The sequence below is a fragment of the Humulus lupulus genome, chromosome 3 (assembly GCF_963169125.1).
Source record: "Humulus lupulus chromosome 3, drHumLupu1.1, whole genome shotgun sequence".
Lineage (NCBI taxonomy): Eukaryota > Viridiplantae > Streptophyta > Magnoliopsida > Rosales > Cannabaceae > Humulus > Humulus lupulus.
In genome coordinates, this window is record NC_084795.1 from 30,332,933 (window position 1) to 30,405,021 (window position 72,089).

The window sequence follows — 72,089 nt, forward strand, 5'->3', positions numbered from 1 at the left end:
TTAATTTCTAAAATATTTACATGGTCCTTATTGCCATAATATATAATTTTATTTAACTAAAGATGTTGTGGCTAGTCTATAATTAAATAAAATTATATGAATCACTTAGACACATTTTATTTATGCTTAAAAAATTGCGAAATTTTATGAGTATATTTTATATAACAAAAATTAATTATAATTGAATGTATAGTATTGTAATTTTTTTAATTATACTCATTAAATGTAATAAATTACATAATATGAATAACATTATGCCAATAGTATTTAAGCATAAAAGTCAAATATGGAATATATATAATGCATTTAAACCCTAAAATCATACATATAATATCTCAAAATTAATTGTACTAATAATAAATATTGCATGAATTAAAACATAAATAAACATACAAAATTAGTACAATCCACTACATTTATATGTATGATAAAAATAAATGCTATGATTCCATAAATAATTAAATGGCAGAATTAATTTAAAAATTAATGCTTAACAAGGTAATAAATCAATTACTCAATATTTGGTAAATTAATAAATAATTGTACTAAAACTCAATTGTAAAACATTAAATGTGATTACATACTCAAATTAGTATAATTATCATTATTGCATATTCAATAAATAAAAATAAATCATGCAATAAATATACCAAATAATTTTTTTGCATATTTTAATTAATTTCTAAATGACATATAAATTACTAACATTATATGCTTAATTAAAATAAGCAAAATTAAAAAATTAAATTTATTACCTAAATTAATGTAGAAATCAAGAAAAATATTAATTCCAAAAATATTTTAAAAACTTTAATTTTCTGATTTATTACCTAAATTAATGTAGAAATCAAGAAAAATATGCAAATTTTTAAAACCTTTGTTTTCTTAAGTTTCAAACTCATTTTTTGTTTCTTTCACAAAATCATTAGAAACATGAACTAAATGGATTCTAATGCTATTCTTTATGGAAAAATAAATTTGAAATAATAACAAAATTTGCACATATATGATGAAACCTATTTTTTAGTTTTATTGCCAAAAACTGTTAGAAATTTAATAAATGAAGCATTTCTAACAACAAAATGCAATAAAAACACAAATATACAAATCATATACATGAATGAATATGTGTATATACGAAGATCAAGGCAGAGGCAAACATGACTCTTGATACCAAATGTAAGATTAATTTAATCTAGATGAATTAACAATTCTAATATGCGGAATAAACTATGTAAGATTGTTACAAAAAAATAAAGGAGATCGATAAATTATACCTCTAGCAATTGATTTGATAACCTCAATCTAAAAGAAAAATAGAGTTAGAGAGGGTACTTCCAAGCTCTCACTAGCTCTTTAGATAGAGTAGAATATACAATAAGTTTGGGGATCAGAACCCTATATTTATATATGGAGACATTTCATCAATGTCTCTCCCACAATTAATGTCGGAATATTTGACATTCACTAGGATATGAAATATTTGGTAACTCAATATTGAATAACTACCTTAAATGTTGACTATATCGAAAATATCTGTCAATTAATTTCAATATTAAATTTATTTAGAATCAATTAAAATTAATTATTTTTAATAATTATAATTAATATAATAATATATTCTACCATATGTTGCTCATATAAAGATCAATAAAGGAACATGACCAAGTTGAGTACAAGTTCGCCATCATGCAACTACTTGATATATCTGATAATTAAAATGTGGGCAGGAACTGCAGATGTGATATATATGTAAATATAATGTATAAAAGTGTAAGGTACATGAGCTACTTTACTTTTGATCGTTCATTTTGTTAAAAGTAGCTCATAACTTTCGGTTGTAACTTGTATTCCTATGTATGTACATAACCATGCAGGAGTAGTATTTTTTTGGTGTAAATATTTTATCTCCTGCTCTTAACTTTTGGTTGTTTCTCTAGATAAAACAATATGTATGTATATGCCATTCCAAATGTAACATCCTTTTTTGGTGTACATATTTTATCTAAATCACTTTAAAGAACCTGCAATTTTTTACTTGGAAAGTAGTTTTCTTTATTATTTATTTAGATTTTTTTTCTTTAGTTTCATGCTTTGATAAATTGTTTGACCTTTTCCTAACTATCTAAACACAGTCCCAACTCGCTTATAGATTTCTTATATAGAAGGGATCCTTAGATATAGAGGCTATCCAATAGAAGAATTTACTGAGAACAGGTGTTATTTGGCCGTGGTCTATTGTTTAAGTATTCTTGTGGTGCTTCTTCATGGTTCTGTTAATCTTTTTAACAGATTGTAGTATCTAAAATATATATAGTTATGAAACTAGTTAAGAAAATGTCATAAGAAAACATGATACTTTGACGATACTAATTATACTATAAAAAAATTGTGTTATATCTCTATTTCATATTTGAATTTATATATTTTGTACTAACAGTAAAAAGGCAAGATAGATTATTTGGTCTAATTATACATTCAAAAAGATTATTGAAGCACGTGCAATACTAGTATATATATAAATATAAATGATGATAATATGAAGAAGAAATATATATTATTAAGTACCGCTGAGCAGAACTCATATTTGGAATTGATGATGAAGATGATCATGAGAAGAAAAATCAAAGATATATATATGTAAATGATGAGTAGAGGAAAATGAAGTTAATTTGTTGATACGAAAAATAAAGATGTTGCATACCTATTTATATATTACGAAGATGGAATATGATGAGGATGGTTCCTACGTAGAAGCTAAAATGAGAAATAATTTAAGATAAAATCAAGTTATAATAAGAGGTGCCTGGGTCGCCTGCGCGTATTATTTAAGTCAAATTAGGTGAAAAAGTATTTAATTTTTCAAGAAAAACAGAACAAATATTTTTCAATAGTTGAAAAAACTATGATGATGCATCGCCGCGTTTGCTTTGCAAGCGTCTTTCTACGCGTTGTTGGTCTCAGATACTTGAAGTTACCATTAATTTGATTGCTCCGAGTAATGGTAGGTGTACACATCAATACTACACATATGTGATTTACATAATAACACTATCGGAAATAAATATGATTGATTAGAGTGATTTGCAAATAAATATATGTGGTATTTATATGTAATTTGTGTATGTAGATATCATTACTCTAAATATATTATTGTAGCCGACTATTCCTTTTCTTCCGGAGATATATTTTGTAAGGGAAATTTCACTATTTATGCATAATAGCGTGTATAATTACTAAATAATATCAGTACTAATTAATTTTTTAAATTGGTACTAAACTTTCACCAAGTACCAAAATTACCCGTCTCATTTTTTCCCACACAAACTCTCTCACACTCTCTCTATTCAGACTCTCAATCCTCGAAACCCAAACCCAAACCGAAGGAAACCCCAAAATGCAAAGGGAGCCCGTCGATCTCACCCTCTCTCTTTCTCTTCTCCGAAGTCGGCCACCTAGAATTGTCGTCGAAGCTGTCGAGCCAACAACGACAACAAAGCTCGAAACCCACACGTCGTCGAACCGGTCGAACCCATCAATTGAACCCATATTCTCATTAAGGTATATTCTTGAACCCTCGTGATTATTGTTGTTGTTTTGATCCCTTTGAATCTGGTGGTATGGAATGGGAATGGTAGTTCTTAGGTCTGGGTTTTTCTGTGGTTTTTTCTAGGTTTGAACCAGTAGCTCGATAGGTTCGATGAAGGTTCGATAGAAGCTCGATGTTATCTATGGTAATATATGAAACTAGCTCGATAGGCTCGATTATGGTTCGATAGTAGGCTCGATAGGGTAGTTTGAATGGTTCGATGGTGGATCAATAAGAGCTCGATGGATCTGTGGTATTAGGTTAAAAGGGTTCGATAGGTTCGATAATGGTTCGACAGTAGGCTCGATGGATCTATGGTATTAGATTAAAATGGCTCGATAGGTTCGATAATGGTTCGACAGTAGGCTCGATGGATCTGTGGTATTAGATTAAAATGGCTCGATAGGTTCGATATTAGGCTCGATGGTTATTTATGTAGACAGATTTTTCTTAGCTCGATAGGCTCGACACTGGCTCGATAGTATCTATAGATTTAGGTTGTTGATATTGCTCGATAGGCTCGATAGTTTCTCGATAGGGTATGTTGCAACTCGATTATAGCTCGATAGTGCTCGATGACAACTTATTTCAGTTTTTTGATGAAATTTTTTTGAATTTTTTCCTGATTCTGTTTAACATTCTGTTTTCTTACCAATATTTTTTCATGTGTTGTTGCAGATGCCTAAGTTGCTTGTTCCGTTCAGTGATCACTTTCCTAGTCGAGTGACATATCGGGGTAGTAGCACTTTAAATCACATTAAGACTAGGTTTGTAGAGCTCAGACTGCTTGAAAGGGCTAAGGAATCCCTTTTCAAGAAGTTTTTTTTGGCTTCGGAATTTAATTTCTCCGGAGTCTTGGTGCATCAACTGCTGTTGAGGAAAATCGCCAGCAACAATGAAGATGAGGTGCATTTCTTCTTGGGGTCGAAGTCTTGTAGATTCGGCATGGGAGAGTTTTCCCTGGTGACGGGGTTGAATTTTAGTACCTTCCCGTCACCAAAAGATTTGGAAGAGCATAATCTCAGCGACCGGTTGATAAAGGAGTATTTCAACGATACTGAGAAAGTAAAGCTCTCACAGGTGGACCATGCTTTCAAGACTTGTACTGTTGTGGAAGATGTGTACAAGCTTGGTCTATGTTTGTTGGTTGAGGGAGTTATGAATGCCATAAAGGGAAAGTTGCACATATGGCTAGATATTTTGAAAATTATTGAGGACGTAGAGTACTTCTTCAGCTATCCATGGGGGAAGTACTCTTATAGGAGGCTATTGCAGTCTTGTAAGAAGGACATGGTGAAGCAAAAAGCCAACTATGATGCCAAGAAGGATGCCAAGGTGCAGCAAGAGTCCAAGTACAATATGTATGGTTATGCCCCAGCCTTACAGTATTGGGCATATGAGGCTATCCAGCAGCTTGCGACAGAGTTTGTTGTGAGCTCGGGAAACATGGTCCCAAGGATGCTTAGTTGGTCGCATCGGAGGAACAAGGATTTCACCAAGTCCGTCATCTCACCGATGTTATCGAAGAAGAATGTAAGTTATATTTGATTGACATTAAACAATTTTTTTTTATCTATATGCTTATCTTTTATCATTATTTGAGTTAACTAAATGTTTTATGTTGTTTGCAGTTGATTGTCCTTCCGATGTTGAAGCCTCGACCAACAGAAAAAGACTATTATTTGTCTTTGACTGAGGAAGATCTTCCCCTTTATCCTGGGCTTGGCCAGGATCCCTCGGAGGCTAATGAGGAGGAGGATGAGACTTTTGAGAAAATCGCGGAGATAGTTTCTCAGGCAGCCGAGGTAGCCAAGATATTTGATGATGCTGCCCCGGGCGAGGAGGTTGCATGTCCCACCCCTCCTATTGCCCCAGCCTCAGCCCCAGCCCCAGCCTCAGCCTTCACCCCAACATCAGCCCCAGCCTCAGCCTCAGCCCCAACACTAACCCCAACACCAGCCTCAGCCCCTAAGCTCACCGACTTGATTGAACGGTTGGACAGAGTCGAGGGTCGACAGGAGACCCTCCTGAAGAATCAGTCAGTGATCTTGGACGTAGTCAGTCAGATCCTGACATTTATTAAGGAGAAACTGAGGGGCTCCAATGAAGATTTAAACTCAGAGTCATTGGATATTCCTCTGGACTATGTTGATGATCCAACTACGCCTCCTACCATCATTGTGACACATGATGCTGGGACTTCGGGAGTCGTTATTGTCAACTCTGAGGATGTTGCTGGGGTTCGGTTTCAGAGGACTAGACGCCAAAGATGCAAGCCAGATTGGTTTTAGGACTACATTGATCCCACGAGGAAAAGACCTCTCACTGATGCAGCTGCACCAGAAGAGGAGGCTACACAGGTGCTGGACCCTCTCAAGAAGCTAGATCGCAAACAGTATAGGACAATGTGCAAGTGGCTTCTTGGAGACATCCCCAACAAGACCTCGAGGGATGTAAAGATTGGGAATCACTGTCCAGCGTGGTTTCTAATGTGGAAGACATCCCAGGCGTGGCTCAATGATAGGGTAAGCCATTTATACCTAATGACTCGATAGTGGTAGAAATTATGTTTTGTTTTCAATTTTACAAGTTCTGTTTTTATTGACGTGATATGAGCTCGATGATAGCTCGATATGAGCTCGGTAGGAGCTTGATGGGGGTTTCCAGGATCGATATGAACTTGATGGAGCTCGATAGTAGTTCAATATAGGTGTTAAATTAGGGTTGTTGTTTACTGTTTGAGATTAGCTCGATGTGAGATCGATAGAGCTCGATAGTAGTTCGATATGGGTGTTAAATTAGGGTTGTTGTTTACTGTTTGATATTAGCTCGATGGAACTCGATAGTAGTTCGATATGAGTGTTAAAATAGGGTTGTTGTTTACTGTTAGAGATTAGCTCGATGTGAGCTCGATAGTAGTTTGATCCAGATGTTAAATTAGGGTTGTTGTTTACTGTTTGAGATTAGCTCGATGTGAGCTCGACGGAGCTCGATAGTAGTTCGATACGGATGTTAAATTAGGGTTGTTGTTTACTCTTTGAGATTAGCTCGATGTGAGATCGATAGAGCTCGATAGTAGTTCGATATGGGTGTTAAATTAGGGTTGTTGTTTACTGTTTGTGTAACGTCCTGCTAATTAAGGTCCATTACCAGGTGTGTTTTGAAACTAATGCTGGACTTACTAACAAGTCATTTGGACTAAACATGTGTTCAAGCCACTAAGGTTTGGATATTAAAAACTTTTGATCATTTCATAAACATTTCCATTAAAGTTAACAACCAGTTCTTTACATGGGATCCCAAAAACATTAGTTTAAAAGCCTATTACAAAACTCAGGTTACACATTAAGTCGTCCTAAGCGGCAAAAGCTGGGTTTAACCCTAGTTCCTCTGAGCATCTCGGCCGTGGTGGTCGAGCGGACTGCATATGTACATACCACTGCTAATGCCCTCCGACTCATGGCTGGTTGAGCTTCTCTTTACCTTTACCTGCACCACAAAGCACCTGTGAGCCAGAAGACTCAGCAAGAAAACATAATCAACAATTCAGTAAATAAATCAACCATCAAACAGTAATAATTGAATCCAGTGCATTCATTAAACCCAATTGGAGACCATAGAGTCACACAAGTGCATGTCGCACTTCCTTTCATGTTGTTGGCATCCGAGCCAGTCAAGTGCATGTTGCACTCCCAGGGTGGCCCAGCCATGGTGGCCTGCACTCCACGTGCATTATGCCAATCTTAGCTTATAAACTAAGTCCCTTATGCCCTTGACTTATAAGCCAAGCCACCACATGCCTCCAACTTATAAGTTAAAGCCTTGAGATTCTTGACTATTAAGAATCTCCCCGAACCCATCATATTCTCAACTAATAAGTTGATCTCCTCTTAACACTCTAGTGATACCCTAGTTTATAAACTAAGCCTCACAGTCATAACAGTCAACCACATGCTTCATATAGCATACTTAACAGATAATCACACAATGCATTATAATACATTCACTCAACAGTCGTAAGCATAATCATAATTATGCACGTTACAACATACCTAGTCAGACATTTGCAACATAATTATAATCACGTTCATCACCTTAACCAAGCTCTAATCATGCATTCACATAATAGGTGTAGTTTTCTTACCTTTGGTCCGTATGCGGGTTACTAGCGACAACCCTTCGAGCACGATCCTCGATTCAAGCCCTTAGCGAAAACCTAGTCACAATCGCGATAAAGAAGTTCCCATCAATAACAGGTAAATAAAAACTTCCAGACCAACTCTTAGCCTCCGGGACATCGAATTCCACTTAACAAGGAAGTAGGATCGATCCCGAGCCCAAACGGTTAAGTTCCCATTCTAAAAATCTCACTTAAGCCAAAATTCCCCTTAAGAGCCACGACCCCTCCCAACTGAGCCGCGGCCCGCCTCTAAATCCAGAGGCGGCCTCCCTGGGAACCAACACGCGCCGCGGCCCACCCCTGCATCCGAGCCCTGCGGGCTCAAAACCTCTTCGCAGGCCGTGGCTCATCACCACGAACCCAGAATTTTCTGGGTTTTTTTTCAACCGAATCCAACTAAAACTTATCCAATTCCATCCCACTCCTCCAATTCAATTCCCAAACTCATATAATCATTCTCACCAATCAAACCCAACCAATTATCATAGTGAAACACATCAAATTTACCCAAACCTATCCCTTCAATTATCAAGCATGCATAAACATATTTTGTCTAAATATTCAGCAAAGCTAACCAAGAAACTTCAGTTCAGAACCCTTACCTTAACTGTGATGAAACCCTTGAACCTAGCCTCTGATTTTCCCCCAAGCCTAACACCTTGCTTTCCCAAGCTTTACTCCTCAATTTTCCAAAAAAAAGCCTCCTCAAGCTTCTATGGCACCTAGAGAACGTGAGAGAGAGAAAGGACAGCTGCTGAGTTCTTTGTTTCCCTTTTGTTCCTTAACCTTCTCAGCAATCCCAGCCCACTCAAACACTAAACTTAGCCCAAAATGACCATTCTACCCCTTGCCCTTATCTTATTCATCAAGTGTTCACAAGGGAAATTTTGTCCTTTGCTTTAAATCTCGCCATCCACAATTTGCATCCTATAATACCCGCTATTTCCAATATTCTCACATGGTTACCAATAAATTCACATTACCCACTAATTCCCGGTAATGTACTAAATTACTAAAATACCCCGAATCGGGTATTTAGACCCCATTGTGACTTCTTCGCTAGCTTGCTCATCGGGACCGCCTTTCGTCGAGTAACCCAAGTATATCCACATAATAATGTGATCTCAATCACACAAACTCATATTTGCATTTATACCCCCAAACGGGTCAATTTACCAATATACCCTTCTTATAAGAAACGAGCCCACATGCACATATTTAGCATCCTTAAAATACAAGCATGATTATATTATAATATAATTCACATAATAATTCAATTATTGCCTCCCGCCCCCCTAACCCAGACACTAAGCCTTATTAGGAAATTTAGGACGTTACAGTTTGATATTAGCTCGATAGTAGTTCGATGTGAGCTTGATGGAGCTCGATAGTAGCAATTTATGATGGTCTTTGCTAACTTTTTATATCGTACTCTCTTTGTAGCATATTGATGCGGCAGAACACATGCTTCATATGCGTCGCAAGTATTTTCCCAATATATATTGACAGAATGCAGTTGTGATGAACATGTATTTCTCACAAGTAATACCTGTTCGATATGATCAGTACAAGAAAATTATCGACAAAACAAAGTATACGTGGGATTCTAACGTTATATCCATGTTGACCGACATTGAACAGCAGTTTCTAGCATCTTGGGGAGGAGTTGAGGATGTATATTGGTGCCAGAACTATGGACAACAACATTGGTTTCCCATTGAGGCTTCCATTTTTAGTTGGACCCTCACTGTTTACGATTCGGACAACTCAGTGATTACTGACGCAGAGCTAGAGGAAATTATGAATCCATGGTGCTTTTTGCTTCCTTCTCTGTTAATGCAGAGTAAACTGTTTACTGATAGCTTGATGTTGAAGATTCCATCAGCAGGAAAGAGGCCATATCAGTTCACATGGCGTTGCAAACAGAAACACGAGCTCACTCAGTCAAAGAGAAGGTAACAAACATCATCTTCATACTAAATTTGTTTCTAACTAAAATTATAGTAATGTACACTTAGTGTTTACTTTTTTTTTTTATAGTAAGGATTGTGGTGTGTATGATGTCAAGCATATTGAGCATCTAATGGTCAGCCTTCCATTGGAAACTATCTGCGATGAAAATATGGAGGTGTTCAGGAACAAGTGGACCACAGACTTGTGGTATCAAAATTTGTTACCTTGATGATTGTATGTATATAGGGTCTTTACATGTACAGTTTTTTGCTCACATTTTTTTTATAACTTTCATGGGCTGTTATCGAGCTAATATCAAGCTATATCGAACTGTTATCGAATCGTTATTAAGCAATATCATTTTCAAATCCATTATGTAGATGTTATCGAAATAATATCAAGCCATATCGAACCATTATCGAATTACTATCGAGTTATATCGAGCTTTAATCGAGCAATATCATTTTCATATCCATTATATAGCTGTTATCGAACTGATATCGAGCCATATCAAACTGTTATCGAACTACTATCGAGCAATATCTTTTTCATATCCATTATATAGTTGTTATCGAACTAATATCGAGCCATATTGAACCGCTATCAAACTACTATCGAGTTATATCGAGCTACTATCGAACCATTATCGAGCTACGATTTGAAGTCAGTTTAGAAGCTAACATACATATTATCGAGTTCATATCGAGTTTACTTCAAGATTAACATAACTTTTAAGAAAAATCAAATAAAAAGAAGGGAAAACAAGCTAGGTTATTAATACAACAAGTCCAAATGGGAAAAAAAGAGTTTATAGCCTAGCTTTGCATGTAGCCCTGTTGTGGCCAAGACCACCACACATGCTACACTTGCGCTCTTTGCGAATGATTTAGCCACTCGATGGGTAGCGGTTTGTCTTCCTTTTACCCACCTTATTCTTCTTCGGTCGACCAACTGGTTGTTTTTCAACGGGAACCCCAACTTGCATTTTCTCTATGTTCTCGGGAACTTCCCAATCATCCTCGTTGCCAGTTGGGTAAATTGTTTCTTTGTAAGACTCCCTCCACATCTCAGTAGTGTAAAATGGTGAACAGTGAGTAAATGTTGACACCGCGCAAGATGGCCGTAGCCACACCATGAACACAAGGGTAACCCATTATTTGAAACTGGCCACAGGAGCATGATTTGGTCATCAAATTCACCTCACCATCACCTTCTGGGTCTACCACATGAAATTCAAACTGTCAAAGAGGATGGACTTTCAAGTACCTTGCATCTTCCGCAATGCCTGAGACATCTTTCTCATATATTGTTGCTAATTTGGATGTGCACTTCTCTACCTCCTCACGACGTGTGGCAAACCATGATTGAATTGTGAAACGAATGAATTCCACAAAAGTAGTGACTAGGAAGGTTCTTGCATCTCTGGTTTTGTTGTTGAAACTTTCAGCGTAGTTGTTTGTCATTACATTGTATCGATTCCCAGGAAAGTAAGCACAAGTCCACTTATTGAAGCCAATACCCTCGAGATATTGAGCTAGGGCAGGATCCATTTGCTTTATATTGTTGAAGAACCTATGAAATTTTGACTTTCGAAATGCATATGTCGCATTCCACATCTCCCTGTGACAGTGATCGGTCTTGAACTTAGCGATTACATTCATAATTATGTGATGGTATCATGCGCCGTGGTAGGCATCAGGGAAGACCAACTCAAGAGCATGAATAATGCTAGCATGCCTGTCTGATACAATAGACAGATTATCAACAACTCCAATGGCTTCCTTCAATTTCATCGTGAAATACTTCCAAGAAGCATGATTCTCACTGTTAACAATCGCGAACTTAATTGGATAAATGTGGTTATTCGCATCCAATGCGGCAACACACAGCATGTGGCCACCGTACCTTGACTTCAAGAAAGTACTGTCCACACATATAACAGGACGACATGATGTAAATCCCCTTTTACAAACTCCGAGTGAGAAGAAACAGTAAAGAAAGCGACCATCATCTGTGACAAAATCAGTTATTGTACCTGGATTCTTTTGCTGTAGCATATACAAGTAAGAAGGTAACTTGGAGTATGATTCTTCAGGTGTCCCCCTGACATAACCGAGTGCCTTCTCTCTGCATCTCCAAGCCTTCATATAACTCATATCGACCCCAAAATTATTCTTCATGTCCTCCTTTATGTTGTTTGGTGGGTAGCTACTGCCATCAGTAACATATTTGTTCTTGATAAGATGCCCAATGACAGAAGGTGTTGCTTGACGGTGGTCTTTTTGTCGCAATTCTAGTGAGCAAGTATGTACACTATTATAAAACAGTGATCTCAAGCATCTTCGATCGCGCTACTTTTTTCCCTCTTATTCTCCAACCATAATCAGGATCCTTGCAGGTGATATACAACACATCAGTACCAGACTTCTTAACCATAAACTCAAAATTATTCTTCATTGCAAAGAGAGCTGCTCTGCTTTTCAATTCCATCTTGTTCTCAAAAGTCTTCCCAAGATGTAATTCCCCCAACGCTACACCGGATGAGGGTGATTCAAAACGACTAGAAGCCATGATATCTTCTTTTGTAAACATGGGAGCACTCCATTTTCTATGATCTTTTGTTGAACATATTGGAATGTTCCCTGTATAGTTATATTTTGTTCCACCAGGACGACTAGAGCTGGTGCCAGGTGTTCGACGTCCTTGACTTGGTGGGTTCGCCCGTGCAATATAACGTATTGGTTGTTCTTGTGCTTGTTCTACTTGCAAATGTTCAACTACTGGATCGTCATTCACTGAATTGTATCCTAAGTCCTCATTATGTTCAGCTACTGGATCGTCATTCACATAGGGGTTGTACTCATACTGGTTGTCCCTCAGGTCACCAATAAGACATCCTAAAGTACTGGTTGCTCCCTCAGGTCCGGGAGTGGAATATGGGTCTGCAATGAAAATCTTTTTAACACGAGTGACACACAAGGCCAACCTTTCTTTACACGTTACTCCTAAGAATACACGGACACCAAGATCACTTTCAACATGAACGGGTGTAAACGGTTGGTCGCCGCATGTGTAAGGAACCTCCAATTTCAACCCATACATCTGTTTATCAACTTTAAGGTCCTTGTGCAATATGTCAAGAAGTTGCAAGTACGTTACAGTATCCTCCATAGGTATCACCATCCATTGAGGGTCCTTGAAAATCCACTTATTCCCTTGTAATTCCCAAACACCATTATAGGATACAAAAACGTAGACAATAGAACCTGTGTTGGAAAAAAAAACATTGAAATTGTCAAGAAAACTGTCATTTTTTCAGAAATTCATGAGAAAAGAACATTATCGAGCTATCATCGAACTTTATCGAGTTAGCATCGAGCCCATAATCGAGTTAGTATTGAGCTAACATATCATAAACCAAACATAAAATCTAACCAAAACCTTCATCGAACCCTATCGAGCTCCTATCGAGCACATATCGAGAAAACAACTACACTAAATATTCTAGGGTCCAATCGAACCCTTATCGAGTTGCCATTGAGCACAATCGAGCAACAAAACCTAAACCTATCGAGCTATAATCGAGCTCATAAAAAAATTGAAACAGTTTTAAACAGAACAATAAAATATGTAAATAACTCTGAAACACATTGTTCCTATATTATATAAAACAATAACAAGTAAATTTGGGAAAATAATTAAACAAATTATAACATATATTTACATAACCATAACAAACATATTAAAAACAAATAAAATTAAAAAAAAAAATTAAATGAAACAACAAAAAATACCTTGGGTTTATCCAGTAAACTAACATTCTTCTTCAATTTTTTTTCTGTTAGCCTTGCACTTTACTCGACTAGAGCCTCCAATCGTTAGTTTCTTTGACAATGGAACATATTTTCTCTTCAACTGTTTCCCGATAAAATCAGCACTCACATGCATGTAGGCCTTCTTCAACTCATCTGAACCACCAACATCACCATCGTTCGCATTAGGAGGGGAAGAATCCGATGAATACTTCAAAACAACTTTGCCTTTAGACAACGGAGAAGGATTACTCTTCAATGCTTCCCCCTTTGACTTGGCGGACTCTTGATTCTTGGCTTCCTTCGAGTCACCTGAGCCATAAAACGCACCACCCTTCCCAGCAGGAGATGCAGACCTCGAAATAGTGACAACCATTGTTTCAATAATCAATGGCAAACAATTTTGAAATAAAAAAAAAAAAAAAACCCACTTAGGTTTATTGATGAAGAGTATGAAAAATGAAAAAACGGAAGATGAAGAGATGAGAGAGAAAGAAAATCAAATATAACAAAAAAAATAAAAGAGAAAAGGAAAGGAAAGGAGAAAAACCTCCGTTGATTATTTTTTGATTATTTTAATATAAATTTGTTTTAAAATTACTTTAAAATAATAAGGGATGAATACCATAAATTTAGTATAAAAAACCGCATAAAAGTAGGTAGCCCTATATTTCAAATTCTTTTGCTTTGTAATCAAGATACATATTTTTTTATCCTTACAAAACATGCCAAAGGCCTTTCGATGTAATGAGCAGGACCAGGCCAGCGCATTAACGGCAAATAAATGCAAAGAAAACAGGCTAAAAGACAAACTTTATTAACGATAAAAAATAAGATGAGTAATGAAAGAGAGAGAGAGATTTCCAAATCCATATACCTTTATTTGTTTCCCACTAGACTAAAGCCTTCTGAAAATCTCATAAAAAATTGTTAAAAAACCTTGAAATTTTTTTGGACGGAAAGCTTGTTACTGTTACACACTTAATTGGCCTATAAATGTCGTTAGGAAAAGAAAAGCGAATGCCCATAAAGAAAGGAGAAGATAATAATATTCCCTTCCCTCAAATAATACTAAAGCACTGAAAAGCAAGTCATGAACAATCATGCAAGCTATTTTTTACTTATTTAAAAAATTAAATTAAATTATATGTATACATATATATTAGATAGATTAAAGGCTTTAATAATTGTTGAAATCCTAATCAATGCAAGCATACTAGTCACTACTCTCTTAAACTTCATCAAGCTTAATTCATAAACCCACCTCCAATTATACATGGCTTCCAACCAAACAACGTCATCACCATCTTCTTCAGCTCCTCCTATGAGGAAATTTGATGTGTTCCTTAGCTTTAGAGGCGAGGATACTCGCAGAGGCTTTACTGGTCATTTGTATGCTGCTTTGACTCAAAGACATATTTACACATTTATGGATAATGAAGAGCTTCAGAAGGGAAAAACTATTGCACCAGAACTTCTCAAGGCCATTGAAGAATCATTGATTGCAGTTGTCATTATATCAACAAACTATGCCTCTTCAACATGGTGTTTAGATGAGCTTTTGAAGATTTCTGAGTGTCATAATAAGAAATTGAACAATGGACAGACACAGACAGTTTTTCCTATATTCTATCAAGTGGATCCATCAGAGGTCAGAAAGCAAACTGGAGTTTTTGGAGAAGCCTTTGTCAAACATGAGCAACACCATGTAGGGAAGGTGAAAATGTGGAGAGATGCCTTAACTCAAGTAGCCAATATCGCTGGATGGGATTTGAGACTCAGGTAATAATAATTTAGTCTTACCTATTTAAATTCTTTTGATCGCATCACAAGCAGATAGTGTCATTCATTAGTTAGAGTCAAAAGTATACTCAAGAAGCTTGCAAACAGTCTTCTGTGGTGATATTTCACTTTCTGTCATGTTGGTGTCACTTGAATGTTTAGTTTTGAGAAGAAACAAAATCAAAGACACATACTAGCACAATAGATATGACAATCCCTCATTTCAAGGCTCATACAATTGTTGACAATATTTATGCTTTTTTCCTTCGTTTGTCTTCTTTTCAGGCCTGAGCATGAAGTTATTAATGAGATAGTTGAAAAGATTTTAAGTATATTAAAACGCACATCAACAAGTGTTAACAACAGGAACTTAATTGGAATGGATTCTAGAATTGACAAAATGATTTCATACTTGGAATTAGGGAGATCAAATGATGTTCTCACATTAGGAATATGGGGGATGGGCGGTATTGGAAAGACTACTCTTGCACAGGAAATAATGAGTAAGATCAAAGGCCATTTTGAAAGTAGTTGCTTTGTTAGAAATGTTAGGGAGGAATCTGAAAAGCATAATGGTCTGTATCAATTACAAAAAGATTTATATAATTGCTTGTTGGGATATAGTTGTGATGATTTTAGTAGTGTGGGAGATAGATTGCGCTATAAGAAAGTGCTTATCATTCTAGATGATGTTGATCAACTAAAACAAATAGAAACCTTGGTGAGAAACTGTGATGAGCAGCATGAATGGTTTGGTCCAGGGAGCAGAATCATTGTAACAACTAGAAATGCACACTTGTTAAAGAGATTTGGAGAGAATAACATCTATGAAGTTGATAAGTTAGATGAAGAAGAAGCTCTTCAACTCTTTTCTAGGAAAGCCTTTCGTATGGACCACCCTACAGATGGTTATAAAGACAAGACCAACGAGGTTGTGAAATATGCCAATGGTCTTCCTTTGGCTCTTGAAGTGTTGGGTTCTTTCTTGTATGGGAGAAATATAGATGCGTGGTCAAGCACGTTGGAGAGACTAAAGCAGCATCCTAACGAAGACATTGTTGGTCCACTTCAAGTAAGTTTTGATGGTTTAAAACGTACAGAGAAGGCAATGTTTCTGGACATCGCATGTTTCTTTAAGGGAGAGGGAAAATGTCGTTTGATAAAGATACTTGGAACTTGTGACTATTCTCCCCTCATCGATATAGAGGTCCTGGTTGAAAAATCTTTGGTAACTGTTGTAGGAGATAAATTGTGGATGCATGATTTGCTACAGGAGTTGGGTTGGGATATTGTTCGTCAAGAATCTCCTCAACAGCCTGGAAACCGCAGCAGGTTGTGGCTTCAACAAGATATTTTTAATGTATTTGGAGAGAAAAAGGTATGTATAATGAGCATATACCATATTTTACACTTCTCGTTATATTTTTAGTTTATGTTTTTCCTCATTTATGACCAAGTATTTATACGCTTGATGTATTATAGGGAACACAAGCTGTGGAAGGCATATTTTTATGCATGCCTAAAACAGATCAAGTGTTGTACTTGAATTCTGATCCTTTCTCCAAGATGTGTTATATGAGATTGTTGAAGATGTGTAATGTGAACTTTTCTGGATGTATTATTGGCTCTTTTCCTAAGGAGTTACGGCTTCTGGAATGGCATGGATATCCTTTAAAATCTTTGCCATCAAGTTTCCAACCTCATAAACTTGTTGAACTCAACTTGTCTAACAGTTGTATTGAAAAGATATCATGGAGGGAGAACGTGGTAAGAATTATTTGTCATTGCAATCATGCAATATAAGAAACAAGTCAATTTTCTTGGTTATCTTTGCTGAGTTTTTCTGTCTCTTAATGAATAGGTATCAGAAAGCTTAATGTTGATCAATCTTAGCAATTGCACGTACTTGACCAAGACCCCAAACTTCAATACAACCCCAAATCTTGAAAGATTAATTCTTAGAGGTTGTAAAAGGCTATCAGTGATTCACCCATCCATTGGAGTTCTCGAGAGACTTGTTTTACTGAATTTGAAAGATTGTGAATCTCTTAAGATACTCGTCAAGGAGATGAGCTTGGGATCTCTTAAAACTTTAATTCTTTCAGGATGTTCAAAGCTCAACAAGTTTCCAGAGATTGTGGGAAACATGAAGGAGTTAACCCAACTTTATTTGGATGGGACTGCTATAATTGAGCTGCTAGATTCCATCAAGTCCTTGAGTGGTCTTACTTTGTTGAATCTAAAAGATTGTAAAAACCTTCGTAGTCTTCCAAATATCATTTGTAGTTTGACTGCTCTTACAACTCTTAACATCTCAGGCTGCTCATGTCTTGATTACTTCCCAGAGGACCTTGGAAATTTGGAATGTTTGGAAGAACTTGATGCAAGTGAAACTGCCATAAGAGAAGTACCTTCCTCAGTTACACAGTTGAAGAACCTCAAGCAGTTATCTTTCCGCGGATGCAGTGGCATGCCTCATAAGTCATGCCTATTGTTCTTTTGTAGTTGTTTGTTTGCGACAGAAGGCTTTGAATCCGTCAGCTTGATGTTGCCTAACTCTTTCTTGGGTCTACTCTCTTTGAAATCATTAGATTTAAGTAAATGCAACCTACAAGAAGCAGCTATACCTGATGATTTTTGGCATATGAGCTCACTGGAGCAGCTTGATTTGAGTGAGAACAACTTTCGGAGCTTACCAAATACCATGTTTGAACTTTCTGAGCTGAGGGAACTTAGCTTGAATGGTTGTAACAAGCTTCAGTCACTGCCAATAATTCCCTTGAGTGTCAAATATGTGAATGCTCGTGATTGTGCTGAGCTGACAGATGAAAGTATAATTTGGACAACACCTAAGGGATTTTGTTTTATAGATTGTCAAAAATCTAATGTGGGTACAGAACGCAAAGAATACAAGTTTCCAGTATCAATGGAACATTTTTACCCCCTACTTCATGCATCATGTGAGGTATCTATCTCTCTCAAACACACCATACATTATACATAAATTTACATCTTTTTTTTCCTTAGATGATTTTTATTTTATTTCATAGGATGATATTTATCGAGGAAAAGCATTTGGATTTGTTTCTTCGCGTACTACAATTCCTGATTGGTGCAGCTACTCAAGTACTGGCTCTTCTGTTACAGTTCAACTACCTCCAGATTTGGATCATAACAATACATGGATGGGACTTTATATATATATTATTTACGAAGTGCAGAAACAGGAAAATACTGATACAAGAATACAATATATATGTCATTTTACCACAGATGAAGATCGATTGGAAATTTCCCTTGGTAATTTTGATGTCAAAGAACACAATAGTGTAGGTTCACGTGGAGTTTGCAAGTATTTACCACGAGAATCGTTTGCTGGGCTCTTGGATAAAGCAAGTCGAGTTGAAGCTTCAATATACTTGAATAGTCCCTACGTTAGTGTGAAAATGTGTGGGGCGCATATAATTTATAAGCAAAATGTGGCAAAGTTTGTTAGAGACTTGTATCCAGTTCCTAATAATGTCCAAAATTATGTCACCCATTGTCAAGAAATAGTAGATGATGTAACGAAAACTACCCCTGTGTGTGAGGTGAAATCTATGACAAGGGAACGAACAATGATTGACATGATTCAATCTGCTATTAAGCAAGAACTTAAAGGAAGTACTTTGGGGGAGCCATCAAATGAAGCAGAACAAGAATTGACTTCACCAAATCGGTTCTTGCTTCACGTTCATGATTCAACAAAATCATTTGGAGAAGAAGGCCGCAAAAGTATCTCCACCACGGCACTGAGAATGAAGCTTCAATCATTGCTTTCAAAACTTTTTCAGGTAAATAAATCACTATCACTATCTCTGCCTTTGTTTTTTTTTTTTTTTTTTTAAAATACTTTTGGAAGTATTTGGGTAAAAAAAATAAAAAAGTCCTTTTCTAATTTAAAAGAGCTCTTTTTAAATAAGAATAATTTTTGCAATTCTTAATTTACTCTCAAATGCGTGAAAAGTAGAAGTTGTCTCTCTGTCCTCTTACTCCTTTGTGTGCTTGCATTATACAGAAAAGCAATGCAGGTAACTTTGATTTCGGATGCATTTTTCCTCTCAAAGCTATTTTGCCTTGGTTTGCCTATCAATGTGTGGGACGCCAAATATTTTGTTGTCTTTCTCCAAACTTATTGGAGGACAAGAAATGGTTAGGATTTGCTCTCTATGTCATGTTTCGTAGCCGCCCACCTTTTTCGATTAACAATTTGGACTCAGAATCTTCTGCTTCCCTTGTTGCTCATTTACATATCGAACCAAGTGGCATGCTACACACAGCCCGATTTTCTCTCGGAAAAGACTGTTTGGTTGGCTCAGAACATCGTCTTGTTGTATTCAATGTACCGCGTGTCCATTTTCCACAAATGTTGAATCAGTGTGGGTATATTAGTGCTTTGTTTGCAACTTCCATCTCAGATCATTTGGAGATTGAAATCTGTGGGATTCGTAAAGTATACGAGAATGACATGGAAGATTTTATCCAAACAATAATTGAGTGCACCATAGAGAGTCCAGAGATACACCATGAGCATTATTGTAAAACATTTGCAAAGATGGAGAAGAAGATTTTTGATGAAGCTGATATTCCTAGTGAAGAAAAGGCCTTTGATTTGGGTTATATTTGTTCCACTTTACCAAGGTTAAATCCTTACAGAAACTTTTTTTTCTTCCACAATATATACATATATGTTTTATTCTGAAGTAGATTTTCATGTGGAATTTTGTAGGGAGGGCAAAGTTTTGCATCGACAAGTACAAGAAGTGGATAATATTTCAACTATCAGTAGTAGTCAATCACAGTTACCAACTGAGAATGAGAATGACATTATTAATCAATATTTTTTTCGAAAATATTATCAGGTCTTTCTTACTCCTTGTTTCTCTTTCATCTTCTTTCTCTCTCTCTCTCTCATAGGATGTAATATATATGTATATAATGCAGAGCTTTGACCAAATGTTGAGGTATAATGCTTGCTTTCCTCCAAGTGAAATTCCAAAGTTGTTCAGCCATCAAAACAATGATCACTCAATTGAAATCCAACTACCCAAAGAGAGCAATTGGGTTGGAGTTGCATTGTGGGCATATTTCTCAGTTGAAGAGTCTTTAATTGGCAAGGTTAATGAGAATCAAGAGGCAGATAATTCCCACTTCCTTAATTGTTATTTGGAAACTAATGAAGGCTTTCTAGAACCTCTTCACTCTTACCAAACCACAAATGAAGAAATGAAGTGGGTACCTCGTCTAGGAGGATTCATTTGGTTATCTTATATACCACGTGGATCATTGTCAGATCTGCTTATCAGCTTCATTGAAGCTTCATTTGTAAGCGAAAACTCTGACTTGTTGGTGAAGAAGTGTGGAATCCGTCTGGTGTATGATCAACAAGAATTTGAGCAAATGATACTCCATTCCCTGGATTGTGATCTAATGCAAGAAAGTCTTGTAGACAACAACTCTGTTTTAGACGTAAGCTCCAATCAAGTCACCTCAACAGGCTCAAATTCAGAACCTAGTTACATTCTTCTAAACATAGAGGCTCAGACTCCAGTCATGGAAAGTAATTCAATAGAAGAGTGGATAAAAGAGTTGGAGAGTTTTCTTAACAAGTACTTAAATCTTTCTCTGATAATAATGCTAAGTATTGCAGGGCATTCAATTTCATACGTACCGAGCTTTAATCCTTACTTTGGATTTAACTTTTGTTTCCCTCGAAACAAAGTTTTAGATTGGTTCAATTATCAGACTGATAAGCCCAAACTGAGATTCCAAATACCACAAAATCTATATGATGATGAAAACTGGAGAGGATTTGTGATATGCGCCGCATTTACTGTTCATGAGCATCCTGCTGCTGCTGTACTTGATTCAGAATCTGAAAAGGATGTCCATCTTATGTGTGATTTCAACTTGGGCCAAAACATATGTCTAAAGCCTGCTCCCATTATCCGCACCAAAAAAGAAATTTTCAAGTGGTTAATTCTTCGTGGCTTCATTTGGTTAGCCTATATCCCCCACAGTGCATTTACAGAATCTTTGAATGAAGTAAGCTATGTCGAGGCTAAAATGCATAGCTTCGATAGCCCCGGCTTGGTGGTTGAGAGGTGTGGTATGCGTCTTCTGTACCAACATGATGTGAAAGAGTTTAAACAAGAAATTGTCAAGTGTGTGACTTCCTTCTTTGATGATTTAGGCCCCATATTCCTATTTTTGAGTGATAAAAAAACGAAGAAATCTCCTGATTTTGACAGCATTGTTCCTTGGAACCAAAGAACTGATATTGAGCTATTAGTAATAGTAAGACACTTTAATTTTTAGTATTTAAAGTACCTCTTTTTTTAGTCTCTCATCAGCCTAAATGTTTTATATTTTTTTGCAGGACTTTCATCGAAATACCATATTTAACTCATGTTTCACTTCAACTGAAATTCTTGAGTGGTTCAGGAATTATAAAATAGGCCCTTCAGTCAAACTTGAGCTGCCTACTACTCTGTTATTCGATGACAATTGGATAGGATTAGCATTATGTGCGTACTTTTCAGATCTTGATCCTCAGCAACCAAATGCCTGCATGGACAATTTGAATACAGGAGAATTTTCTCACCATCTTATTTGTCACTTGCAAACTGAGACAGTCAACCTGGAACATCCACATGTCTACCAAACAACCAACGAAGAATTCAGATATTTAGACCACGAAGGCCGATTCATTTGGCTTTCTTACATACCAAGAGAGTGGTTTTCGGATGAGCAGCTAAATGATTGCAGTGTCATAGAGGCTTCCTTTGTGAGTGACAGTACAAGAAGATTGCATGTGGAAAAGTGTGGCCTTCGCCTTTTATTTCAGCATGATGAAGATGAGTTTAAGAAAACAATTGCTCACTGTATGAAGTCATCGTCACAAAATGAGGATCTTGTTTGCTCACTGCCTCGCAGTGGTTGTGAGGCAGGTCCTAGCAAAGGCAGCTGCAGCACTACTAAGGTGGATCCTCACCCAGAAAGATCAGAAAGACTTAATCCTACAACCGTTAAAGGTAAGGAGAAACTCATTTTCGAATAAAACTTCAGCCAATTGTAGGTGATGTCACAGATCTCTAGTTCTTGATCAACCTCGGGTTGTCATTCCGTTTTGTATGTCTTCTCTCTCTCTTCCTTGTTTGATAAAAATGTATTGTTTTTAACATTCTTGGTTAAGAAGTAGATACCCCTGAGATTATCTACAATTGGCTGGATGAGGTCAAGTTATTTTGTATCTGATCTTTTTGTAAGGATATGGCTTGTATTTTCTTTCATTACATTACAAGACAAAATTTATTAAGTGTTTAACTGTAATTACATACTTTCCGTATCTTTTGACGGTTCTTGAACAAGAACTGTAGAGATGCTTTAGACTTTGTCTAGTGGGAAACAAATAAAGGTATATATGATCGAGATACTGCTTCAATTTCATTTTTTTATACTAATACATTTATTTTTATGCTTTATCAATATAACTAATAAGATATATAATAGACACCCACATAAAACATTTCAAATATAAAAATAACATAAATTTCCTGCACATGATTAAAAAGATATAATCTTTATTAAGGATAAAAAAAAAAGAGATAAACGAGTGAGATTTCCAAATGCTAAACGTACCCATCTATATAACTTTCCTTCTTTACTTTATTGAGAAAGTAGTCCTTTTTAGCTCCAACTTTGAGAAATTAATAATATTTTATCATATAGTGAACATGTTTGCTATTGCTATTGCTAGGTATATCTTAGGTGAGTTTGGTTGCAAAATAAAAATGGAATGGTAATGGTAAGGTAATGGTAATAGGAATGAAATTTTAATTTTTTGTTTAGTAGAGAATTTGGAATCAGCTAAATAAGTATTATTATATTTGGTATAATATGAAATTGAATGGAAATGAAATTTATATTATTTTGACCAAAATATTTTAATCAAATTAAAATATTTTAAAATATTTTTACTTTACTCTTATATATGATTTTTTTAATCAAATTATCATTATTTTAAATATTTCTTTTACCTTTATATATAAATTAAACAAATAAATAATATACATTATACATAAATATAAATATTTTGTAGAAAGAAGTACAATAAAATATTATTAGTACTTAATCAAATCATAAAATCTAATTTATTTTAAATCTTATTAAGATATATATATATTTTTTTTTTTTTGAATAAATTATAAAACTACATTAACTAGAAATATCCTCCAATAAGAGAGACATTAAATCAGAAGGAATATCACTATCTTTAATAACACGGTTAGTTTAGAAACAAGAAGCTCTAGGAAAATAATGAGCAACTTTATTTGCAGAGTTCTTAATAAAATAAACAACATTGCATAAACTTCCTATTATCTGCTTACAATCATTAATCATCAACCCAAAAAAAGAAACTATAATTGTAGAAACCATAACGATAGAATATATATATAGTTTTAATTGATATAGTTATAGAGTAATTATTATTTTATGGGTTGTCATATTGGAGTTTTTTAATTAATGGTTATAAAAGCCAATGTAGATTATTAATATTTAAAAAGCATTACATTGTAGTTTTGTAATAAAATAAAAATTACTGCACATTTAAAAACAAAAACAAAAAAGTAACAACAGTATATTTTTTTTTAAAACAAAGTAACAATAAAACATGATGCATTGAAATTTAAAAAATAAAAAATAATTGATGCACCGAAAAAGACAAAACACAGTTTTACATATTATATTTTAATATAATGTTTTATTGATTAAATAAGTATTACAAAACTGCTTATTTTATTTAAGTGAGGGAATGTTATATTATTTTTAATAATATAATATTAGATTAAATAATGAAACAAAATATGATTTGTCACACCATGTAACATATAATTGAGGGTCACAAAATTGGACACATGTGTGTTCCAAAATGTGACATATTTTGGAGTTACAAAATCAGTTACAAATTTGTAACTCCCAAATATTATCCAATAATGTGTAGATTGTATGTTACATATTTGAGTTTGGATTTCACAAAGCCATTATGAAATATGGCTATTTGAGACATGTTTTTAACTCTCATTAGGTGTATGGAGATTACAAAATCATGTGGGAAAGGGTTTGGGACGTTTTGGAAAAAATTTGAAATTTTATGTGCTAAAAATGGGCTGTGGCTGCGGCCACAAGTGTTCCTGCCCGCAGCCTGGGGAACAGAGGCTCATAGCCGCGACCAGGGATAGCTCTGGCCGCAGCTAGTGAGGCTGACAGCCAAAACCATTTTTTAGTTTTTTCCAATTTGAACAGTTTTAAACATCCTAAGTAACTCCAAAATCTCCATTTTAATTCCATAAACACTGGTAACTACCATGGGGGTTGGTGGAATTTGAAATTCAAAGAGTATCTCAAACTCTATAAATAGGAGCCTAATATTCACTTGTAAAAATATAATTTTCTATCTACAAAGTACTTGGCTGGAAAATACACCATAGATGCTTGATAATTCCAGAGAGCTATTTCCTTGAGAGATCACTTAGTGCTTAGAGAATAAGGGGAAATAAGATTTTGGACAAAGGTCTTGAACCTTGTTCAAGTTGGTGATCCTCATTACTCTACATTTTGGTTGTGTAAGTGTGAGATTTTATATATTGTTCTTCTTATTATTTTGTTCTTCAACCTCTTTTACTTTTTGCTTCTATCTTATATATTTGTTTGTATTGTTATGCTTTGAGTTTTATTATCAATATATCTATCATCCTCTATTTCTATTTACTTGTATTTTTGCAATAAAGTTGTAACGCTATTTTATCTATCATCTTGTCTATTGTAACCTTTTGCTTAGAATTATATTTTGGTTTCTCTATTCCCATTAAATATAATATATTCTCTAACAATCAAAAGTTTTTCTTACCCCTTGTTTGTTTCAATGGAAGGAGAGACAATAAAAATCATGAACCAAGACCTAGTGAGGTTGAATAGGTTTGATAGATCCAATTTCACTAGGTGGCAAGACCAGGTGAAATTCCTTTTGACAACACTCAAGATAGCCTACATCCTTGAGTCATCCTTGGCACCTCCGACAAAGACACTCTCGAGGTAGTGGAGAAAAGAAGAGAGAAGAGAACAACCTTCTTTCTAGGGGTCATATAATTAATGCCCTATCCGATAGACTATGTAATGTCCCAAATTACTTAATAAGGCTTAGGGCCTTTATTAGGGGGCTAGGATGACAAATTATGAAAATTATGAGATTAGGTGATATATATGTGTATCATTTTATGATTATGTGAGTTATATTATAATATGACTTGATATGCATGTTTAAGTGTATTAAATATGCATGTGGGGCCATTTATGATTACTAGGGAAATTTTCGTAATTTGGCTCGTTATGGGTATATTTGGCATATATGTGATATATGTGTGATACCACATTATTATGTAGATATGTTTGGGTTACTCGGCACGAGGTGATCCTAGGGAGCAAGCTAACGGGGAAGTCACAACGGGACCAATACTTGACTCAGGTGAGTCAAGGGGTATTTTGTGTATTTAGTACATTACCGGGATTGATCGGGTAATGAGAAATTATTTGAGGATATTAGAAATAACGATAATTATGAGACATTAATTATGATTAACGGGATAAGTGACAAATGACAAAACTACCCTTGAGGGGCTGTGAGAGGGGAATTTGGTCCTAGGGGCATTTAGGTCATTTTGGTGCCTATTTAGTGACTTAGTCACTTTTCCCTCCAGCAGTAGGAAACCCCAAAAACAGAGCAGCTCTCCCTCATCTTTTTCTCTCTCTTATTAGTCTCACTTTCTCTCTATTCTTGGATTGATTTTTGAGGAAATTAATGGAAAACTTAAGCTTGGATTGAAGGCTTGACATTGGGGCTTGATTAGCTGCAACTAAGAGGATTTAATCCATAGTTGAGGTATGCTTCAATCTCTATTTTGATTGTTTTTTGTTTTGAGTTTTGGGTGTTCTTGAGCTTTTGTAATGCCCCAAATTTCCTTATAAGGTTTATGACATTGATTAGGAGGTCGGGAGGGCCATAATTGATTTATTATGTTATTAAATGATAATATGCATGTTTAGGTGTATTAAATATGCATGTGAACCCATTTTTGAGTAATTGGGTGATTTTCATATTTTGGCCATTTCATGCATATTTGGCATATATGTGATATGTGTGTGGTGCTTTAATATTATTTGGTTATGCCAGGGTTACCCAGTACGAGACGATCCTAGGAGGTAAGCTAGTGGGAAAGTCACAATGGGATTTATTCTTGACTGAGAGTGAGTCAAGGGGTATTTAGAGCATTACTGGGTTATTGGGTGATGGGAATTAATATTTGGTGATAAATTGAGAGTTAGTAAGATCAGGGGGAAATTCAGGAGGTTTTGACTATTTTAACCCCAGGAGTGTTTTCGGGACCTCGAGCGTTAGGATTTTTTGAGGCTACTTAAGTTTGAAGTAACTTTTTAAGAAATAAAAAGAACGTTCTGTACGTTCTCTCTCCCTCTAAGTTCCAAATTTCGTCTCCCGGTCGCATTTTCGAAGGTAACTTGAGTTCTAGGACTCAGATTCAAGCGAGGATCGAGGCATAGCGATTCTAGGGAAGATTAGAAGCTTATTAGCCGGAGGATTTAGTTGGAAACAACTTAATCAGAGGTAATTCAACTTTTAAGTTTTTTTTTTTAAGTTTTAAGCTTGAATTGGACTTTGTGTTTTGATGAGTTTTTGTTAGATTTGAAGCTTGGGTTTTATGGGATTTGGATCATTGGGATGTTTGGGAACTTTGATTTTTGAGTTTGGAGATGTTTTGGATATGTTTTTGGAAGGTTTTAAAAGGTTAAAATCGGGGAAAAATGGCTGGTCCGAGGTTGGGCCGCGGCCCTATTCTTGGGCGTCGCGGCCCAAGCTCGATGAAGCAGGTGACGAGGTTTTGTGTGCTCTGGGGCCCGTGGCACTAGGTGTAGGGCACCGCGACGCTTGGCCATGATGCCCCTGTTTTGGCTGGGGGCCACGGCTCAGTGAGTTGGGGCCGTGGTGCTTGAGGGTATTTATGGCCGAAATGATGTTTTAAGCTTGGGAACTCAAACCTTAAGCCTCGGGATCATTACTACTACCTAGATTAGTGGGGTTTGATGTCTTGGAGGCTAGGTCTTGGTTCCGGGATTGGTTTTAGAACTTGAACTCATTGGATCACCATTTGTGGTTGTGACTAGGTTATCACTAGAGGCTTGGAGTAAGGATCGTGCTTGTGGCTCATTTATTGGTAACCTGTGCTTGGACCAAAGGTAAGAAAACTGCACCCTGTGTATATATGACATGCATGGTTATTCTGGATGCGTGTTGGATGTTTAAATATGACATGCAGGGTTATTATTGAGGCATGTCAAGTGATTAAATGTGATGCATGCGTTGCACGAGAAACATGTGATTAGGGCATGCTATGAATATTGAATATGAGATTGTTCAAAGCTTGAGCCTCTGGTTTATGCATGGTCCTAATTATGCTAGCAATTGTTAAGTAAGCATGTTGAATGCCCTGTATTCGGATATTTGACATATGATATATGTTTGGTAGCATTGCTTACTTGTGTATGGCACTGACTAGTCAGGGTCGGCACTGGTCGCGTATTACTGACCTGAGAGTCATAAATGGCATAAGCGTCCTGAACGCAGGGCCGATAAAAGATTAGATATAATCGATATCAGCGTTGAATGACTCTGGGAGCATTGATGGTGGACCGACCCTAAGGTCGATGAACATTATAAGCGCTTGACTAGTCTAGGCTAGTTACTCAGAGCTAGGGCCAAAGGCCTAGGTGACTGCTTGTCACATGGCTAGGGAGCAGAATCCCACGGTTGTGACTCTATGGTCACGCGATATGTTATATTGGTGACTAGTTCATCGAACACCTATCTTGTTTAAGCTAGTGAAATGATCACTTATCTACAAAGCCTCGGTGACCCTATCGTCACATGGCTAATGGGAATGGAACCCACCTTAGTGACTATTACAACTATCATCCTTCTATTTGGGCTAAAAGCCCTGGATGATTATTATGATCATCAGTTGATGTTGTATATTCATCATTACATGAACTCATTTGCCTGCTTGAATAGGGCTATATCTGCTAGGCGTGTGCCTTATGATTTGATGTCATGATATGACTGTTCATGAGCATATTGAGTTTTCTTGGTGGGCTTCGGCTCATGGGTGCTATGTGGTACAGGTAAAGGCAAAAGAAAGCTGGACCATCCTTGAGTTGGAGAGCTTAGGTGATGATGTGTACATATGTAGCTGCTCGACCACCCTGACCGAGGTTTGAAGAGGAACTAGGGTTAAACCCTGTTTTGCCGCTTAGATCGGCTGGTTGTAAATATTTTCTTGTAATATACCATTAAAATTATATTTTTGGGATCCCAATGTATGCAGTAAACGTTCTAATGAAACTTTATATCTTAACCAAAAATTTTAAATCCCTAAACCGCTAATCATACTTAGTTACACGATTTTGGCCAAATGACTCGATTAGTGAGTTTAGCACTGTTTACAAGGCACACCGTAACGGTCCCTGGATTTTAGGGCGTTACAGCTTTGAAGCTCAAGGTCTTGGATTGAGTTTTTGGTAGAGGTTTTGATTGAGTTAAGCTTGGGTTTTGATGGTGTTAATGTGTTGTTAATGTTTGGGGGTTTGAATTATGGTTTTGGGAATTGATTAGGATGGTTTTTGGTAAGGTTTTGGCTGAGGAAAAATAGGGATTTTTGGGTTCGCGGGGTCATGTCGCGACCGTGTTCTTGGGTGTGCGAACCCAGGGCGCAGAGGCAGTTCTATCTGGGAGGCATGTCGTGACCCTCATAGGCCTGTTGTGGCCTGTGTCATGAATTTTAGATAGGGGAGTTTCTGTCTGTGGGGTATACCGCATCCCTTAAAGGCAAGTCGCGGCATGACTGGGCAACTTTGGCCAAAATGGATTTTTAGTGACGGGAATTCAAACCTAAGGGCTCAGAATTATTCCTACTACCCGATTTAGTAGAGTTCGACGTCTCAGAGGCTAGGACTCGGACTCGGTCAAGCTCCAAGGCTGGTTATACATAGGATAGGGTGATGGGCCCCAGGGTGACTTATAGTCCCATATCCTAAGGTTGGGCCCTAGCATTGACTCATTAGTCAAGGACGACGTTAACACATTGAGTGCTAGTCATAAAGCATTGACTTATTAGTCAAGGACGGTCTTAGCACATTGATTGTTGGTCGAAAAGCATTGATTTATGAGTCAAGGACAGAAATAGCGCGCTGAGCGCTAGTCTATATGGTTATGTCTAACCAGAAGCGCATCATACGCTTGACCGACCTATCGGTCGGGGAAAATTCAGCCCCAAGTACGCTGGGCCAGGTCTAAGGCTGGTTATACAGAGAACATGGCAAAGGACCCCAGAGTGACTTATTAGTCCCATATCTTAGGGAATTGAGCTAGTATGATTTATTAATCATGTGTTCGGGCGCTGAGCCCCAGTATGATTCCATAATCAAGTATTTTGGGCATTGGACCCCGATATGATTCATTGATGGTTATCCTGGGTTATTGGCCCATATGACGTTGTAGTCATTTATATGGATGGTATGCATGCATGAGTAGGGTGATTACTGTTAGGCATGTTTATTATGATTTGGTAACATGTTATTAACTGCTTATGAGCATGTTTAAGTTTTCTTGCTGAGCCTTGGCTCACAGGTGCTATATGGTACAGGTAAAGGGAAAAGAAAGTTAGACCATCCCTGAGTTGGAGAGCTGTGTACATATGTGGCTACTCGACCACCACAGCTGAGGGTTTAAAGAGGAACTAGGGTCAAACCCTATTTTGCCGATTAGGTCGGTAGGTTGTAACTTTCTCATTGTAATTAACCTTTTAAATATATTTTGGGATCCCATGTATGAAGTGAATGTTTTAATGAAACGATGGTACCTTTGACCATTGACCAAATTTTTTAACCTTAAACCATTAATCATGTTTAGTTACAAGGTTATGGCCAAATGACTCGTTTAGCGAGTTTAGCACTATTTAAAATACATAGTGTAACGGTCCCTGAGTAGTAGGGCATTACAACTTGGTATCAGAGCGTGCCAAGGTTAAGGGTTCCTAAAGACAAGTTGGACATGTACACTCGTCACTAAAGACGAGCTCTACTCAGGTTATGGTGACTATTTATGTGGATATAAATGCTTTACATGCATTCCTTATTAGGTAGCATGAGATTTTGATATGGTCTGGCCCTTGACTATTGATATGATTATGTGATTACCTGCTCAGTGAATATATGAATGTGTTATTTGCAAGCTGGAGTTGAGAGCATGATATGTATCTTTGAAAGAGCAGGGGTTATTGATTGATGCATGAATGTTGTGGGCATCTATTTTAGTAACACAGTGCTATGTGAATGTGGTGCGGTTCGGTTTTCCATGGGAATGCTTGTAAATGTGCTCATCATGCTTAGTTGGTCAAGTTATTGACTGCAGACGAAATGAGAGGCTATGTACCCAAGACAGTTAATGGGACCTGTTGGTGTTTATACTCAGACTGGGAATTACAACCATGGCGTGAGCCCTTCGTCTGCCCCTCAGAATTGGCAACAGATGTTTATAGATATGCAATTAAGATTACAGAGGCAAGAGGAAGAGATCAGGTGTTTAAAACAACAGGTATTGTCAGTGAACACCTCTTCATTTGCTATGTCAGGAGTGGCACCAGTTTTGGCTCAGCCTAAGGTTGAGAACATATGGAAATTTCTATACAAGAGATTTCAGGAATATTACCTTCCAGGTTTTGAGGGAGGCCTAGATCTATGTAGAGCTGAACAATGGATGGGCATGATCAGTTCCATCATCGACGGTCTGTGTAACGACCCGGATTTTTAAGACTCAATAATGCGGAAATATAAATGTTTTCATTTAACAAAAAGTCTCAAAAACCCGTATAAAAAAACTTTTTAAAAAGTCGTATGGTCATACTTAACATTTATTTACAAACATATTTTATAACGAGTAGAGTGAGCCTAGTTTAGGAAAATTACATAACATTTCCAAAAATAAAACGACTTCCCAAAAGGTCGGTCCACATGTACATTTGTAAGGTAGACTCCAGCACTCCATGCTCTGCCTTGCCATTGCTCTTACCTACAACATGAAACAACTAGGTAAGCGAAAATGCTTAGTAAGTTCAACCTTAAAACAAAGCATGCAGAGAATTAGAGTTCCGGATCCATGCGGACCATACACAATCAATTTCAAGAACGCAAAAGCGTCCTGGCAAACTTATGGTCATGCCTGATAACCAATGATAAATTATTTCCTATAAACAGATAAAACCCTGCACACAAAAAATCCCAGAACAAGCAGATATATTATATCGCAACTATTTCTTATTAACAAATATATCCCTGCACTCAGAAAATCCCAAAGCAAGAAGATATATTATTTCACAACTATATCTTATCAAAAAATATATCCCTGCTCTCAGAAAATCCTAGAGCAAGCAGATATATTATTTCACAACTATATCTAATCAACAAATATATCCCTACACTCAGAAAATCCCAGAGTAAGCAGATATATCATATCACAATATAATTCGAGACCAACGCTCGACAACTTCCAACAATTCGGGCATAACATACCCTCCAACATAAATGCTAATCTGTAAGAGAGAACTGAGTCTCAACACTAAGATCTAGCCAATAAATATCCCCATCAAGGGTAACTATCGTGTTACCTAGGGCATCGCTACTTATCCAAGAGTAAATCGAATTTACATGGTTTTACAGAGACTTCTATGTTAATCAGTGGTGCTCATGAGCAGTTGCCCCTAGGGTGTTCATCCTCACTCAATCTTGGCAACCCTTAGTATCTCTAGGAACTCTCACTGAATGGCCAATATTCACAGTTGCTATCCGGGAATAACTTATTAGAGCACTTGCTCTGGTTATAACCGTTCACAGATTTAGTAAGCATGAGGATCTCTAGGTCCCATTCATTTTGGCACCCCTAGGTTTAACCAGCAATCCTCACCTCTTGGCCACTCATCGCGGTAACGAGCCAGACATAATAAAATCAAGCAGTGTGACGGGGATCAGCCGTCTAGGATATGACGAATATCTACCGTTCATATTTTCTAAATGAGCACTCACTAGACTAACGTCTCTAAGCAACTCTCTACGACAGTGTATATATGTACATGTGTCCCTATACTAACATACAATACAATAATCATTTCATGTTGCAGCCACACAATATAAGTTGACTTGGAGTCCTTAGCACTCAGCAGGTTTTCACCCTCCAATGTTCAGTCCAGTTACGCTAGCCAATACAGTAGTTATCCATACAGTATACTCGGATTTATTATGACACTCATAATCCATTATTATTATTTTGAGTAGTTTGGTCATTTTAATAAAAAAACATTTGTAAGGATTGTTGATCCTTATTTGGTTTTTAAACTCATTAAGGAAATTCATATAAAAATATTTGAGACTAAACCCTAAGTCTCGAGAAGACCTATCCTATGGTCTCGATACCTAGGCTTGGGTATCAAAATAGTATTCTCCCACAATCCGCTAAAAATCTTGTTCTTTAAACGCATCGCTATTGATCCGTACTTTCAACAAGTTGGTTAAATATATGAAAGATTTTAGCCGGTATTATATCCAGAAAATACTAATTAATTCCTTAATTATTTTTAAAGAAAATAAACTCTTAATTTTCCTTTTATTTTTCTTAAGGTTTTAATATCTAAAAACTGTTTTAAAAAAAATAGCCTAATATATCTTAATTAGGAAAACTGTTAAAAATTTCTCATATTGACTAGTTAATTTTCCAAAATCAATTAATCAAGTTTACTTACTAGAAAATAATTCGCCTAATCATTTTCTCAAAGTATAGGGTTTTAAACCCCCCTTTAATTTATTAACTATTAATAAATTAAATCTTTTATTTTTAAAAAGAATAACAATTCTTTAATAAAAATAATTCACACTGTTGACCCTCCATTTGGCCAATGACACGGAGTCAAATATACAACAGAAAATGAGACGATAATCAAAAGTTTAATCTAATGGAAAAGAATAAAACACCAACGATTTATAGTGGTTCGGTCGCAAAGAATGGTAATGACCTACGTCAACTTAGTGATATTATTAATATTCAATCTCAAAGTCGTGATCAAAGAACTAGGGTTCTTGAGTTTCACAAACCTTGAGGAAATTACAATAAAACGATGGATAATCACACTATAGCTCTCTCTCTCAATACTCAGAAAAAAGATTCAGAGATCAAAAAGTCCCTTTCTTGAGCTATTTCATGTATATTTATATACTCAAGGGGGGTTACACGGGCTAATGGGCCTTAACTCTCCTTAATATCCACGTATCAAGGTAATAAAGAGGAAATGATCCACATAGTCATTACAAGATTATGACTGTTAAAGGCAATAAACAAAATCATACGACCAGCCTGGTCGTATCTAATAGTAAAGCTTTGATGAAGCATCAAGCGGCTAGTCGACATACGAACAACACCCCTTCTTAATGACACTGACACATGTTACCCTCGTGTACAAAAATTCTTGCCAGGTCATCCACAGCTATTTTGGGTAAACATTTTCCCCCCAAGTTTATTTTACTGTGACCAACATTAAGTAAACTTAGAAAATTGACTCTTCGCTTACCCCACCAAATCTGTCAGAGTCGCCCATGCTTTCTTGAAAAAGGTGATCAATCATGTCCAATCAAGGCTTTTCGGCTTCAAAAACTTGTCTGACGGTTATTACACTTCCCCATACTCTGAAAAAAGTAATTCATGATTACTTTTTTTTTATTGTGTCACAGTCACTATAAATAATACCCCAACCCACATATTCACTTTTTACTTTCCACTCGCCATCTCTTTTTCCAGAACTCCGAAGAACTCCGATTTTTAGAGCCCAGAAATCCCAGGAAATTTCATCGTTGATCCAAGGAACTTCCATCCGGACGCTCAAATCTTTCATGTTCAGACTCCACCTTTCGTCTAAGTAAGTTTCACGAACCTTTCAGTTGTTTAAGTTGCCATGCAGAGTTGGTTTTTATTCGTTTCGTATCTGAGTTCTTGGCTGTTCTTGACCGAAACTGTCTTGGGGTAAATGAGTATGTTGATCGATGCTTGATAGGGTAGTGAAATAACGTTGCATAGGAGTTAGGAGTCAATTTGACAGTCGAGATTATAGATTTAGGGGTGTAAAATTGAAGTAAAAATTCGATTTTTAAGCTAGTTGAAAAACTGGGTTTTTCCCCTCCTTTCGTAGTTGAGAAAGCTTTTTCTGAAAAACTTTTTACTTCCGCTTTTTAATCTGTTTCTCAAACTACTCGTATAAAACGTAGTGTTTTTGCTATAATGCTGCTGGTTGTATAAGAGCTTAACTTTTATACGCGAGCAACGTTATTCCAACTCTCAACACTGATTTTTAGGCTTTATGTTCTCATCTCCCCCTTTCTCTGTTCGCAACTTTTCATGCAAAATCCGTGGGGAGGTGAGAGGCCTATCGACGACGAATTGCTAGCCTAATTACTTGAGGACGAGGAACAATCGTCGCTACTGATACCAGAAATTCCTTTTTCTCGAGCTAACCTAAACATTTTATGTGGTTATGATGTGATGAGAATTTGATACCCTATTGGTAATTTTAAGAGATGGGTTAGACTATGGTGGGAAAGGACTCATCAGTTGACTTGATAGAGTTGGCTATGACCGACTTTCATATGATCTTGGGCTTAAGGGTAAGAAACCCTTGTATTTGTTGGCACTGTGCATGGACCCCATATACTTATGACATCTATACTTAGAGCTAGAGACCTATTACAGGAGAATGCATAGGACTCTTAGCTAGTATGGTGGATACCACTCAGGTCGGGCTAATGCGACCAGGACAGACTAGATTAGTTTGTGAGTTTCTGGATGTGTTTCCTGGGATTTTTCAGGGTTACCTCTATACATCGAGAGATAGAATGGTGATTATGTTGGTGACAAGGACGGAACTAGGTCTAGGGCAACATATTGAATGTCTTCAGCAAAGTTGTAGGAACTAAAGGTTCAGTTATTGAGCAAGACGATATTCTCCAAGGTTGAGGGTCAGGAAGAAGGGTTATGCAGAAGACTGCCTTTTATATCAGATATGGGCTTTAGGAGTTTTTAGTCATGTCTGTTGGTTTGATTAATGCCCTAGTTTTTTTATGAATAGATGAACATGGTGTTCAAAGATTATTAGGATTAGTTTGTGATCATTTCCATCGACGATATTGTGGTATACTCTAAGTTAGAGATTGGCCAAGGCCAAGGAACGCCTTAGAGGTCAGGAGTTTCCTTGTATGGGAAGGGTATTACATGTGTTTTGTGGAAGAGTTTTTGAGAATTGGTACCTCATTGACAGAAAATGTGATTGCCTATGCATCACGTTAGTTGAAGGATATGACCAGAGCTGGAATAAAGTTACTGGTGGGCTAGTTGGCCAACATCACATTCACTTTACTCTTATAGAGAGGATCAAAGGAAAACAATTGAGTGACCCGCAGATGGGAAATATTAGAGGGGATTTCTTAGCTGGATTAGCTAAGGAATATACAGTGCAGGCATGGGTTTATGGAGGTATAAAGATTAGATTTGTATTCCGATGGACACTAGGATCAGATGAAAGATTCTGGATGAATCTTATACTACCCCTTATTCTTTACATTCAGGCACCATGAAAATGTACCAGGATGTAAGGGCTTTATATTGGTGGCCTAGGATGAAGATGGACGTAACTAAGTATGTGGAAAAGTGCCTCACCTGTTAGCAGGTCAAGGTAGAGTATCAGAAACCAGTGAGGCTATTACAGCCTCTAAATATCCCATAGTGGATGTGGGAGGACATCACGATGGATTTCGTGGTGGGATGCCTAGGATAGTGGGCCAGCATGATTTAGTTTGGGTTATTATGGACCGATATATGAAGTCGGCTCACTTTTTACTAGTGAGGATGAATAATACAATTGGTTAGTATGCAGATCTCTATGTGAAAGAGATAGTATACCTTCATAGGATTTTGAGGTCCATCCTATTGGATAGGAACCATATCTTTACTTCCAAGTTTTGGGGGAAGGTTATAGAAGGTGATAAGTACACAGCTAAAGTTCAGTACAACTTATCATCCTCAGACTGATGGTAAATCAGAGAGGATTATCCAGATATTAGAGGACATGCTGAGAGCTTGTATATTGGACTTTGAAGATTCCTAGAATGAATAATTTCCTTTAATAGAGGTTTCCTATAGTGATAGCTACCAGTTGACTATTGGAGAAGCAACTTATGAGATGTTGTATGGTAGGAAGTGTAAATCGCCCATTCACTGGGATGAGATGGGTGAGAGGAAATATTTGGGTCCTAAGTTATTTTAGAGGACCACTGAGGCTATTGAAAAGATGAGAGCTCGGGTGCTTGCTTATTAGAATAGACAGAAAAGTTATGATAATTTCAAATGCAAGAACGTGGAGTTCCAAGTGGGAGACTATGTCTTCCTAAGAATTTCACCATGGAAATGGGTGAAGGAATTTGGGAAAAAGGGAAAGTTGAGCCCTATATTTGTAGGACCATTTGAGATCCTGGAGAGGATCGGTCAGGTGGCCTATAGGTTGGCCTTATTTTCGGCACTATCGGTCGTACACAATGTATTTCCTATTTCCATGTTGAGGAAACATGTATTAGATGAGACTCATGTGTTGAGTTGTGAGGATCTAGAAGTGGAGGCAGAGTTACCCTATGAGGAACAGCCAGTTCAGATTGTAACAGAAAGGACAAGGTTCTGAGGAACAAGCTATACCTTTGGTTAAGGTACTATACTAAAACAATAAGGTTGAGGGAGCAACCTGGGAACTGGAATCAAATATGCGGGATCTATATCTCAGGATGTTTAGATAAAATTTCGAGGACGAAATTTCTGTAAATAGGGGATAGTTGTAACATCCCAAATTACCTAATAAGGCTTAGGGCCTTGATTAGGGGGTCGATGGAAATTATGTGATTAGGTGATATATATGTGTATCACTATATGATTGTGTGAGTTATATTATAATATGACTTGATATGCATGTGGGCCCATTTTTATTTAATAGGGAAATTTTCGTAATTTGACTCATGATGGGTATATTTGGCATATATGTGAAATATGCGTGAGACCACATTATTATATGGATATGTTTGGGTTACTCGGCACGAGGCGATCCTAGGGAGCAAGCTAGTGGGGAAGTCGCAACAGGACTAATACTTGACTCGGGGTGAGTCAAGGGGTATTTTGGGTATTTAGTACATTACCGGGATTGATCGAGTAATGGGAAATTATTTGAGAATATTAGAAATAACGGGAATGTTGAGACATTAATTATGATTAACGGGATAAGTGGAAAATGACAAAACTATCCTTGAGGGGTTGTGAGAGATGAATTTGGCCCTAGGGGAATTTATGTCATTTTGGTGCCTAATTAGTGACTTAGTCACTTTTCCCTTCAGCAGTAGGAAACCCCAAAAATAGAGATGCTCTCCCTCAACTTTTTCTCTATCTCGTTAGTCCCTCTTTCTCTCTATTCTTGGATTGATTTTTGAGGAAATTAACGGAAAACTTAAGCTTGGATTGAAGGCTTGACTTTGAGGCTTGATTAGCTACAACTAAGAGGATTTAATCCATTGTTGAGGTAAGCTTCAATCTCTGTTTTGATTGTTTTCTGTTTTGAGTTTTAGGTGTTCTTGATCTTTGAAGCTCAAGGTCTTGGATTGAGTTTTTGGTAGAGGTTTTGATTGAAGTTAAGCTTGGGTTTTGATGGTGTTAGTGTGCTATTAATGTTTGGGGGTTTGAATTATGGTTTTGGGAATTGATTGGGATGGTTTTTGGTAAGGTTTTGGCTGAGGAAAAACAAGGATTTATGGATTTGTGGGGTCATGTTGCGGTCCTGTTCTTGGGCGTCGCGGCCCGTGCGAACCCAGGGCGCAGAGGCAATTCTGTCTGGGAGGCATGTCGCGGCCCGTGTCTTGAATTTCAGACAGGGGAGTTTTTGTCTGAGGGGCATGCCATGCCCCTTAAGGACAAGTCGCGGCATGCCTGGACAACTTTGGCCAAAATGGATATTTAGTGATAGGAATTCAAACCTCAAAACCTAGCATCCAGCATTTTTATATTTTAAATTTTCAAATTTGAATGATTATTTTATTTATGTTGTTGTTATTAATCCTAGCGTCCAACATTTTAATTTTTTAAATAATGAGATCTCATTGTCTGTTTAAATTTTAAATAAATATTTTATTTCAATGTCTTAAATTATTTATTTGTTTAATATTTTAAACGGATTCCCTAAGTAACGTCTCAGGAAATTGGGGCGTTATAGTATGGTATCAGAGCAAAATTGTCCTAAGGAATCTGTGGTAATCCCTAACATGTAAAGTTCATCGCCAAGGACGAGCTCGACTAAGTGTACTACAAGTGCTAAATTCTTACTTATGTGAATTTTGTCTTTTAAGTTTATGCATATAGTAGTACTAGATGTTGAAGCTCATAACTCCATTTTAGTGTTGTTTTAAAATGTGTTTTGTGGTAATCTTGAGTCTTTATGTTTGTTTTGTGCAAGATTACGCTTTTGTTTGTCTTTGTTGCAGGTCGGTGTGTTGAATCATAAGTTAAATGTTAAATGAATAGGAAATGTGGGAAAAATTGAGCTTTTGGTGGTTGTTTGACTTAAATTGGTGCTAAGGATGAATTATAATACATTTTTTATGAATGAAGGATGTAAAAAGGCTAAAATCTGGAAAAAATAGAATTAGAGTCGCGGCATGGGCTTAAGGGCCGCGACTCTAGCAAAGTCAGAGGCTGAAGGTTTGCTGAAAGGAACTAGAGTCGCGACTTGGTCAATAGAGTAACAGCGCTAGAAGAAATAGAGGCAAAATCCAGAAGGTCCATGGAGAGGCGGGCCGTGACCTAGGTTTAGAGGGTTGCGGCGCTTGCAGATGTTAACCAGATGCTGAAGGGCTAAAAAAGACATAGGCCGCGACCTAGGAAAGGCCAAGTCGCGACCCGCCTATGAAAAAAGAGGAAATCATATTTTTTTTTTAGTTTAAATTCATACTTTAGGGTTTAATTAGGTTTAAGGTCAAATTTTAATTACAAGTTTAGAGATTAAATTAGATTTTGAGACTAGTTTTTCTACACTTTCATATTTTTTATTTCTTTTTCAAGTCTTTGGATTTTATGTTTATGAATAATTATTTTGTTGTTTTAGTCATGTCTGATATGAACTAAACATTTCTATCTAGGGTTTAATGTAGTCACATGGATTTCTATTTAATCTTATTATGATGTTCTATTGATTCTTCTTCTTTATTCTAATCTATATAATGTTTGCTTAATGTTAGTAAATATTTTATTAATATTTTCTTGATGATTTTGATTCAAAATTAGAAAGATGAGAATTGAATATGCTATCGTTATGTAGACATAAGTTACATATTAGACGAAAGTACTTGTATGGCTTGCGTAGTAATACCCTAGGTTTTTAATTATTGAATCAATCTTTATTTTTGCAAAGTTTATTTTAATTTTAAGTTTTAGTTTAAAAATCACTCTATTTTCGACAGCCAAATAGAAATTTAAACGCATTTATTAGTAATTGGTTGATAGTCCTTGTGGGAACGATACTTTATGTACTATCTATATTACTTGAATTGATTACGTATACTTGTGTATCATATTTTTGCAATCAAGTTTTTGGCACCGTTGGGGGACTTAATATCCAATATCAAAATTATTTGTTTTATTTTTGTTCTAATTTGGTTTTTATATTTTATACTCATTTTGATCAAGGATGTATTTTGTTTAAGGAAATATTTCTAATATGCGGGGAAGTAGACAAAAGAAGCTCATACCAATAGATCTTAAAATTGGAAGGACATGAAAAAAGAACCAAAAGATAAAGAAAAGGCTGGATTTTTCCATGGCTGCAAATTAAGGGAATGCAGTAAATCATGTCGCCAACGATGTCGAAGGGGCAGTGGCTGCTGAAGTCCCTACTGATCAAGGGGCTAGAAGTTTAAGAGATTATGTACTCCCAACTGTTACAGGAGTGCATTTATGCATCAGAATTCCAACAATTGCTGCGAATAATTTTTAGATTAAGTCGGTGATTCTGTAAATGGTCCAATCTACTGTTCAGTTTGAAGGCTTGCCTACAGAGGACCCTAACTTACACATTGCTAATTTCTTAGAGCTTTGTGTGACCTTTATGATGAATGGGGTGAGAGATGAAGAAATAAGGTTGAGGTTGTTTCCATTTTCACTAAGGGACCGAGCAAAGAGTTGGTTGATTTCCCTACAAGCTAACTTTATTACCACATTGGAGGAGCTCGCTCAAAAGTTCCTTGCAAAATTCTTTCCTCCATCTAAGGCTGCACGGTTGAGAGGGCGGATTAATAATTTATGTCAGATGGAGAGAGAGGGTCATTGTATGATGCATGGGATAGATTTAAAGAGTAATTAAGAAAGTATCCTCATCATGGGATTGAAAAATGGATGTTAGTTCATAATTTTTAGAATGGGTTAGGCAGTACTGCTCGCACTATCATAGATACAGCAGGAGGGGCATTTATGAGCAAGAGTGTTAACGAAGCTTATGATCTATTAGAAGAGATGGCCATGAACAATTCTCTAGTGGTCTACTAAGAGGGAAAATTCAAAGAAGGTGGCTGGGATGCTTGAATTAGATGTCATCTCAATGCTTACAGCTCAAGTGGAATCCTTGGCGAAACAACTACAACAGAATAAACTCACAGCTCAAGCCATACAATTACAAAGTGTTTGTGAAATATGTGGAATGGTGCACCTTACCATTGTCCTCAATGGATTTAAATAATTTTCCTATGGAACAAGTTTAAGCCATAGGAAATAGCCAAAGGCCAATCCATAACCCATATCCCATGTTCTACAATCAAGGGTGGCAGAATCACCCTAACTTGTCTTGGAAAAATAATCAAGGAGCACAACCACCATACCCACAAAATCATCCTCAATATCCACCCCATCAATCTAAATCCTCGACTGTATTATGATCTTCACCAAGCAATGCCACAACACCCACCACTATATCCTCAAGTTAACCCACCAGAAGTACAGTCAGACACGTTGAACCAATTTATGACAGAAACCAGGGCATCTATCAGGAGTTTGGAGACTCAAATGGGGCAATTGGCTACTTTGATGACAAACCAGGCTCAAGGGAACTTACCAAGCACTACCGAGGTAAACCCAAAAGAACAGTGCAATGTAATATCTTTGAGGAGTGGCAAGAAGTTAAAAGAGCCAACGGTAGCTGATAAGGAGAAGGAGTTATGTGGGTCTAATGTTACTGAGAATTCAGAGAAGCAGCCAGAAATAAGTATAGATCACCTGTAATGCCCTGGTTAGTCTAGGACTATTACTGTGAACTTTGAACCATGCATAACTCGCTAACCGGGTTCTTTGGTTAAAAATGTGCTTCTAGGTGTTATTAATAGGTGAAGGTGGAAAACCAATCAAAAGGAAAGGATATATTTTATTTAGAACATAAAACTATTTATGGGCCCATAAAAACGTTTACAAGTTATTTACGATGCAAAATGGTCATTACAGTTTAAAATTTACAACCCGCCGATCTAAGCGGAAAAAATAGGGTAAACCCCCTAGTTCCCCTGAGAACCCCTTGGCCGTGGTGGTCAAGCGGCCGCATATATACACATCACCACCTAAGCTCTCCACTCAAGGTTGGGTGAGCTTTTCTTTCCCTTTACCTGCACCACATAGCACCCATGAGCCAAAGCCTAGCAAGAAAACTCAATACTGCAAGAATATAACATCAACCGATGACCATAATAATCATCTAGGACTTTAGTCCAAAAAAGAGGAGTGACAGTTGTAAAATTCACTAAGGTGGGTTCTGTTCCCTTTACAAATAAGTGATCATTTCACTAACTTAAATGAGATAGGTATCTGATGAGATAGTCACCAACATAAACCTACCGAGTGACCATAGAGTCACTAACGTGGGATTCCGTTCCCTTAGCCATGTGACAAAACATCACCTAGGCCTTTGGCCTTGGCTCTAAGTAACTAGTCAAAGATTAGACAAGCACTTATAATTTTTATCGAACTTAGGGTCGGTCCAGCATTAATGCTCCATATGAGTCATTCAATGCAGATGTCGATTAGATCTAATCTTTTATCGACTCTGTGTTCATGACGCTTATGCCGTTTCTGACTCTTAGGTCAGTAACACGCGACCAGTGCCGATTCTGACTAGTCAGTGCCATACACAAGTAAGCAAGATTTGCTAAGCATTTAATATGCAATCAATGTCCACATTTAAACAATCAACATGCCTCTATAATAACCACGCATGTCATATACATAGGGTGCAGTTTTCTTACCTCTAGTTTGAGCGAGAATTAGTAAAAGAACGACCCTTGAGACCGATCGACCTTTATATTCCTTAGCGGTTACTTGGTCATAATCAATTATGGGATTCCATCAATAAAATGAATACAAAGGTTCCCGAACCAAGACCTAGACTCCGGGACATTGAATCCTACTAAACCATGTAGTAGGAACGATCCCGAGGCCTAAGATTTGAGTTCCCATGATCAAAACTCTACTTTGACCACAAAACCCTCAAGCGCCACAGTCCCCACCTCTCTGAGTTGCGGCCCCCATCCAAGACAGAGGCGCCTGAAGCAAGCGCCGTGGCCCTACTTCCCCATTGCCGCGGCCCCCAGGACCCTTATCTCCACCGCCCATCTGTACCATGCTCGGGCCGCAACTCCCAAGAACAGGGTCGCGGCCCCACCTGGAAGTTCAGCAATAACCCTGATTTTCCACCTTTTAATCCTCCCAAAAACCTACTTAAACATCTCCAAATCAAAAAATCAAAGTTCCCAAACATCCTAATGATCCAAAATCATCAAATCCCGAGGCTCAAACAAATCAAAAACTCACCAACACAAAAAATCCAAATCAGAGCTTAGAAACTCTAAAACTCAAAACGTAAAGCTTAGATTACCTGTGATTAAGTTGTTTCTCACTAAATCCTTCGGTCAAGAAGCTTCTAATCTTTCCTAGGATCACTATGCTTCGATCCTCGCTTGATTCTGACTCCTAAAACCCAAGTTTCCTTCGAAATTGCGACAAATGGTCAAAAAGGATAACAATTGCTAGAGAAAAGTGTTTGAACGTAGTTTTCTTTCTGACAAGTTACTTCAAGCTTAAGTAACCTCAAACAAATTCTAATGCTTGGGGTCCCAATCCCCGGGGGAAAAATAGTCAAAACTCCCAGAATTTCCTCCTAATCTCACTAACTCCCAATATATCATCAATTAATCATTCTTATTATCCAATATCCTAATAATTGACCCCGTTATGACAAAACCACTAACTTGCAACCTAAGATCGTCTCATGCCGAATAGCTCGAAAATATCCACATAATAATGGGATCTCATTCATAAATCACAAACATGCACCAATATGTACAAATATGCCATCAACAGGCCAAATTAGCAAAATGCCCTTATAATGAAATGTGGACCCACATGCATGCATTTAACATCATATTATATTATAATTCACATAAACATACATATAATCATTTAATGGCATAATAAATCAATTATGGACCTCCCGGCCTACTTATCCGACCATTAAATTGCATTAGGGATTTTGGGGCATTACAACTATCCCCTCCTTACAGAAATTTCGTCCTCGAAATTTACCTGAACAACTCGGGATACTAACTCTACATATCTGGCTCCAGCTCCCAGGTCGCTTCCTCGACCTTGCTGTTCCTCCACAATACCTTAACCAAAGGTATCGTCTTATTTCTGAGGACCTTGTCCTTTCTGTCAAGTATCTGGATTGTCTGCTCTTCAAAGGAGAGATCTGCCTCAAGCTTCAGATCTTCATAGCTCAAAACATGAGTCACATTAGATACGTACCTCCGAAGAGCTTAAACATGAAACACATTATGCACGGCTGATAATGCCGGAGGTAAGGCCAACCTGTAAGCCGCCTGACCAATCCTCTCCAGGATTTCAAATGGACCTACATATCTAGGGCTCAGCTTTCCCTTCTTCCCAAATATCCTCACCCCTTTCAATGGAGAGACTGTAAGGAAGATGTAGTCTCCCACTTGGAACTCCACGTTCCTACGCTTGGGATCTGCATAACTTTCTATCTACTCTGAGAAGCGAGCATCCGAGCTCTAATCTTCTCAATGGCCTCACTAGTCGTCTAAACTGCCTCAGGACCCAAGTATCTCCTTTCACCTTTCCCATCCCAATGAATGGGAGATTTGCACTTCCTACCATATAGCATCCCGTAAGGTGCAACTCCCATGGTAGACTGATAATTATTGTTGTAGGAAAACTCTATCAAAGGTAGATACTTACTCCAAGATCCACCAAAGTCTAGCACACATGCTCGCATCATGTCCTCTAATATCTGAATCGTCCTCTCAGATTGCCCATCTATTTGAGGATGATAAGCAGTACTGAACTTCAACTGTGTTCCCATTGCCTTCTCTAAAGTCCCCTAGAACTTGGAAGTAAAAGTGGGGTCCCAATCTGACACGATCGACCTCGGTGCTCCATGGAGGCGCACGATATCTCTTACATAGAGATCTGCATAGTGGTCAACTGTATATGTAGTCTTCACTGGCAAGAAGTGAGCAGACTTAGTATAGCAATCCACTATAACCCAAATATAATCATGCTGACCAACAGTCCTGGGTAACCCCACCCCGAAATCCATCGTGATGCCCTCCCATTTCCACTTTGTGATATCTAGAGGATGCAATAACCCTGCCACATGTCAAGCACTTAGCAACATATTCCACTACATCCTTCTTCATCCCCGGCCACCAATACAGTGATCTCACATCCTGATACATCTTCGTGGTGCCTGGATGCTATGAGTAAGGTGTAGTATGAGATTCATCCAAAATCTCTCACCTCATAGCAGTGTCTAACAGAACACCTATCCGCCCCCTCTATCACAGCAAGCCTAAATTAGATAGTGTATAATCTCTGGATGCTCCAGCCAAAACATCCTCTCTGATCTTGATCAGCTGTGGATCACCCAACTGACCCTCCTTGATTCTCTCCAACAGTGTAGACTGTAGCATAATATTGGCCAACTGGCCCACCAACAACTTTATACCAGCTCTGTTCATATCATCTGCTAACTCTCTGGCTATCAGTCTCACACTATGAATCTGTCTCGGACCCTTCCGGCTTAAAGCATCAGCTACTACGTTGGCCTTTCCTGGATGATACAAAATCTCACAATCATAATCTTTTACTAACTCCAGCCAACACATTTGTCTCATATTCAGATCTTTTGGTGTGAATAAGTATTTCAGGCTCTTGATCTGTATAAATCTCACACTTCTCCCCATAAAGATAGTGCCTCCATACCTTCAAAGAAAATACCACAGCCGCCAACTCCAAATCATGAGTGGGATATATCTTTTCCTACTCCTTCAACTGACGTGAGGCATAAATAATTACTATAACGCCCTAATTACCCCAGGACAGTTACTGTGAACGTTGAGCCGTGAATTTAACTCGCTACCCGAGTTCTTTGGTTAAAAACGTGCTTCTAGGTGCTATTAATAGGTTAAGGTGGAAAACCAATCAAAAGGAAAGGACATATTTTATTTAAAACATAAAACTGCTCATGGTCCCATCAAAACATTTACAAGTTATTTACAACTCAAAATGGTCATTACTGTTTAAATTTACAACCCGCCAACCTAAGCAGCAAAAATAGGGTAAACCCCCTAGTTCCTCTGAGAACTCCTTGGTTGTGGTGGTCAAGCAGTCGCATATGTACACAGCACCACCTAAGCTCTCCACTCAAGGCTGGGTTAGCTTTTCTTTCCCTTTACATGCACCACATAGCACCCATGAGCCAAAGCCCAACAAAAAAACACATAACTGCATGAGTATAATAACAACAATGATCATAATAATCATTCAGGACTTTCAATCCAAAGTAGAGGAGTGACAGTTAGAAAAGTCACTAAAGTGGGTTCCGTTCCCATCAGCCATGTGACGATCGGATCACCTGGGCTTTACAAATAAGTGATCCTTTCACTAGCTTATCAAGATAGGTGTTTGATAAATTGGTCACCAACATAACCTACCGCACGACCATAGAGTCACAACCATGGGATTCGACTCCCTAGCCACGTGACAAACAGTCACCTAGGCCTTTGGCCCTGGCTCTGAGTAACTAGTCCTAGACTAGTCAAGCGCTTATAATTATCATCGACCTTAGGGTCAGTCCAACATTAATGCTCCTAGAGTCATTCAATGCTGATATCGATTAGATCTAATCTTTTATCGGCCCTACGTTCATGACGCTTATGTCATTTCTGACTCTTAAGTCAGTAATTCACGACGAGTGTCGGCCTTGACTAGCAGTGCCATACACAAGTAAGCAGGAGTTGTTAAGCATTTAATATGCAATCAATGTCCACATTTATCAACCAACATGCCTCTGTAACAACCACGCATGTCATATACACAGGGTGTAGTTTTCTTACCTCTGATTAGAGGGAGAATGAATAAAAGAACGACCCTTGAGAATGATCTGACTTTTAGTCCTTTAGTGGTCACCTAGTCATAACCAAATATAGGATTCCATCAATAAACTGAACAACAAAGGTTCCCGAACCAAGACCTAGCCTACGGGACATCGAATCCCACTAAACCGGGTAGTAAGAATGATCCCGAGGCCTAAAACTGAGTTCATATGATAAAAACACCCAAATGGCCTCAAAACCCTTCATGAGCCACAGCCTTAGAACCTTGAGTCTTCTTCGAGCCCACTTGGGAACCTGCCATAACTACGATTTTCCCCATTTTAAACCTTCCAAAAACATACCTAAACATCTCCAAATCCAAAAATCAAAGTTCCCAAACATCCCAATGATCCAAAGTCATCAAATCCCTAGGCTCAAATGAATCAAAAACTCAACGATACACAAATCCAAATCAAAGCATAGAAACTCTAAAACTCAAAACTTAAAACTTGAATTACCTTTGATTGGGTTGTTTCTCATTAAATCCTTCGGTCAAGAAGCTTCTAATCTTTTCTAGAATCGCTATGCCTCGATCCTCGCTTGATTTCGACTCCTCGAACTCAAGATTTCTTCGAAATCTCCATAAACGTCACAAAGGTTAACGAGAGAGAGAAAAAGTGTTTTCAACGTACGGTTCTTTCTGACAGACTACTTCAAGCTTAAGTAACCTCAAATAAAACCTAATGCTCGGGGTCCCAAAAACATCATCGTGGACAAAATAGTCGAAACTCCCATAATTTCCTCCTGGTCTCAATAACTCCTAATTTATCATCAAATAACCATTTTCATTATCCAATATCTCAATAATGGACCCCGTTATGACAAATCCGCTAATTTGCAACATAGGACCGTCTCATGCCGAATAGCTCGAATATATCTCAATAATAATGGGATCTTATCCATAAATCACAATATGCACCAAAATACACAAATATGCCATCAACAGGCCAAATTACCAAAATGCCCTAATAATCAAATGTGGACCCACATGCATGCATTTAACATCATATTATAATATAATTCACATAAACATGCATATAATCATTTAATGGCATAATTAAAAAATTATGGCCCTCTCGGCCTACTAATCCAGCCATTAAACCGCATTAGGGATTTCAGGGCATTACAACTATCCCCTTCTTACAGAAATTTCGTCCTCAAAATTTACATGAACAACTCAGAATACTGATTCTGCATATCTGACTCCAGCTCCCAGGTCACTTCCTCGACCTTGCTGTTCCTCCACAGTACCTTAACCAGAGGTATAGTCTTATTCCTGAGGACCTTGTCCTTTTTGTCAAGTATCTAGACTGGCTGCTCCTCAAAGGAGAGATCTGCCTCAAGCTCCAGATCTTCGTAGTTCAAAATATGAGTCACATCAGATGCATACCTCCGAAGAGCTGAAATGTGATACACGTTATGCACGGCTGACAATGCCGGTGGCAAGGCCAACCTGTAAGCCACCTGACCAATCCTCTCCAGGATCTCAAATGGACCTACAAATCTAGGGCTCAGCTTTCCCTTCTTCCCAAACCTTCTCACCCCTTTCCATGGCGAAACTCTAAGGAAGACATAGTATCCCACTTGGAACTCCACGTTCTTGCGCTTGGGATCTGCATAGCTCTTCTGTCTACTCTGAGAAGTGAGCATCCGAGCTCTAATATTTTTAATGGCCTCACTGGTCCTCTGAAATGCCTCAGGACCCAAGTATCTCCTTTCACTTGTCTCATCCCAATGAATGGGAGATCTTCACTTCCTACCATACAACATCTCATAAGGTGCAACTCCAATGGTAGAATGATAACTATTGTTGTAGGAAAACTCTATCAAAGGTAGATACTTACTATAAGATCCACCAAAGTCCAACGCACATGCTCAGAGCATGTCTTCCAATATCAAGATCGTCCTCTCAGATTGCCCATCTTTCTGAGGATGATAAGCAATACTGAACTTCAATTGTGTTCCCATGGCCTTCTGTAGACTCCCCCAAAACTTGGAAGTAAAAGTGGGGTCACGATCTGACACGATCGACCTTGGCACTCCATGAAGGCGCACGATCTCTCTCACATAGAGATCTGCACACTGATGATCAACTGTACATGTAGTACTCACTGGCAAAAAGTGAGCTGACTTGGTGTAGCGATCCACTATCACCCAAATAGAATCATGCTGACCAACAGTCCTGGGTAAGCCCACCACGAAATCCATCGTGATGTCTTCCCACTTCCACTTTGGGATATCCAGAGGCTGCAATAACCGTGCCGACCTCTAATGCTCAATCTTGACCTATTGACAAGTTAATCACTTAGCCATATACTCCACTACATCCCTCTTCATCCCCGGCCACCAATACAACGATCTCACATCCTGATACATCTTCGTGGTGCTTGGATGCAAAGAGTAAGGTGTAGTATGAGATTCATCCAGAATCTCTTGTCTCAAAGCAGTGTCTAACAGAACACATATCCGCCCCTTGTATCTCAACAAGCCTAAATCAGACACTGTATAATCTCTGGATGCTCCAACCAAAATATCCTCTTTGATCTTGATCAGCTATGGATCACTCAACTGACCCTCCTTGATTCTCTCCAACAGTGTAGACTGTAGCGTAATATTAGCCAACTGGCCCACTAGCAACTCTATACCAGCTCTAGTCATATCATCTGCTAACTCTCTGGCTATTAGCCTCGCACCATAAATTTCTCCCAGACCCTTCCGACTTAAAGCTTCAACTACCACGTTGGCTTTTCCTGGATGATACAAAATCCCACAGCCATAATCTTTTACTAACTCCAGCCAACGCCTTTGTCTCATATTCAGATCTTTCTGCGTGAAGAAGTATTTCAGGCTCTTGTGGTCTGTATAAATCTCAAACTTCTCTCCATAAAGATAATGCCTCCATATCTTTAAAGCAAAGACCACAGCCTCCAAATCCAAATCATGAGTGGATATCTCTTTTCATACTCCTTCAACTGACGAGAGGCATAAGCAATTACTTTCTCTGACTGCATCAGAACACAACCTAAACCTTGATGTGAAGCATCACAATAAATCACAAACTTCTCCTGATCTATTGGAAGACTCAGAATCGGAGTTGTAATCAATCTCTGCTTCAGTTCCTAGAAGTTGTTCTTACATTTGTCTGACCACACAAATTTCTGACTCTTGCGTGTCAGCTCAATCAATGTAGTAGCAATCTTTGAGAACCCTTCCACGAAACGCCTATAATAACCTGCCAATCCAAGGATACTTCTAACCTCGGAAGCATTCTTTGGCCTTGGCCAATCTTTAACCGCTTCAATCTTCGCTGGATCTACCTTAATCCCATCCTTACTGACAATGTGCCCAAGAAAGGAAACCTGAGATAACCAGAACTCACATTTCTTAAACTTTACAAATAATATGTGTTCCCTCAGTCGCTGTAGAACCAACCTCAGATGTTGCTCATGCTCTGACTCAGACTGAGAATATACCAGGATATCATCGATGAAGACGATCACAAACTGGTCCAGATAATCCTTAAACACTCTGTTCATCAGATCCATAAAAGCAGCAGGGCATTAGTCAATCCAAATGACATAACTAAGAACTCATAATGCCCATACCTGGTACAAAAAGCAGTCTTTGGTATGTCTCCCTCCTTGATCCTCAACTGATGATAACCAGAACGAAGGTCAATCTTTGAGAATACCGTCTTACCTTGCAACTGATCAAACAAATCATCTATCCTTGGCAAAGGATACTTGTTCTTGATTGTTATCTTATTCAGTTCTCTATAATCAATGCACATCCTCAGAGAACCATCCTTCTTTTTCACAAACAGAACTGGCACACCCCAGGGTGAGAAACTAGGTCTGATAAAACCCAAATCTAACAACTTTTGCAACTATAGCTTTAATTCTTTCAACTCAGCTGGGGCCATTCTGTAAGTTGTTCTAGACACTGGCTTTGTCCCTGGTGCCAGCTCTATCACGAATTCTATTTCTCTGTGTGGTGGCAACCTTGTCAAATCTTTTGGAAACACATCCAAGAATTCATAAACTACCCTTGTCTCTTCTAGTCTCACTGGCACGACCTGCGTGGAGTCAATCACACTGGCTAAAAACCCAATGCAACCTTCTTACAATAAATCTCTAGCCCTCAAAACAGAAATCAATGGTATGCGAGGTCCATGCACAGTACCAACAAACACAAAAGGATCCTCACCTCCAGGCTCAAAGATGACCATCTTCCTTCTGCAATCAATGGTTGCCCCATACTTTACTAACCAATCCATACCCAATATCATGTCGAGGTCAGTCATAACCAACTCAATCAAATCCATTGATAACTCTCTGCCCTTCACTGTCACTAGCAAAGATCGGACCCATCTCCTGGATACCACTAATTCCCCAGTGGGTAATAAGGTTCAAAACCCCACAGCGTAGAAATCACAGGGTCTACACAATCTATCAATAATTCTACTAGCAACAAAAGAATGTGTAGCACCAGAATCAATCAAAACATTATAAGGGGTTCCAGCACTAAGAAGCTGACCTGTAACTATTGAGGGAGAAGCCTCAGTGTAACGCCCTAAACTCCAGGGACCGTTACGGTGTGCCTTGTAAACAGTGCTAAACTCGCTAATCGAGTCATTTGGCCAAAATCGTGTAACTAAGTATGATTAGCGATTTAGGGATTAAAAATTTGGTTAAGATATAACGTTTCATTAGAATGTTTATTATATACATTGGGATCCAGAAAATATAATTTAAAGGTCTATTGCAAGACAATATTTACAACTAGCCGATCTAGGCGGCAAAAAAGGGTTTAACCCTAGTTCCTCTTCAAACCTCGGCCGTGGTGGTTGAGCAGCTGCATATGTACACATAATCACCTAAGCTCTCTAACTCAAGGAATGTAACGCCCTGGTTACCCCAGAACAGTTACGGTGAACGGTGAACCGGAAATTTGACCCGCTACCCGAGTCCTTTGGTTAAAAACGTGATCTAAGTGTTATTATCAGGTTAAGGTAGAAAACCAGTAAAAAGGAAAGGGTACATTTCATTAAGTAAATAAACTGCTCATGAGCCTTTCAAAATGTTTACAAGTGGTTTGTACTACAAAAGAGTCACTACAGTTCCAAATTTACAAACTCCGCCGGCCTAAGCGGCAAACATAGGGTAAACCCCTAGTCCCTCTGAGAACTCCTTGACCGTGGCGGTCAAGCGGCCCTGTATGTACATCACATCGGCCCAAGCTCTCCACTCAAGGCTGGCCAAGCTTTTCCTTTCCTTTACCTGCACCACATAGCACCCATGAGCCAAGGCCCAGCAAGAAAACATAATAAAACATGATGTAATATCAACAACAATCATAATAACCATTCAGGACTATCAGTCCAACAAATAGGTGACAATAGCCAAAAGTCACAGTAATGAGCATCGCTCCCTCTAGCCATGTGACGATAGGGTCACCAGGGCTTAACTGATAGGTGATTTCTTTCATAAGCATGTTCAGGACAGGTGCATGGTGATTGGTCACCAACATAACCTTCCTCGCGACTCTAGGGTCGAAACTATGGACAACGTCCCTTAGCCACGTGACAAACGGTCACCGAGGTCATATACCTTGGCTATAGTCATCTAGTCGTAGACCAGGCAAGCGCTTATAAGTTCATCGACCTTAGGGCCGGTCCCGCATTAATGCCATAGAGCCATTCAATGCGTGATCATCGACTTTAGAGTCGGTCCCTGACTAGTCAGTGTCTCAAACAGGTAATCAGTATTCATTAGCATTTAATATGCAATCTACGTTCACATATATCAACCAACATGCCTCAATATCAAACCATGCATGTCATATACCTGTACAGGGTGCAACTGTAACCATACACTGTTTTCTTACCTCAAGTTCGAGCGAGAAGTATGATAAAGACGACCCCTGAGAACGATCGGTCTTTTAGTTCCTTAGCGGTTACCTAATCACAACCAATTATAACCTCCATTAATGAGAATCCACAATAATAGGGTCTTAACCCAAGCACCACCCTCGGGACCTCGAAACATGCCCACACGGTGAGTAGAATCGATCCCGGCCCTTAAGGATTGAAACCCTAAGTCAAAAACCCTTAAAAACACTCAAAACGGGGTTTGGAAGGATCAGGGTAGTGCTACAGCGCTCAACCCCTAGCGCCACAGCGCTATACTCAGAAACTCCCAAGCACCAGAAAGCCTCCTGAGGAGCGCTATAGCGCCCTAGGGTGGGCGCTGTAGCGCTACCTCCAGCCCAAAACCTCCCTGAACCGACCTTCTTCATCTCCTTCGTTTCTAACTCGATTCCCAAGCTTCCAAAGCCTATTCTTGATGACAAATGGACCCAAAAACCATCCCAACATACCCCAAACATCACAAGCATGGGAACCCTAGCCAAAGCTCCCAAAAAAACCCATGAATTCACCCTAAACATTTCAGCTGCAAAACAAAACCAAAACAGAGAAAACCAGAGAAACTATGGTTAGAAACTTACCCAAAGCTTGGCTTATGATGGCCTTCAATAGTGGAACACACTCCCAAACTTCCAAGGCTTGCTTCCCAAGCTAGAATCCTCAAAGTTGGCTCAAAAACCACAAAGAACAGTAAGAAAAAGGAGGTACGGGAGAACTCTAAAACATACTCTGTTTTTCCATCACCTTTTCCAGCTAAATAAGGTTATATCTATCCTAGGGGTGAAATGTCCATTTTACCCCTAGGTCATTTAATACTTTCTAAAGGCTCCTAAGGGAATTTTTGGTACTTTCCTCCTAACTCGTTAATCATAATTAACGCTCTCCAATTCCCGTTATTCTCGAAAATCATAAACACCAATAATTCACATCCCGTTACCCTTTATTTCCCGGTAACGCTCTAATCATCAAAATCACCCCGAGACTCAACCCAAGTCCCGACTCTTAATCCCGTTGTGACTAAACCGCTAATCAATAATCTACGATCGTCTCATGTCGAATAGCTCGAACAAACCGACATCATAATGTGGTCTCAACATATATCACCGACATGCATACAATTAACATTATACTATAATATAATTCTCATAAATATGCATAAACACATTTAATAGCGTAATTAAGCAATTATGGCCCTCCCGGCCTACAAATCCAGCCGCTAAACCACAATAGGGAATCCGAGGCATTACAACTATCCCCTCCTTACAGAAATTTCGTCCTCGAAATTTACCTGAACAGCTCGGGATACTGACTCTGCATATCAGACTCCAGCTCCCAGGTCGCCTCCTCGACCTTGCTGTTCCTCCACAACACCTTAACCAAAGGTATCGTCTTGTTCCTGAGGACTTTATCTTTCTGATCAAGTATCTGAACAGGCTGCTCCTCAAAGGAGAGATCTGGCTCAAGCTCCAGATCTTCATAACTCAAAACATGGCTCTCATCAGATACATACCTCCGAAGAGCGGAAACATGAAATACATTATGCACGGCCGACAATGCCGGAGGCAAAGCTAGCCTGTAAGCCACTTGACTAATCCTCTCCAGGATCTCAAATGGACCTACAAACCTGGGACTCAGCTTGCCTTTCTTCCCAAACCTTCTCACCCCTTTCCACGGCGAGACTCTGAGGAAGACATAGTCTCCTACCTGAAAATCTACGCTCCTGCATTTGGGATCTGCATAGCTCTTCTGTCTACTCTGAGAAGTAAGCATCCGAGCTCTAATCTTATCAATAGCCTCATTGGTACTCTAAACAGCCTCAGGACCTAAGTATCTCCTTTCACCTGTCTCATCCCAATGAATGGGAGACCTACACTTCCTACCATATAGCATCTCATAAGGTGCAACTCCAATGGTAGACTGGTAGCTGTTATTATAGGAGAACTCTATCAAAGGCAGATACTTACTCCATGATCCACCAAAGTCCAGCACACATGCCCGCAGCATGTCTTCCAATATCTGGATCGTCCTCTCAGATTTCCCATCTGTCTGAGGATGATAAGCTGTACTGAACTTCAATTGTGTACCCATGGCTATCTGTAATCTCTTCCAGAACTTGGAAGTGAATGTAGGGTCCCGATCTGACACGATCGACCTAGGAGCTCCATGGAGGCGCACGATCTCTCTCACATAGAGATCTGCATACTGGTCAACAGTATAAGTAGTCCTCACTGGTAGAAAGTGAGCTGACTTGGTATAGCGATCCACTATCACCCAAATAGAATCATGCTGACCAACAGTCCTGGGCAAACCCACCACAAAGTCCATTGTGATGTCTTCCCACTTCCATTCTGGGATATCCAGAGGCTGCAATAACCCTGCCGGCCTCTGATGCTCAGCCTTGACCTGCTGACAAGTCAAGCACTTAGCCTCGATCCAAATCCTAACCCATAAAACCCAAGCTTCAATTCTAACAAAAACTCAAGCTTAAAAACTTTTGAAAACTTAAAACTTGAATTACCTCCAATTGAGTTGTTTCCAACTGAGTTGTTTCCAACTAAATCCTCGGATAATAAGCTTCTAATCTTTCCTAGGATCACTATGCCTCGATCCTCGCTTGAATCCGAGTCCTAGAACTCAAGTTACCTTCGAAAATGCGATCAGGAGACGAAAAGGGAACTTAGAGGGAGAGAGAACGTACAGGATGTTCTTTTATTTCTTTTAAAAGGTTACTTCAAGCTTAAGTAGCCTCAACCAAATCCTAACACTCGGGGTCCCAAAAACACCCCCGGGGACAAAATAGTCAAAACCTCCAGAATTTCCCCCTGATCTTACTAACTGCCAATTTATCACCAAATATTCATTCCCATTACCCAATAACCCAGTAATGCCCTAAATACCCCTTGACTCACTCCGAGTCAAGAATAAATCCCGTTGTGACTTTCCCACTAGCTTACCTCCTAGGATCGTCTTGTGGTGAGTAACCCTGGCATAACCAAATAATAATATAGCACCACACACATATCACATATATGCCAAATATGCACGAAATGACCAAAATATGAAAATCACCCAATTACTCAAGAAATGAGTTCACATGCATATTTAATACACCTAAACATGCATATTATCATTTAATAACATAATAAAGCAATTATGGCCCTCCCGATCTCCTAATCAAGGTCCTAAACCTTATTAGGAAATTTGGGGCATTACACTCATCTTCTGCTTGTGTCAATGCGAACACTCGAATTGGGGCCGAGCTGTCCGCTTTCTTGGGTTCTTCTCTTCTTGCCTTAGTGCAGCCTTTCTTAAGATGACCCTCTGCTCCACATGAGAAGTAGGCCCTTGCCCTACACTCTCCCAAATGATGCATCTTGCACCTAGGGCATTCCGGATAAGACTTCCAGGCTTCATTACCACCTTGACGACCCATTGAAATACCACGGGGTCGCCTATCAGGACCTGGAATTGGGAAGGTGTCACGAACCTTCCTCTTCTAATTAATGGGGCCTCCACCCCTACTTGAACCCAAAAATGGAGGACCTGTCCTCCTGAACTCCTTTCTGGCTGCACTGTCTCGCCAGATCTTGTTCTCTGCACTCTCAGCTATGAGTGCCTTCTCATCCACATGTGCATAGGTAGTAACCCCAACCACAGTGGTAATACGTACATCCCGAGCTAATCTGGGCTATAGCCCTTGGAGAAATCTCTCCCTCCTGGTCCCATCAGTGGGTACCAGCTCCATGGAAAACTTTGCCAATCTATCAAACTTCAAGGCATACTCAGTCACTGACAAACTTCCTTGAAGTAGCCTAATAAATTCCTCAGCTTTTGCCGCCCTGATGGCATCATTATAGTATTTTTCATTAAACAGAGTCTGAAACTCTTCCTAACTCAGGGCATTAACGTTTCTGGTCTGGGTAATAACCTCCCACCAAATTCGAGCATCCTCCTGAAATATGTACGTGGCACAAGCCACCCTCTCATTACCAGTCACCCTCATGAAATCTAGGATGGTGGTAATCATACTCATCCACTGCTCAGCCTTGGCAGGATCTGCACTGCCTTCAAACAATGGAGGTTGCTACTTTTTGAACCTTTCATAGACAGGCTCCCATTTATTACCAACCTCAGGCAGCTGCTCAATAGCTGGCACTGACACATGAGGTGCCTCTGATACACTGGCCACTGCATGAGCTTGCGGTTGTCTCAAAAGGCAAAGTTCTTCTCCCTGTCTCAACACTGTAGCCTACAGATCATTACACAACTACTGCCAGTTTGCAAGTGCTGGCTATGGAATCTTTCCCTGATCATTCTCCTGACCCTGATTATTATTATTTTGGCCTTGAATACTCTGGCCAGCTGAAGTATCTGTCTGCCCTAGATTCATTCTTATCAACTTATACCTTGCTGAAACAATTGTCAATACGGCCAGTCAGGTAGTGATAACTAAACCTCTTGCTGCCTTACGATCCAAGAACAAGCAGATAATCACCAAATTCCACATTCATACAAATATACAAATAGATACATGTTTATAGCATTTAGCACTTAGCATGTATCACGTAATAATTCACAATCAACAATACTAATAAGTATGTTCCAGCAATTTCAGTACTATTTAGCACACGGTTGCTGAAGATACAATATACATGGCACAGGTATAACATGGTGTCTCATGTATACAGGTAAAACATTTATACTATATTTAAGTAGTTATACATACACCTACATAAATAGTTACCAAACCATGGGTTGAGCTTGTCTTCAGTGGTGAGTGTACATGCCCAGCCAGTCTACAGGAACCCTATCCTTGGCACGCTCTGATACCAAGTTGTAACGCCTTGGTTACCCCAGGACAGTTACTGTGAACGTTGAACCATGAATTTAACTCACTACCCGAGTTCTTTGGTTAAAAACGTGCTTCTAGGTGTTATTAATAGGTTAAGGTGGAAAACCAATCAAAAGGAAAGGATATATTTTATTTAAAACATAAAACGGTTCATGGGCCCATCAAAACATTTACAAGTTATTTACAACCCAAAATGGCCCTTACTGTTTAAATTTACAACCCGCCGACCTAAGCGGCAAAAATAGGGTAAACCCCCTAGTTCCTCTGAGAACTCCTTGGCCGTGGTGGTCAAGCGACCGCATATGCACACAGCACCACCTAAGCTCTCCACTCAAGGCTGGGTGAGCTTTTCTTTCCCTTTACCTGCACCACATAGCACCCATGAGCCAAAGCCTAGCAAGAAAACACATAACTGCATGAGTATAATAACAACAATGATCATAATAATCATTTAGGACTTTCAGTCCAAAATAAAGGAGTGACAGTTAGAAAAGTCACTAAAATGGGTTCCGTTCCCATCAGCCATGTGACGATAGGGTCACCTGGGCTTTACAAATAAGTGATCCTTTCACTAGCTTATCAAGATAGGTGTTTGATGAATTGGTCACCAACATAACCTACCGCATTACCATAGAGTCACAACCACGGGATTTCGCTCCCTTGCCACGTGACAAACAGTCACCTAGGCCTTTGGCCCTTGCTTTGAGTAACTAGTCAAGCGCTTATAATTTTCATCGAACTTAGGGTCGGTCCAGCCTTAATGCTCCTAGAGTCATTCAATGCTAATATCAATTAGATCTAATCTTTTATCGGCCCTGCGTTCATGACGCTTATGCCATTTCTGACTCTCAAGTCAGTAATTCGCGACCAGTGCCGACCCTGACTAGTCAGTAACATACACAAGTAAGTAAGAGTTGCTAAGCATTTAATATGTAATCAATGTCCACATTTATCAACCAACATGCCTCTGTAACAACCACACATGTCATATACTTAAGGTGTAGTTTTCTTACCTCTGATTCGAGGGAGAATGAATAAAAGAACGACCCTTGAGAACGATCTGAGTTTTAGTCCTTTAGCGGTCACCTAGTCATAACCAAATATAGGATTCCATCAATAAACTGAATAATAAAGGTTCCCGAACCAAGACCTAGCCTCCGGGACATCGAATCCCACTAAACCGGGTAATAGGAACGATCTCGAGGCCTAAAACTGAGTCCCCATGATCAAAACATCCAAATGGTCTCAAAACCCTTAATGAGCCGCGACCCTAGAACCTTGAGCCGCGGCCCCCAGTCACACCAGGAGCAAGCACCGCGGCGCCCACTACTCAGTGTTGCGCCCCCCAGCACGCCCAAACTTTACCTCCTCCTTCTTCGAGCTTGGGCCGCAGCCCCCACCTAGGAACCTGCCATAACTACAATTTTCCCCATTTTAAACCTTCCAAAAACATACCTAAACATCTCCAAATCCAAAACTCAAAGTTCCCAAACATTCCAATTATCCAAAGTCATCAAATCCCTAGGCTCAAACGAATCAAAAACTCAACGATACACAAAATCCAAATCAAAGCATAGAAACTCTAAAACTTAAAACTTGAATTACCTTTGATTGGGTTGTTTCTCGTTAAATCCTTCGGTCAAGAAGCTTCTAATATTTCCTAGGATCGCTATGCCTCAATCCTCACTTGATTCCAACTCCTAGAACTCAAGATTTCTTCGAAATCGCCACAAACGTGACAAAGGTTAATGGGAGAGAGAAAAAGTGTTTTCAACTTACGGTTCTTTATGACAGACTACTTCAAGCTTAAGTAACATCAAATAAAACCTAATGCTCGGGGTCCCAAAAACATCCCCGTGGACAAAATAGTCAAAACTCCCATAATTTCCTCCCGATCTCAATAATTCCCAATTTATCATCAAATAACCATTTTCATTATCCAATATCCCAATAATTGACCCCGTTATGAAAAAACCGCTAATTTGCAACATAGGACCGTCTCATGCCGAATAGCTCGAATATATCTCCATAATAACTGAATCTCATCCATAAATCACAATATGCACCCAAATACACAAATATGCCATCAACGGGCCAAATTACCGAAACTCTCGGACTACATCAGAATACAACCCAAACCTTGATGTGAAGCATCCCAGTAAATCACAAATTTCTCCTGATCTGTTGGAAGACTCAGAATTGGAGTTGTAATTAATCTCTGCATCAGTTCTTGGAAGTTGTTATCACACTTATCTGACCACACAAATTTCTGATTCTTACATGTCAGCTCGGTCAACGAAGTAGAAATCTTTGAGAACCCTTCCACGAAATGCCTATAATAACCTGCCAATCCAAGGAAACTTCTAACCTCATAAGCATTCTTTGGCCTTGGCCAATCTCTGACTGCCTTAATCTTCCCCGGATCTACCTTAATCCCCTCCTTACTGACAATATGCCCAAGAAAAGATACATGAGATAACTAGAACTCACATTTCTTGAACTTTGCAAACAGTCTGTGTTCCCTCAGTCTCTGCAGAACCAATCTCAGATGTTGTTCATGCTCTGACTCTGACTGAGAATAAACCAGAATATCATCGATAAAGACGATCACAAATTGGTCCAGATAATCCTTGAATACACTGTTCATCAGATCCATAAAAGCAGCTGGGGCAATAGTCAATCCAAAAGACATGACTAAGAACTCATAATGCCCCTATATAGTGCGAAAAGCAGTCTTTGGTATGTCTCCCTCCTTGACCCTCAACTGATGATAACCAGAATGAAGGTCTATTTTCGAGAATACATTTTTACCTTGCAACTGATCAAACAGAACATCAATCCTTGGCAAAGGATACTTATTCTTGATTGTTAACTTATTCACTTCCCTGTAATCAATGCACATCCTCAGAGAACTATCCTTCTTCTTCACAAACAGAACTAGCGCTCCCTAAGGTGAGAAACTAGGTCTGATAAAACCCAAATCCAACAGCTCTTGCAACTGTACTTTCAATTATTTTAACTCAACTGGGGTCGTTCTATAAGGTGCTCTAGACACTGGCTCCGTCCCTGGTGCTAGCTCTATCATGAACTCTATCTCTCTGTGTGGTGGCAACCCTGGAAAATCTTCTGGGAATACATCCAGGAATTCACAGACTAATATGGTCTCTTCTGATCTCACTGGCACGACCTGAGTGGTGCCAACCACACTGGCTAAAATCCAATGCAATCTTCTTGCAATAGGTATCTAGCCCTCAAAACAGAAATCATAAGTATGCGAGGTCCATGCACAGTACCAACAAACACAAAAGAATCCTCACCTTCAAGCTCAAAGGTGACCATCTTCCTTCTGCAATCAATGGTTACCCCATACTTTACAAACCAATCCATGCCCAGTATCATGTTGAAGTCAGTCATAACCAACTCTATCAAATCCACTGACAACTCTTTCCCCTCCACTATCACTGGCAAGGATCTGACCCATCTCCTGGATACTGTTAACTCTCCAGTGGGTAATAAAGTTCCAAACCCCACAGCACAATAATCACAAGGTCTACACAGTCTATCAATAATTCTACTAGCAACAAAAGAATGTGTAGCACCAGAATCAATCAAAACATTATAAGGGGTTCCAGCACTAAGAAGCTGACCTGAAACTATTGAGGGAGAAGCCTCAGCTTCTGCTTGTGTCAATGCGAACACTCGAGCTGGGGCCGAGCTGTCCGCTTTCTTGGGTTCTTCTTTCCTTGCCTTAGGGAAATCCTTCCTGAGATGACCTACTGCTCCACATGAAAAGCAGGCACTTGCCCTACACTCTCCCAAATGACGCCTCTTGCATCTAGGGCATTAAGGATAAGACATCCAAGCCTCACCACCACTCTGGCGGCCCATTGAAATTCCTCGAGGTCGCCTATCAAAACCTGGAACTGGGAAGGTGTCAGGAACCTTCCTCTTCTGAGCACTGGGGCCTCCACCCCTACCAAAACCCATAAATGGAGGACCTGTCCTCCTCAACTCTCTTCTGGCTGCACTGTCCCACAAGATCTTGTTCTCTGCACTCTCAGCTGCAAGTGCCTTCTCAACCACCTATGCATAGGTAGTAACCCCAGCCACAGTGGTAATGCTAACATCTCGAGCTAATCTAGGCTGTAGCCCCTGGAGAAATCTCTCCCTCCTGGTCCCATCGGTGGGCACCAGCTCCATGGAAAAATTTGCCAATTGATCAAACTTCCGGGCATACTTAGTCACTGAAAAACTCCCCTGAAGTAACCTGATGAAGTCCTCAGCTTTTGCCGCCCTGATGGCATCGTTATAATACTTCTCGTTGAACAGTGTCTGAAACTTTTCCCAACTCAGGGCAGTGATGTTTCTGGTTTGGGATATAACCTCCCACCAAATTCGCGCATCCTCCTGAAACATATATGTGGCACAAGCCACCCTCTCATTACCAGTTACCCTCATGAAGTCCAGGATGGTGGTAATCATTCTCATCCACTGCTCAGCTTTGGCAGGATCTGCACTGCCTTCAAAAACTGGAGGTTACTGCTTTCTGAACCTTTTATAGAAAGGCTCTCATTTGTTACCAACCTCAGGCAGTTGCTCAGCTGTTGGCACCAATAAAGGAGGTGCTTCAGATACACTAGCTACTGTAGGAATCTGCTGTTGTCTCAGGAGGCGGAGTTATTCTCCTTGCCTCAATACTGTAGCCTACAGCTCATTAAATAACTACTGCCAATTCTCAGGAGCTGGTTGTGGAATCTGGCTCTGGTCATTCTCTTGACCCTGATTATTATTCTGGCCTTAATCACCCTGGCCAGTTGATATATTTGTCTGTCCTAGAATCATTATTATCAACTTATACTGTGTTGCAATAGTCAATACGGCCAGTCAGGCAGTGATAACTAAACCTATTGCTGCCTCACGGTCCAAGAACAAGCAGATAACTCTCATATTCCACAGTCATACAAACATACAGATAGATACATGATTATAGAATTTAGCATTTAACATGTATCAAATAATAGTTCACAATAAACAATACTATTAAGCATGCTCTGGAAATATCAGTACTAGTGAGTATGTTCTTGCTATTAGTGCAGTATTCAAGACACAGTCTTAACATGGTGTCTCATGTAAACAGGTAAAGCATTTATACAATATTTAAGCCGTTATATATATAACTACATAAATAGTTGCCAAACCACGAGTCGAGCTTGTCTTCAGTGGTGAGTGTACATACCCAGCCAGTCTACAGGAACCCTAAACCTTGGCACGCTCTGATACCAAGTTGTAACGCCCTGGTTACTCAAGGACCGTTACTGTGAACTTTTCACCGTGCATAACTCGTTAACCGAGTTATTTGGTTAAAAACGTGCTTCTAGGTGTTATTAATAGGTTAAGGTGGAAAACCAATCAAAAGGAAAGGATACATTTTATTTAGACCATAAAACTGTTCATTGGCCCATAAAAATGTTTACAAGTTATTTACGATACAAATTGGTCATTACAGTTTAAAATTTACAACCCACCGATCTAAGCAGCAAAAATAGGGTAAACCCCCTAGTTCCCCTGAGAACTCCTTGGTCGTGGGGGTCAAGTGGCCGCATATGTACACATCACCACCTAAGCTTTCCACTCAAGGCTGGGTGAGCTTTTCTTTCCCTTTACTGACACCACATAGCATCCATGAGCCAAATCCCAGCAAGAAAACTCAATACTGCAAGAATATAACATCAACCGATGACCATAATAATCATCCAGGACTTTAGTCCAAAATAGAGGAGTGACTGTTGTAATAGTCACTAAGGTGGGTTTTGTTCCCTTTACAAATAAGTGATCATTTCACTAGCTTAAACAAGATAGGTATCTGATGAGATAGTGACCAACATAAACCTACCGAGTGACCATAGAGTCACTAACATGGGATTCTGTTCCCTTAGCCATGTGACAAAACGTCACGTAGGCCTTTGGCCCTGGCTCTGAGTAACTAGTCATAGACTAGACAAGCGCTTATAATTTTCATCGAACTTAGGTTCGGTCTAGCATTAATGCTCCATATGAGTCATTCAATGTAGATGTCGATTAGATCTAATCTTTTATCAACTCTGCGTTCATGATGCTTATGCCGTTTCTGACTCTTAGGTCAGTAACACGCGATCAGTGTCGATTCTGACTAGTCAGTGCCATACACAAGTAAGCAAGATTTGCTAAGCATTTAATATGCAATCAATGTCCACATTTAAACAAACAACATGCCTCTATAATAACCATGCATGTCATATACATAGGGTGCAGTTTTCTTACCTCTAGTTCGAGCGAGAATTAGAAAAAGAATGACCCTTGAGAACGATCAACCTTTATATTCCTTAGCGGTTACCTGGTCATAAACAATTATGGGATTCCATCAATAAAATGAATAACAAAGGTTCCTGAACCAAGACCTAGCCTCCGGGACATCGAATCCTACTAAACCGGGTATTAGCAACGATCCCGAGGCCGAAGAATTGAGTTTCCATGATCAAAACTCTACTTTGACCTCAAAACCCTCAAGCGTCGCGGCCCCCACCTCTCTGAGCCACGGCCCCCAGCCAAGACAGAGGCGCTTGAAGCAAGCACCACTGCCTTCCTTCCCTAGTGCCATGGCCCCCAGGCCCCTCAACTCCATCGCCCATCTGTACCATGCTCGGGCCGCAGTGCCCAAGAACAAGGCCGCGACCCCACCTGGAAGTTCAGCCATAACCCCGATTTTCCACCTTTTAATCCTTCCAAAAACCTACTTAAACATCTCCAAATCCAAAAATTAAAGTTCCCAAACATCCTAATGATCCAAAATCATCAAATCCCGAGGCTCAAACAAACCAAAAACTCACCAACACACAAAATCCAAATTAGAGCTTAGAAACTCTAAAACTCAAAACGTAAAGCTTAGATTACCTTTGATTAAGTTGTTTCTTGCTAAATCCTTTTATTAAGAAGCTTCTAATCTTTCCTAGGATTAGCAGTGTGCGTAGTCCTGAAACTTGTCCCATGAAGCATAGTCTCTGGCCGTCAGGAGTCTCGAACGTCACCTTCTTGCGTTTGCAGTCGATGGTTGCGCCATGCCGTGCTAGCCAGTCCATGCCTAGTATCACGTCAAAGTCTTTGATCTCTAGTTGTATCAGGTCTCCTTCTAGTTCTATGTCCTCAATCTTGATCAGTACGCCTCATACTATCCGTGATGATAGAACTACTTTTCCCGAAGGCAACTCGATTACAAACCTAGTTCTAAATTTTTCACAAGGTTTTTTTAGTTTTTCTATCATTCCTAACGAGAAATACGAATGAATGGCTCCCGAATCAAATAATACAGAACATATATTATTGAGCATAGAAACCTGACCTGTGACCACCTTATTGTTAGCATCAGCCTCTCATTGGGTTAAGGAAAATACCCTGCCAGGAACCATCTTGTCTTCCTTTTTCCCCTCTGGCTTCAACTGGGGGCATTCTTGACCACAGTTGTAACATCCCTTGGTGTTTGCCCGGGATTCACCAAGATGGTTCTTTTGGCACTTAGTACATTACGAGTATTCTACAAAACACGGCCTATTACTTCCATTGCACGTCCGTGCCTTTTTATTGCTATCAGACTGCTTATTGTCAGGATGCCTTCTTTTATGACCGTTATTGTTGTTGTTGGACTGATTTTTTTTGTTATTATGGTTGTTGTTCCGACTAGTCTCAGGTTGACTCTGCTGTCTAGGCTCAGGCTTACTGGCTTCTTCTTTACTAACATTAGCTTGCAACCTTTCTACTTCTATTGTTGTCTCTAGAACCTGGCATAGGTAGTATTTCCTGGGTTTGCTAGCTTAACCCCTAGTTCAATCTTCGGTCGAAGTCCTCTAACGAACTTGGACACCCTCAGATAGTTAGTTGGAACCATTTCCGGTGCGAACTTAGCTAATCGGTCGAACTGCCGAGCATATTCTGCCACTGATGAACTCCCTTGCTTCAGGCCAGCGAACTCTTTGACTCTCGAAGCGATGACAGCCGAATTATAATACTTTTTGTGGAACAGCTCCACAAATCGGGTCCAAGTCATGGTGGCAACATCATGCGTCTGCTAGACTAAGTCCCACCATATTCTGGCATCTTTCTTGAGCAGAGATAAAACGCATGATATACGGTCCGCGTTGCCTAGATTCATGTGCGTCAGGACTGGCTCCACGTTTCTTATCCATTCTTCTTCCTCGAAGGGGCCTGTAGTCCCTTCAAAGTTCAGAGCGTGTTGCTTACGAAACCGCTCATAAACTAGCTCCATGTGCTGAACTGGATATGGAGCATAGTTCGCCACTGGCCATCCCCCATATGGACCAACTTATTGGGGTGTCGAGGCCATTTGTTGCGGCTGTGGTTGCAGCGGAGGCTGAGTCTGAGGCTGAGCCTATTTTCGCTGTTGCTGCAATAACTCCTCAACTTGTAGTCGCAGTCTAGCGATTTCTACAGTGTTGTAAACTGGCGGTGGCGACGATGCTTTGCGGCTGGCACCAGCACGCACTCCCTTTCGGCGAACTAGAGGGGCTTCATTGTTCACCGGAGCAGTGTTGGAGGCATTTCCGTTGGTGCGAGCAGATCTTCAGAGCGACATCTTCAATAGAGTTCTAACAGTTGAGAAAAACATGTTAGAACTTTACCCAAATAGGCTCTAAGGTAAAAACTTAATCTAAACAAACATAACTCGGACCTATTAATTATGACTTCTTATGAAAATTATATAAGCCTTCTTTATTATTAGAGTGGGTTTCTATACTTAGAAAAATAAGCCATCTTTATTAGTTTCTAAGTATGTTTCTAATCATCCTATATGACTTAATTCTAATCTTTGTTCCAAAGTTAACCATATTGAGGGAGGGCTGGGATCAGTAAAATTGTTCCCACTACTATCGCCCCCTAACTCTCAATATAGAAACTTGGTTCATTGATTTGTATCCACCCTCACCAAACTTAGTCATTATTTATTAAATTTATTATTTATTATGATTACAAAAAAAAAATCAAACTCATACATGATAAAAAAATAACCATGATATTAATTTGGAAAATAAAGTTTTCACTATTTACAATCATAAAAGAATACAAATAATAAATTAAAATAAACAATGAAACTAATCTATTCTAAAAATCGAGATCTTCTACATCCGATCCTTCATCTAGCATATCGTCATCTATCTCTTCGTAGTCATCATTGTCTTGTGCCTCAAAATGCCCTCGAGGAAGATTCGTAAAAATTATATGTTTTTGTTCATTTGTAAACTGAAATTCCATTTTTGAAGTGAACCTAAGTATGAGAAAATAATATCTCATAGCTACCGGCAATTCATCTTCGTCATCTATCGTCTCCCAAATTTCTTCTAAGGCTGCAATCACAGTAGGATAATCTCTAAAAAGTCTAATTACTAAAACGTATTGCTCCATTGATCTCATCATGATCTGCTTAGATTCTTGGAGGTGACCTATCTCCCTGTGGAACAAAAGTAGTCTTCCAGTGATTCTTTCTAGCACTCCTACGGTGTTTCTTGGTTCTCTAATTCTTTTTAAAGCCTTAATGACTCGGATATCCTCATAAGTTAATGCTTTGTTCATTCTTAACTGAAAACATAAAGACTAAAATTGTTAGCTATACATATAAACATGATAACTATAACTTAAACACTTACTTGGCGGTCAGATTCGGAGCTTTGAGTGTATGTATCAAGTAGAACTTCATGTGAATGAATCGTTGCTCTGATACCAACTGTAATGACCCAACTTATTCTAGACTTTGGACCATTAATAACTATTATACATAGATAATAATCTTAAGGAAACATACATGTGAAACATTCATAACTTTATAAAAAAAAATTTAAGGCAAAGGTTGAAATACATAAAGATTCGGTTAGGATATGGGATCCCATTGTTTGAAAATAAAACATAACTTAAATCTTAAAATTCATTACAAAACAAAGTGCGGAAAATACATAGAAACATCATAAAATGACTAAAAGCAACTTCATCCTCGAATCGTTCACACAGTCCACCAAATCCATTCTCCCTCAATACACAATCTCAAGCTGCCAAGAATCTTACCGCCGCCATAACTATTTTCCTACACATATAAAACAAAGGAATGAGCCTAATGCCCAGCAAGGAAAATCTACTAAAAGCATGCAACATAAACATAAACATAAACTATAAACAATAAACATATAAACATTCACTATAAACATATATCATAATTCTAACCCATGTACATGGAAATTATTAGGGTTTTCTAACTAAGCAACTATAAGCCTCGTACTACAATGAGTTTTGCTAGCTAAGCAACTATAAGCCCCAATAACATAAAAGTGTTGGGGTTTGTTATTTAAGAAACTATAAGCCCCAAAACATACATATATCATAACATATATAAAACATACTATAGCATAATCATATAAGCATATAATAATTATCCTATTTTCCTTACCAAATACTGGGATGTGAGAACAAGGACGGGATTTTGGAACACTCCTAAAAACCATTAATAGAATGGTGAGTATTCTAAAAGAAAGAGATGAAAAGGAATGAACTAAACCACTGAGAAGGTACTTACCGACAAGAAACCTCAAGTTCAAAGAACTTAGATGCCTAACCACGAATGAAAACAGTGAGTTAGGAATTGAGTAGAGGAAAACTATAAAAACTAATGAAAGATACAGAAACGAACTAGGAATAAGAATACCTTTGAATGCACTATGATCGTACTACACCTCGAAATAAAAATACACACTATGAACCTTACTTCCCAAGTGTTTAATAAGCTTAAAATGATAAAGCTTATAACCCCAACTGAAGTGTTTAACACTCTAAAGTAAACCTAGCAGCTTGAAGGCTCTGAACTCAGCTTGAAGAATGAAATAAATGGCTGGGTACTAGGTCCTATTTATAGAGTTCAAGAATGAAAAGATCTTCTTTTATCTTGAATAAAAATAATGACTTTTTAATTGAAAAACATTTGAATAATCGTTCAGCAGAGGCTTAAGACTCGGTCAAAAAGATTATGAGCTTATCAAGAGGTTATGGAATAAAATGAGCTCGGTTTCAAAACTATTCAAAAATAATGCCCTAGAGCCAATATATCACCCATGCTAGGCGATATATCGCCTGGGCTTGTATTCCCGAGGCTCATCAAAGTGTTCATGCAAATTTCACGTGTTTTCGTATTCCCCGTGTGGTGATATATCGCCCCCTAGAGCTGCGATATATCGGCATACACTGAAATATTATACACGTAATTACACTTTTTAGCCTAATTTGAATTGAGTAAACAACTTTGATTGAGTCCTATAACAATTTCAAAGCTGCTGGCAGACTCTGGGATTTTCAAATATTACTCTTAATAAACTATTCCTCAAAAAATACTTAATTTCTTAATAAACATGCACACGACAAGTGTCATTCTCTTATTGGGTCTATCTAAACCTTATAGTATAATAATTATCATCTTCATAATCAGTTATATTAATCATACCTTATGTTATAATTAATATTCTTAAACTATAGGTTAAACTTATAAAATCTACAAGTGTTGCTACGAGTGTTCAACTAAGTCCCGGCTTGAACCAAAATCCACAGTAATAAACATACTACAACTACTACTAGCTATTACTACTAATACTATCTAACTAGCTAAGTAAAGTTCTTGGACTCTACAAAGAAATAGAGATGAAAGAAAATAAATCACTCAAATATATAAACTTTAAGCACATGGTGAATCAAAAATACCAAACAAAGTCATAGTGCATATAGGATCATCCTAACCTTCCTAAGAAGGTTAGCCTATTATGCTAGACATTCTCATAAAATTCTAGAGAGAAAATATGAGAAATGGGACTAAAATTTGGTAGAGTTTTGCTACCTAAAAATTATATACCAAATGTGAAAGAAGAGTCATTGTTTATGGAAGAAGAAAGGGGCTAAAAAGAAATTAAATTACAAATGGGGTTTACAAAATAAATATGAAATATTAATAATAAAATATGATTTTGAAAAATCAAATCTTATTATTAATATTAACCTAACTATTTTAGTGAACGATAATTTTGCCATTTTTCTAAAACAACACAAAATGCAAGCTTTAAAGCTCAAAGTGGAAGGTCCAAGGCCCAAAATGCACAAAAAATTGGGTTGAATGTGGATGGTGGCAGGCAGAAGGTTTGACCCAACCGCAGCTAGTGGGAGCGCACCACATGGAGCAGTTGGTCTAGAGAAAGAGGAGGCATCAGGTGTGGGTCCAGGTCCGCGGGTACAACTGGGTCTGCGGGTCACTGGGATCCAGGTCGAGGATCTGGGTGGCTACTAGTTTGCTGGAGTCATGGCAACTGCGGAATGTGCCTAGTGGCGCACTGGGGAGAAGTAGAAGGCAGCGGGTTGGGCTATCTTCTTTGGGCTTAGGATTACAAAAATATCATCTTAATCTTGGGCTTTTATACTTCAAAAATGTCAACCTTTTCTTTCTTTCTTCTTTCTTCTTTCTTTTTTTCTTTGTTTCCAAGTGCTAAAAATACCAATTAAATCCTACAAAATAAAAAAAAAACTAAATTAAAGTTAATTATTTTCATTTACAAAATAAATCATATTAATTCCATGAAAATATTAATTAAAACTTAATTTATTTTGACTATTAAATCAATAAATGTGTATTTTTGGGCACTAATCAGTCCCCAGCCATATACATCATTGAGTCCCCAAAACAATTGTTCTTAACCTGATCATTCTGACAAACTTTAACGCATGAATCAAAGGATAATATGACATATATAGGAGTTCATAGCAACTTTAGGATTAAGATTATCGTGTATATGATTATTGTTTGATGTGTTTGATTAATACTATGAAACACTGTTTAAACAAGTATTAACTAATCACATCTGGTCCAGTTCTATATATCACTATATATAAAGTACATTCAATAAAGTGTCCTACTACACAAGTGACCCAGATCTAGGTCACTTGTATTCATAATACTAGTGAACCGTACTAGCAGTAAAGATTCCATAACTTTATTTTACTGCGAACTGTTTTAAGTTTATTATCTTAATCTCGATCCTCTCATACCAATATGAGATTAAGACCACATAGATAAACTTTGGAATTTTCTGATATTTACTTAATATTATCAACATAATATCGGACATAGTCTATATATATAATAATTAAATTCAATTATTTATTTCATTTAAAACATTTGTCAACAACAATTGCTTTACGGACATTATTCCCAACACCAAGGCGGTAAAAATTGGGAAGAACCTCATAAAGGAAGTGAGATAACAATTTATTCGCTTCCTGAGGGAAAATCAAGATGTATTTGTGTGGTCACACTCAGACATGATTGGATTAGTCCCAGTGTTATAAGCCACACACTAAACATCAACAAAAGCTTCCCTCCTAAACAGCAAAAGTGAAGACTCCTCAACGACGAGAGGAAAAAGGCCTTGAAAGAGGAGGTCGACTGAATCTATTTATTCGAGATGCTTTCTACCCGAAGTGGGTAGCTCACCCTGTACTAGTCTTGATACCGAATGGCAAGTGGCGAACTTGCATCGATTATTCGAATCTCAACAAAACATGCCCAAAAGGTTGTTTTTCGTTTCCTTGAATTGACCATCTCATTGATGCAACCTTAGATCACGATATTATGTCGTTCATAGATGCATATTGTGGATATAATTTTAACGTCCCAAATTATCTAATAAGGCTTAAGGCCTTGATTAGGGGGCTAGGAGGGCGAATTATGGAAATTATTTGCAACTATGTAATTTAATTATGAAATATGTGTTTATGTGATATATATATATATGTTCATTATATGATTACATGAGTTATAATATAATATGAGTACATATGCATGTTTAGGTGTATTAAATATGCATATTAGAAGGGCAATTTTCGTAATTTAGCTCGTTACGGGTATATTTGGAATATATGTGCATATATGTGATATATGTGTGAGACCACATTATTATGTGGATATATTTGGGTTACTCAGCACGAGGCAATCCTAGGGAGCAAGTTAGCGGGAAAGTCACAGCGGGACCTCATACCCGACTCGGGGTGAGTCAAGGGGTATTTTGGGTATTTAGTACATTACCGAGATATCAGGTAATGGGGATAAATATTCGAGGATATATTCGGAGTTAGTGAGATTCGAAGGGAATTTCAGGGAT

The 72,089-nt window shown here is 38.5% G+C and overlaps 1 protein-coding gene across 1 annotated transcript; it reads left to right on the top strand.

Moving 5' to 3' along the window:
- The first annotated feature begins 14,731 nt into the window (after positions 1 to 14,731).
- Positions 14,732 to 22,804, top strand: LOC133822445 (uncharacterized). The gene is made up of 9 exons (XM_062254784.1): positions 14,732 to 15,316; positions 15,602 to 16,694; positions 16,799 to 17,083; positions 17,178 to 18,281; positions 18,367 to 19,149; positions 19,374 to 19,996; positions 20,085 to 20,217; positions 20,300 to 21,652; positions 21,735 to 22,804. Exons 1-9 carry the CDS (start codon positions 14,811 to 14,813, stop codon positions 22,413 to 22,415), a joined length of 6,561 nt encoding a protein of 2,186 aa, XP_062110768.1. The 5' UTR covers positions 14,732 to 14,810; the 3' UTR covers positions 22,416 to 22,804.
- Positions 22,805 to 72,089: the final 49,285 nt, after the last annotated feature.

Coding starts and splice junctions, on each gene's coding strand:
- LOC133822445 (XM_062254784.1), top strand. CDS start 14,811: ATGGCTTCCAACCAAACAACGTCATCACCATCTTCTTCAGCTCCTCCT. Junction 15,317..15,601: donor GGATGGGATTTGAGACTCAG/GTAATAATAATT, acceptor TCTTCTTTTCAG/GCCTGAGCATGAAGTTATTA. Junction 19,997..20,084: donor ATTTGTTCCACTTTACCAAG/GTTAAATCCTTA, acceptor GGAATTTTGTAG/GGAGGGCAAAGTTTTGCATC.